General features: G+C 41.2%; 4 non-coding genes across 4 annotated transcripts; 1 reads left to right on the forward strand and 3 right to left on the reverse strand.

Annotated features, from left to right (window-relative positions):
• The first annotated feature begins 28,324 nt into the window (after positions 1-28,324).
• On the forward strand, positions 28,325-28,407 carry trnal-cag (transfer RNA leucine (anticodon CAG)). Its single transcript has one exon. It is a non-coding gene; the product is annotated as a tRNA-Leu (tRNA).
• Positions 28,408-32,328: 3,921 nt separating this feature from the next.
• trnar-acg (transfer RNA arginine (anticodon ACG)) lies at positions 32,329-32,401 on the reverse strand. Its single transcript has one exon. It is a non-coding gene; the product is annotated as a tRNA-Arg (tRNA).
• A 12,403-nt stretch (positions 32,402-44,804) lies between these two features.
• Positions 44,805-44,968, reverse strand: LOC147271060 (U1 spliceosomal RNA). The gene has a single exon (XR_015116459.1). It is a non-coding gene; the product is annotated as a U1 spliceosomal RNA (small nuclear RNA).
• A 542-nt stretch (positions 44,969-45,510) lies between these two features.
• LOC147271061 (U2 spliceosomal RNA) lies at positions 45,511-45,701 on the reverse strand. The gene has a single exon (XR_015117200.1). It is a non-coding gene; the product is annotated as a U2 spliceosomal RNA (small nuclear RNA).
• Between the last annotated feature and the right edge of the window lie 26,388 nt (positions 45,702-72,089).

Here is a 72,089-nt window from a genome sequence, read left to right on the forward strand (position 1 = left end):
CCTTAAAATAATGCAACAATAATGTAGTAAGAGTTGCTACGAACCTCAAAATATTGCGACAGTGATGTCGGAAGAATTGCTAATGATGTCAAAATGATGCGACAGTGATGTAGTAAAAGTTGCTACGAACCTCAAAATATTGCGACAGTGATGTCGGAAGAATTGCTAATGAACTCAAGATGATGCTAACAGTAATGTAGTGATAGTTGCTAAGAAACTCAGTGATGCTTACAGTAATGTAGGAAGAGTTTCGAACAACCTCAAAGTGATGCTGACAGTCATTTAGTAAGAGTTGCTAATGAACTCAATTCAGTGCAACAGTGATGTCGTGAGAATTGCTCAACAACTCAAAATGATGCTAACAGTAATGTAGTGATAGTTGCTAATAAACTCAAAGTGATGCTGACAGTAATGGAGTAAGAGTTGCTACGAACCTTAAAACAATGCAACAATAATGTAGTAAGAGTTGCTACGAACCTCAAAATATTGCGACAGTGATGTCGGAAGAATTGCTAATGATCTCAAAATGATGCGACAGTGATGTAGTAAGAATTGCTAATGAACTCAAAATGATGCTAACAGTAATGGAGTGAAACTTTCGAATAACCTCAAAGTGATGCTGACAGTCATGTAGTAAGAGTTGCTACGAACCTCAAAATAATGTGACAGTAATGGAGTAAAAGTTGCTACGAACCTCAAAATAATGCGACAGTAATGTAGTAAAAGTTGCTACGAACCTCAAAATATTGCGACAGTGATGTCGGAAGAAATGCTAATGAACTCAAAATGATGCTAACAGTAATGTAGTGATAGTTGCTAATCAACTCAGTGATGCTTACAGCAATGTAGTAAGTGTTTCGAATAACCTTAAAGTGATGCTTACAGTCATGTAGTAAGTGTTGCTACGAACCTCAAAATATTGCGACAGTGATGTCAGAAGAATTGCTAATGAACTCAAGATGATGCTAACAGTAATGTAGTGATAGTTGCTAAGAAACTCAGTGATGCTTACAGTAATGTAGTAAGAATTTCGAACAACCTCAAAGTGATGCTGACAGTCATTTAGTAAGAGTTGCTAATGAACTCAGTTCAGTGCTACAGTGATTTTGTGAGAATTGCTCAACAACTCAAAATGATGCTAACAGTAATGTAGTGATAGTTGCTAATAAACTCAAAGTGATGCTGACAGTAATGTAGTAAGAGTTGCTAGGAACCTTAAAATAATGCAACAATAATGTAGTAAGAGTTGCTACGAACCTCAAAATAATGTGAGTGTGATGTCGGAAGAATTGCTAATGATCTCAAATAGATGCGACAGTGATGTAGTAAGAATTGCTAATGAACTCAAAATGATGCTAACAGTAATGGAGTGAAACTTTCGAATAACCTCAAAGTGATGCTAACAGTCATGTAGTAAGTGTTGCTACGAACCTCAAAATATTGCGACAGTGATGTCAGAAGAATTGCTAATGATGTCAAAATGATGCGACAGTGATTTAGTAAGAATTGCTAATGAACTCAAAATGATGCTAACTGTAATGGAGTGAAACTTTCCAATAACCTCAAAGTGATGCTGACAGTCATTTAGTCAGAGTTGCTAATGAACTCAATTTAATGCTACAGTGATGTCGTGAGAATTGCTCAACAACTCAAAATGATGCTAACAGTAATGGAGTGAAACTTTCGAATAACCTCAAAGTGATGCTGACAGTCATGTAGTAAGAGTTGCTACGAACCTCAAAATAATGTGACAGTAATGTAGTAAAAGTTGCTACGGACCTCAATATAATGCGACAGTAATGTAGTAAAAGTCGCTACGAACCTCAAAATATTGCGACAGTGATGTCGGAAGAATTGCTAATGAACTAAAAATGATGCAAACAGTAATGTAGTGATAGTTGCAAATCAACTCAGTGATGCTTACAGTAATGTAGTCAGTGTTTCAAACAAACTCAAAGTGATGCTGACAGTCATGTACTAAGAGTTGCTACGAACCTCAAAATAATGCGACAGTAATGTAGTAAAAGTTGCTACAAACCTCAAAATATTGCGACAGTGATGTCGGAAGAATTGCTAATGAACTTAAAATGATGCTAACAGTAATGTAGTGGTAGTTGCTAATCAAGTCAGTGATGCTTACAGTAATGTCGTAAGTGTTTCGAACAACCTAAAGTGATGCTGACAGTCATGTAGTAAGAGTTGCTACGAACCTCAAAATAATGCGACAGTGATGTCGGAAGAATTGGTAATGAACTCAAAATGATACTAACAGTAATGGAGTGAATGTTTCGAATAACCTCAAAGTGATGCTGACAGTCATGTAGCAAGAGTTGCTATGAACCTCAAAATAATGCGACAGTGATGTCAGAAGAATTGCCAATGATCTCAAAATGATGCGACAGTGATGTAGTTAGAATCGCTAATGAACTCAAAATGATGCTAACAGTAATGGAGTGAAACTTTCGAATAACCTCAAAGTGATGCTGAAAGTCATGTCGTAAGTGTTGCTACAAACCTCAAAATAATGCGACAGTCATGTATTTAAGTTGCTACGAACCTCAAAATATTGCGACAGTGATGTCGGAAGAATTGCTAATGAACTCAAGATGATGCTAACAGTAATGTAGCGATAGTTGCTAAGAAACTCAGTGATGCTTCAAGTAATGTAGTAAGAGTTTCGAACAACCTCAAAGTGATGCTGACAGTCATTTAGTAAGAGTTGCTAATGAACTCAATTCAATGCTACAGTGATGTCGTGAGAATTGCTCATTAACTCAAAATGATGCTCACAGTAATGTAGTGATAGTTGCCAATAAACTCAAAGTGATGCTGACAGTCATGTAGTAACAGTTGCTACGAACTTCAAAATAATGCGACAGTGATGTCGGAAGAATTGCTAATGAACTCAAAATGATGCTAACAGTAATGGAGTGAATGTTTCGAATAACCTCAAAGTGATGCTGACAGTCATGTACTAAGAGTTGCTACGAACCTCAAAATATTGCGACAGTGATGTCGGAAGAATTGCAAATGAACTCAAGATGATGCTAACAGTAATGGAGTGAAACTTTCGAATAACCTCAAAGTGATGCTGACAGTCATGTAGTAAGTGTTGCTACAAACCTCAAAATAATGCGACAGTGATGTCGGAAGAATTGCTAATGATCTATAAATGATGCAACAGTGATGTAGTAAGAATTGCTAATGAACTCAAAATGATGCTAACAGTAATGGAGTGAACGTTTCGAATAACCTCAAAGTGATGCTGACAGTCATGTACTAAGAGTTGCTACGAACCTCAATATAATGCGACAGTAATGTAGTAAAAGTTGCTACGAACCTCAAAATATTGCGACAGTGATGTCGGAAGAATTGCTCATGAACTCAAAATGATGCTAAAAGTAATGTAGTGATAGTTGCTAATCAACTCAGTGATGCTTACAGTAATGTAGTTAGAGTTTCGAACAACCTCAAAGTGATGGTGACAGTCATGTAGTAACAGTTGCTACATACCTCAAAATAATGCGACAGTGATGTCAGAAGAATTGCTAATGATCTCAAAATGATGCGACAGTTATGTAGTAAGAATTGCTAATGAACTCAAAATGATGCTAACAGTAATGGAGTGAAATTTTCGAAAAACCTCAAAGTGATGCTGACAGTCATGTAGTAAGTGTTGCTACAAACCTCAAAATAATGCGAAAGTAATGTAGTAAAAGTTGCTACGAACCTCAAAATATTGCGACAGTGATGTCGGAAGAATCGCTAATGAACTCAAGATGATGCTAACAGTAATGTTGTGAAAGTTGCGAAGAAACTCAGTGATGCTTACAGTAATGTAGTAAGTGTTTCGAACAACCTCAAAGTGACGCCGACAGTCATGTAGTAAGAGTTGCTTCTAACCTCAACATGATGCTAAAAGTAATGTAGTGATAGTTGCTAATGAACTCAAAGTGATGCTGACAGTAATGTAGTAAGAGTTGCTATGAACCTTAAAATAATGTGACGGTGATGTCAGAAGAATTGCTAATGATCTCAAAATGATGCGACAGTGATTTAGTAAGAATTGCTAATGAAATCAAAATGATGCTAAAAGTAATGGAGTGAACGTTTCGAATAACCTCAAAGTGATGCTGACAGTCATGTACTAAGAGTTGCTACGAACCTCAAAATAATGCGACAGTAATGTAGTAAAAGTTGCTACGAACCTCAAAATATTGCGACAGTGATGTCTATGAATTGCTAATAAACTCAAAATGACGCTAACAGTAATGTAGTGATAGTTGCTAATGAACTCAAAATGATGCTAAAAGTAATGTAGTGATAGTTGCTAAACAACTCAGTGATGCTTACAGTAATGTAGTAAGTGTTTCGAACAACCTCAAAGTGACGCTGACAGTCATGTAGTAAGAGTTGCTTCTAACCTCAAAATGATGCTAAAAGTAATGTAGTGATAGTTACGAATGAACTCAAAGTGATGCTAGCAGTAATGTAGTAAGAGTTGCTTCGAACCTCAAAGTAATGCGACAGTGATGTCAAAAATATTGTTAATGATCTCAAACTGATGCGACAGTGATGTAGTAAGAATTGCTAATGAACTCAAAATGATGCTAACAGTAATGGAGTGAAAGTTTCGAATAACCTCAAAGTGATGCTGACAGTCATGTAGTAAGAGTTGCTACGAACCTCAAAATAATGCGACAGTAATGTAGTAAAAGTTGTTACGAACCTCAAAATATTGCGACAGTGATGTCTGAAGAAATGCTAATGAACTCAAAATGATGCTAACAGTAATGTAGTGATAGTTGCTAATAAACTCAAAGTGATGCTATGTAGTAAGAGTTGCTACGAACCTCAAAATAATGTGACAGTGATGTCAGAAGAATTGCAAATGATCTCAAAATGATGCGACAGTGATGTAGTAAGAATTGCTAATGAACTCAAAATGATGCTGACAGTAATGGAGTGAAAGCATCAAATAACCTCAAAGTGATGCTGACAGTCATGTAGTAAGAGTTGCTACGAACCTCAAAATAATGCGACAGTAATGTAGTAAAAGTTGCTACGAACCTCAAAATATTACGACAGTGATGTCGGAAGAATTGCTAATGAACTCAAAATGATGCTAAAAGTAATGTAGTGATAGTTGCTAATCAACTCAGTGATGCTTACACTAATGTAGTGAGTGTTTCGAATAACCTCAAAATAATGCAACAATAATGTAGTAAGAGTTGCTACGAAACCCAAAATATTGCGACAGTGATGTCGGAAGAACTGCTAATGATCTCAAAATGATGTGAAAGTGATGTAGTAAGAATTGCTAATGAACTCAAAATGATGCTAACAGTAATGGAGTGAAAGTTTCGAATAACCTCAAAGTGATGCTGACAGTCATGTAGTAAGTGTTGCTACGAACCTCAATATAATGCGACAGTAATGTAGTAAAAGTTGCTACGAACCTCAAAATATTGCGACAGTGATGTCGGAAGAATTGCTCATGAACTCAAAATGATGCTAAAAGTAATGTAGTGATAGTTGCTAATCAACTCAGTGATGCTTACAGTAATGTAGTTAGAGTTTCGAACAACCTCAAAGTGATGGTGACAGTCATGTAGTAACAGTTGCTACATACCTCAAAATAATGCGACAGTAATGTAGTAAAAGTTGCTACGAACCTCAAAATATTGCGACAGTGATGTCAGAAGAGTTGCTAATGAACTCAAAATGATGCTAAAAGTAATGTAGTGATAGTTGCTAATCAACTCAGTGATGCTTCCAGTAATGTAGTTAGAGTTTCGAACAACCTCAAAGTGATGGTGACAGTCATGTAGTAACAGTTGCTACGAACCTCAAACTAATGCGACAGTGATGTCGAAAGAATTGCTAATGATCTCAAAATGATGCGACAGTGATTTAGAAAGAATTGCTCATGAACTCAAAATGATGCTAACAGTAATGGAGTGAACGTTTCGAATAACCTCAAAGTGATGCTGATAGTCTTGTACAAAGAGTTGCTACGAACCTCAAAATAATGCGACAGTGATGTCGGAAGAATTGCTAATGATCTCAAAATGATGAGACAGTGATGTAGTAAGAATTGCTAATGAACTCAAAATGATGCTAACAGTAATGGAGTGAAAGTTTCGAATAACCTCAGAGTGATGCTGACAGTCATGTACTAAGAGTTGCTACGAACCTCAAAATAATGCGCCAGTTATTTCGTAAGAATTGCTAATAAACTCTAAATGATGCTAACAGTAATGTAGTCAGTGTTTTGAACAACCTCAAAGTGATGCTGACAGTCATGTGGTCAGAGTTGCGAGTAACCTAAAATTGATGCTGACAGTAATGTAGTAAGAGTTGCTACGAACCTCAAAATAATGCTACAGTGATGTCGTAAGAATTGCTAATCATCTAAAAATGATGCGACAGTGATGTCGTAAGTGTTTCGAACAACCTCAAAGTGATGCTGACAGTAATGTAGTAAGAGTTGCTACGAACCTTAAAATAATGCAACAGTAATGTAGTAAGAGTTGCTACGAACCTCAAAATAATGCAACAGTGATTTTTGGAAGAATTGCTAATGATCTCAAAATTATGCGACAGTGATGTAGTAAGAATTGCTAATGAACTCAAAATGATGCGAACAGTATGGAAGTGAAAGTTTCGAATAACCTCAAAGTGATGCTGACAGTAATGTAGTAGGAGTTGCTATGAACCTAAAAATAATGCAACAGTAATGTGGTAAGAGTTTCTATGAACCTCAAAATAGTGCGAGAGTGATGTCAGAAGACTCGGTAATGATGTCAACATGATGCGACAGTGATGTCGTAAGAATTGCTAATGAACTCAAAATGATGCGACAGTGACGTAGTAAGAATTGTAATGAACTCAAAATGATGCTGACAGTAATGTAGTGAAAGTTTCGAATAACCTCAAAGTGATGGTGACAGTCATGTAGTCAGAGTTGCTACGAGCCTCAAAATGATGCGACAGTGATTGAGTAAGAATTGCTAATGAACTCAAAATGATGCTAACAGTAATGAAGTGAAAGTTTCGAACAACCTCAAAGTGATGCTGACAGTCATGTTGTAAGAGTTGCAACGAACCCCAAAATGATGCGACAGTGATGGAGTAAGAATTGCTAATGAACTCAAAATAATGCTAACAGTAATGTAGTGAAAGTTGCCAATAAACTCAAAATGTACTGACAGTCATGTAGGAAGAGTTGCTACAAACCTTAAAATAATGCAACAGTAATGTAGTAAGAGTTACTACGAACTTCAAAATGATGTGACAGTGATGTAGTAAGAATTGCTTATGATCTGAAATGATGGCACAGTGATGTCGGAAGAATTGCAAATAAACTCAAAATGATGTGAACAGTAATGTAGTGAAAGTTTTGAATAACCTCAAAGTGATGCTGACAGTCATGTGGTTTGAGTTGCGAGTAACCTAAAAATGATGCTGACAGTGATGTCGGAAGAATTGCTAATGAACTCAAAATGATGCTAACAGTAATGGAGTGATTGTTGCTAATCAACTCAGTGATGCTAACAGTAATGGAGTGAACGTTTCGAATAACCTCAAAGTGATGCTGAGAGTCATGTAGTAAGAGTTGCTACGAACCTCAAACTAATGCAACAGTAATGTAGTAAGAGTTGCTACGAACCTTAAAAAATGCAACAATAATGTAGTAAGAGTTGCTACGAACCTCCAAATAATGCGACAGTGATGTCGGAAGAATTGCTAATGATCTCAAAATGATGCGACAGTGATGTTGTAATAATTGCTAATGAACTCAAAATGATGCTAACAGTAATGGAGTGAAAGTTTTGAATAACCTCAAAGTGATGCTGACGGTCATGTAGTAAGAGTTGCTAATAACCTCAAAATAATGCTACAGTGATTTAGGAAGAATTGCTAATGAACTCAAAATGATGCTCACAGTAATGTAGTGATAGTTGCTAATCAACTCAGTGATGCTTACAGTAATGTAGTAAGTGTTGAAACGAGAACAACAAACTGTCCTTTGATGGTTGGACAGGTTGGTTTGGTCCGTCCCCTCACTCATCATTAAAAGCCCTTATTACTCATCATTCATCCAATCTGACACTCACGTCTGCAGTGGGGAATCCCCAGCAACCCGCGGCCCACATGGAGCAGTCTCGGCCAATCACGTGGGGCCTGCAGCGGCACCGACCACCAAATGGCTCGCAGGTGTCACTCTCAGCTCCAACCTCATGGCAGGCACAAGGCAGGGCGCTGTTGGTGAAGAGAGCCCAAGAGACACAGCTGAGCTGAGACAGAATGGAGACGAAGGACAGGAGGGACGACAGAGAAAAAGGAAACGTTAGCGAGACATTTTAGGAAAATTAGTTTAGTGGGGAAAAGGTTCTTAGCCAAACTTGCTAAATGGAAGGACAACAAAAAAACAAAGATCTTCAAAAGAAAATTAGCACAAAATGAAACCCTGCAAGAGAAAGTAAATCAAGAACTAAATATTCTTGAGGCTCAGGTCTTTAGTTCCAATGCTTGTAAATGACATTTGAATGCATTCACAACCCAAATCTGAGCAGACAGAAGCGTCCCAGTCAGGCCCAGTTTAGTTCCTCTAGAACATTCAGGGATAAAGAACAGGGACCAACTCAGGCTGAGAGACACCGACTTGACATGAAAGCTGTTGAGGCCACAGTTGCTGATGAAGTGGTCAGATTTCTCCAGTGGTTCTTGGTTCAGGGAGCTGGAGCTGGAGCTGCTCTCAGGCACCACCAGGACGTGATCCTGGAGAGACAGAAGGAAGAAGTCCAGGCCTGACAGAGGAGAAGGAGGCACAGAGTAGAAACAGCAGATACGTGTCGGGAAAGGGAGAGGGTATCAGTCCAGCAGAGGAGCAGGAAACCTACCACCACAGGGCTCTGCCTGCAGGAACCTGCAGGTGAGGAGGACCTGGTGGTCCGGCACATCCAGAATGATCTGGTTTTCAGACACCGGCACGTTTCGGCAGCCGTAAGCGTGGGGACAGAAGGAGGCGTTGGCGTGGCCTGAAAGACACAAACAACCATCTCCATTTGAATGTTTCTCAAACAGCCGGAGCAGGAAAGCTAAGATGAATCAAAGATCCTCCACCCTGCCAGATCCGACCCTGGTAATGTAGACCTGCACAGGGTGGGTGGGGTGGAGCGGCTGGTGGTGGTGGAGGATGAAGACGTATCTGCCCAAAGCCTGGACACGGTGGAGTCCACCGCAGCGTTCTGAGTAGAAGGATGAGAGCGATGTTCAATGGTACATGTTTTCTTTCCTGAACCGCCGATGTTTCCAATCACGAATCTCAGTCATGAGATTTGAACATCATGGAGGAGTTCAAAAGTGTCAAACTGGGCCGGTCTCCATTTTATGAGTCCGGAGACCGAGGATAAAACTACAAGTCCCTGGTTCAGATTTGACTCTTCTGAATCCAAACACAGCAGCGTTCTTCCACCAGGCCAGATGAGTTGATCATGATAACAAGATATCTTCATGCTACTACAACACACAAACTCATCACAAGAAAAGACTTCATGGTGGAACAACAAATCTCCTCCCAATGGGAAAAACATTGAGTTGAACAATCAACTTTTCCATGATGACATGGAGAGCTTGGCAGCAGCAGCAGGCTTCCATTGGGGGCTGATATGCCAGCTCCACTTAGCCTTCTTTGGAATGGTTTCACCTGGAGTGATGCTGTTATTGAGACCTTTTATCTGGAACAACACCACCTGCATGGAGACTGAGGACTTCAACAGATGCAGATGTATGATGCGGACTTTGTGCTAAAAACAGCAGAAAAAAAAGACAAAAAGGGGAGAATTTTAACAAAAGTATGCAAATGAGCTGAAGATCAAAATACAAAAAGTAAATCAAGGTTTTTTTCAAATGATTGCCAGCTATTTAGCTAAGAGAAGGACAAATGTCAATCAAGATGTCAGAATGGAACGATCCCACTGGCTTCTGGTCAAGGGAACCATGGAGATGCTAACTTCCTGTTGGACAATCAGGGTGTCTCATCCCTGACATGCTAACTTCCTGTTGGACGATAAGCGTGTCTCATCCCTGACATGCTAACTTCCTGTTGGACGATAAGCGTGTCTCATCCCCGACATGCTAACTTCCTGTTGGACGATAAGCGTGTCTCATCCCCGACATGCTAACTTCCTGTTGGACGATAAGCGTGTCTCATCCCTGACATGCTAACTTCCTGTTGGACGATAAGCGTGTCTCATCCCTGACATGCTAACTTCCTGTTGGACGATAAGCGTGTCTCATCCCTGACATGCTAACTTCCTGTTGGATGATAAGCGTGTCTCATCCCTGACATGCTAACTTCCTGTTGGACGATAAGCGTGTCTCATCCCTCACATGCTAACTTCCTGTTGGACGATAAGCGTGTCTCATCCCTCACATGCTAACTTCCTGTTGGACGATAAGCGTGTCTCATCCCTCACATGCTAACTTCCTGTTGGACGATAAGCGTGTCTCATCCCTGACATGCTAACTTCCTGTTGGACAATAAGTGTGTCTCATCCCTGACATGCTAACTTCCTGTTGGACTATGAGGGTGTCTCATCCCTGACATGCTAACTTCCTTTTGGACTATGAGGGTGTCTCATCCCTGACATGCTAACTTCCTGTTGGACTATAAAGCCTGATTTAAGCCTGATTTATGCTTCTGTGTCGAGTAGTATTCGTACCTACGCCGTCGTCGCAGACCGTACGCCGTAGCCTGAAACGCCTCTCCAAAAAATCCTACTTACGCATCGCGTCGACGCGTGGTGACGTCAACGTCGAGGACTGTGATTGGTCCGCTCAGAACGTTATTTCCGGTTCAGTCGCAGCACAGCAACACCGCCATTTTCAAAGTTTCTGTGGTGAAAGCTCCAAGAAAAAATGGACCAAGCTGAAGAAAGGATTATCGAGGAGGTGCTCAAGTACGACCACCTCTACAACGCCTCTTCGCGGCACTACAAAGACTGACAAATGGCCAACAATTGTTGTCTGTGACCGGAAGAAAACCAAGGAATCCGACAAGAGCCCCGTAAACAATACAAAGACAAAGCCACACCCCCTAGCGGCTTGGATGTGAATTGCAGAGCAACGACGCAGAATAAACCAGGCTTTCCAGTCGCACCTGTTTTACGCCCCCGTGCCAGATAAGGACCCCCATCGGGCTGTGCCACTCTGGAGGGAGCGCGTCTCACAGTCAGTCAGCGGAACCATGCGGATCCGGGCCGGAGCTGTGGGAAGGAGCGCCAATTGTATCGGGTTGTTGTTTTCTGGACTGCAGCAGAACAGGAGCAGCCGGGACTGGAATGTAGAAGGAGGTTATCTTGAAGTTGACTCAGTTATGGTGAACGATATTGTGGTTCAACACTTTAATGAGCTTTAAGGCAAACACATTTCATGAGGAAACAACGCCGGAATTGGACGGATTTCAGCGGCACACAACAACGTATCCGATACACCTCATTGGAAACCTGGTGGTCTAAGACTAAGAAACACCAGTCACCATGAAGAAAGGAACTTTTAGCTGACTACTCATGTTCTTTTCTGCAGGTTGAATGTGGCATTTGTTGGACAGAAGCGTCTCATCTCAACAAAAGCACCTCTTCAGTGCTGAGGCATGATGGGGCCAGGCATGAGAATGAAGTCCCAGATCCACCAGGATGAACTCAGGTATACAGCCACTCTCCAACTGACTCACAGTTGCTTCATTGATCATTAATTCCTCTTCATTTCTTCTCTCCTTCATCTTTAACCATCCAGCTTCCAGGAAGCAGATGCTGGATGAGGCTCTGCTGAATTTCATCCTGAAGGACTGCCAGCCCCTCAGCACTGTTGAGAGGGAAGGGTTCAGGGAACTGGTTCAGGTCCTTGAGCCTCATATGTTTGCCAACCAGAAAGGTTTGTGTGGAAATGATCTAAAGCAGTCGTTGATATCTCCAGTTTATTTCATCTCTAATTTTAATGTATTGATTTACTCTGGGTGTCATTTTCAGACCATCAAACAAACGGTGGCCAAAAAGTACCAGGAGGAACGGGAAGGAGTGAAAAAGGAAGTCCAGCTGCCATGTGGACATCTGTGGACATGGAGGCTCCCTTGGCTCTGACCTGTCACTGCATTCCTGAGAATGAATGTGTTGGGAGTGCAAGACTTTCCACAAAGTCACCCTGCTGACAGTTTGGCCCCAGTCCAAAGAGGCCTGATGGAGGACTGGGCCATCACCAACAAAGTCAAGTGTCTTGTGAGCGACGCAGCACCAAACATGACAGCATCCACTAGACAGCTCCAAATTCACCACTCAGTCTGCACTGCACATCGTCTGAATCTAGGAGTCAGAAAATCCTGTGATCAGATCCCCACTTCCATCATCAGACACAAAGCCAGGAACACTGTCACATCCTTCAGATCAGCACTACAGCCAAGGAGAAGCTGGCTCAGGTGCAGCAACAGATGGGAGGGCCAACCCTGAAACTCATCAGTGAGGTGCCAACACGCTGGAACAGCACACACAGCTGTCAGGGCTGCATGATGAGAGGGAACCAGTGTGGGAACCTCTGGCCTCTCTAAGACAGATTTGACTCCACTGACAGCTGAGGAGTTCACCACCATAGGAGAAGCACTTCTAGCAAACAGAGGTCATTCTAGTAGCCTGGTCCCTCTGTGGTTGAGCTATAATTTTAGGAAATATGGTCATTATTCAATGGTGACATCTCTCTGCTGAATAATGTAGAACTGAACGGATCCACTGGACCTTCTTTTTACAAACAGCAGCATGCAGCAGCTTTCCTGAGTGGAAAACTGCACATTTCTGTTGGTGAGAGTTAATCAAGTGATGGACTTTGTCTCTCAACAAAAGCTGTGTGGAAAAACCCTGCAGCTACGAGCGCTTCAGATTCTGAGAGTGATTCTTACGCCATTGGCTGGTTTAACCTGGCGTCTGACCGTGGAGGTGGCCGAGAGGAGCGTGACATGGCTGCACAGGTAAATCAACTAAAGCAGTGTTAGTCTTTGGCAGCAGGCCAGGCCGACAAATGCTAATGTCTCTGACTGACTGACTGATGAAGTTGGACCATTGTTCAGCCACAATGATGCATGACCACAAATAGTGGCCTGGGTCTTTATGAAGCTCACAAGACTGTTAGCATCATTTTGAGGTTGTTCGAAACTCTTACTACATTACTGTAAGCATCACTGAGTTTATTAGCAACTATCACTACATTACTGTTAGCATCATTTTGAGTTCATTAGGAATTCTTCCGACATCACTGTCACAATATTTTGAGGTTCGTAGCAACTTTTACTACATTACTGTCGCATTATTTTGAGGTTCGTAGCAACTCTTAGTACATGACTGTCAGCATCACTTTGAAGTTATTCAAAGTTTCACTCCATTACTGTTAGCATCATTTTGAGTTCATTAGCAATTCTTACTAAATCACTGTCGCGTCAGTTTGAGATCATTTGCAATTCTTCCGACATCACTGTTGCAATATTTTAAGGTTCGTAGCAACTCTTACTACATTGCTGTCAGCATCACTTTGAGTTTATTAGCAACTCTCACTACATTACTGTTAGCATCATTTTGCATTGTTGAGCAATTCTCACGACATCACTGTAGCATTAAATTGAGTTCATTAGCAACTCTTACTAAATGACTGTCAGCATCAATTTGAGGTTGTTCGAAACTCTGACTACATTACTGTAAGCATCACTGAGTTTCTTTGCAACTATCACTGCATTACTGTTAGCATCATTTTAAGTTCATTAGCAATTCTTCTGACATCACTGTCGCAATATTTTGAGGTTCGTAGCAACTCTTACTAAATGACTGTCAGCATCACTTTGAGGTTGTTTGAAACTCTGACTACATTACTGTAAGCATCACTGAGTTTCTTAGAAACTATCACTACATTATTGTTAGCATCATCTTGAGTTCATTAGCAATTCTTCCGACATCACTGTTGAAATATTTTGAGGTTCGTAGCAAATTTTACTACATTACTGTCGCATTATTTTGAGGTTCGTAGCAACTCTTAGTATATGACTGTCAGCATCACTTTGAGGTTATTCGAAACGTTCACTCCATTACTGTTAGCATCATTTTGAGATCATTACCAATTCTTCTGACATCACTGTCGCATCATTTTGACATCTTTAGCAATTCTTCTGACATCACTGTCGCATTATTTTGAGGTTCGTAGCAACTCTTACGACATGACTGTCAGCATCACTTTGAGGTTATTTTGAAAGTTTCACTCCATTACTCCTAGCATCATTTTGAGTTCATTAGCAATTCTTACTACATCACTGTCGCATCATTTTGAGATCATTAGCAATTCTTCTGACATCACTGTCACATCATTTTGAGGTTCGTAGCAACTCTTACTACATTATTGTTGCATTATTTTAAAGTTCCTAGCAACTCTTACTACATTACTGTCATCATCACTTTGAGTTTATTAGCAACTATCGCTACATTACTGTTAGCATCATCTTGAGTTCAGTAGCAATTCTTCCGACATCACTGTTGCAATATTTTGAGGTTCGAAGCAACTTTTACTATATTACTGTCGCATTATATTGAGGTTCGTAGCAACTCTTACCACATGACTGTGAGCATCACTTTGAGGTTCTTCGGAACACTTACTACATTACTGTAAGCATCACTGACTTGATTAGAAACTATCACTACATAACTGTTAGCATCATTTTGAGTTCATTAGCAATTCTTCTGACATCACTGTCGCAATATTTTGAGGTTCGTAGCAACTTTTACTACATTACTGTCGCATTATTTTGAGGTTCGTAGCAACTCTTAATACATGACTGTCAGCATCACTTTGAGTTTATTAGCAACTATCACTACATTACTGTTAGCATCATTTTGAGTTCATTCACAATTCCTCCGACATCACTGTCGCATTATTTTAAGGTTCGTAGCAACTCTTACTACATTACTGTCAGCATCACTTTGACTTTATTAGCAACTATCACTACATTACTGTTAGCATCATTTTGAGTTAATGAGCAATTCTCACGACATCACTGTAGCATTAAATTGAGTTCATTAGCAACTCTTACTAAATGACTGTCAGCATCACTTTGAGGTTGTTCGAAACTCTTATTACATTACTGTTAGCATCACTGAGTTTCTTAGCAACTATCACTCAATTAATGGTAGCATCATCTTGAGTTCATTAGCAATTCTTCCGACATCACTGTCGCAATATTTTGAGGTTCGTAGCATCTTTTACTCCATTACTGTCGCATTATTTTGAGGTTTGTAGCAACTCTTAGTACATGACTGTCAGCATCACTTTGAGGTTATTCGAAACGTTCACTCCATTACTGTTAGCATCATTTTGAGTTCATTAGCAATTCTTACTAAATCACTTTCGAATCATTTTGAGATCATTAGCAATTCTTCTGACATCACTGTCACATTATTTTGAGGTTCGTAGCAACTCTTACTACATTATTGTTGCATTATTTTAAGGTTCGTAGCAACTCTTACTACATTACTGTCAGCATCACTTTGAGTTTATTGGCAACTATCACTACATTACTGTTAGCATCATTTTGAGATTATTAGCAATTCTTACGACATCACTTTCCCATCAGTTTGAGATCATTACCAATTCTTCTGACATCACTGTCGCATTATTTTGAGGTTCGTAGCAACTCTTACTAAATGACTGTCAGCATCACTTTGAGGTTGTTCGAAACTCTTACTACATTACTGTAAGCATCACTGAATAATTAGCAACTATCACTACATTACTGTTCGCATCATTTTGAGTTCATTCGCAATTCTTCCGACATCACTGTCGCAATATTTTGAGGTTCGTAGCAACTTTTACTACATTACTGTCGCATTATTTTGAGGTTCGTAGCAACTCTTAGTACATGACTGTCAGCATCACTTTAAGGTTGTTCGAAACACTTACTCCATTACTGTTAGCATCATGTTGAGTTCATTAGCAATTCTTACGACATCACTGTCCCATAAGTTTGAGATCATTACCAGTTCTTCTGACATCACTGTCGAATTATTTTGAGGTTCAAAGCAACTCTTACTACATTACTGTAAGCATCACTGAGTTTATTAGCATCTATCACTACGTTACTGTTAGCATCATTTTGAGATCATTACCAATTCTTCTGACATCAGTGTCGCATCATTTTGAGATCTTTAGCAATTCTTCTGACATCACTGTCGCATTGTTTTGAGGTTCGTAGCAACTCTTACTACATTACTGTAAGCATCACTGAGTTTTTTGCATCTATCACTCCGTTAGTGTTAGCATCATTTTGAAATCATTACCAATTCTTCTGACATCACTGTCGCATCATTTTGAGATCTTTAGCAATTCTTCTGACATCACTGTCGCATTATTTTGACGTTCGTAGCAACTCTTACTACATGAGTGTCAGCATCACTTTGAGGTTTTTCGAAACACTTACTACATTACTGTAAGCATCACTGAGTTGATTAGCAACTATCACTACATTACTGTTAGCATCATTTTAAGTTCATTTGCAATTCTTCCGACATCACTGTCGCAATATTTTAAGGTTTGTAGCAACTTGTACTTTATTATTGTCGCATTATATCGAGTTTCGTGGCAACTCTTACTACATTATTGCTGCATTATTTTAAGGTTCGTCGCAACTCGTACTACATTACTGTCAGCATCACTGAGTTTCTTCGTAACTATCACTACATTACTGTTAGCATCATCTTGAGTTCATTCGCAATTCTTCCGACATCACTGTCGCATTATTTTGAGGTTTGTAGCAACTCTTAGTACATGACTGTCAGCATCACTTTGAGGTTATTCGAAACTTTCACTCCATTACTGTTAGCATCATTTTGAGTTCATTAGCAATTCTTACTACATCACTGTCGCATCATTTTCAGATCATTAGCAATTCTTCTGACATCACTGTCACATTATTTTGAGGTTCGTAGCAACTCTTACTACATTATTGTTGCATTATTTTAAGGTTCATAGCAACTCTTACTACATGACTGTCAGCATCACTTTGAGTTTATGAGCAACTATCACTACATTACTGTTAGCATCATTTTGAGTTGTTGAGCAATTCTCACGACATCACTGTAGCATTAAATTGAGTTCATTCGCAACTCTTACTAAATGACTGTCAGCATCACTTTGAGGTTGTTCGAACCTCTTACTACATTACTGTTAGCATCACTGACTTGATTAGCAACTATCACTACATTACTGTTAGCATCATCTTGAGTTCATTAGCAATTCTTCCGACATCACTGTCGCAATATTTTGAGGTTCGTAGCAACTTTTACTACATTAGTGTCGCATTATTTTGAGGTTCGTAGCAACACTTACTACATGACTGTCAGCATCACTTTGAGGTTATTAGAAAGTTTCACTCCATTACTGTGAGCATCATTTTGAGTTCATTAGCAATTCTTACGACATCACTGTCGCATCATTTTGAGATCATTAGCAATTCTTCCGACATGACTGTCGCATTAATTTGAGGTTTGTAGCAACTCTTAGTACATGACTGTCAGCATCACTTTGAGGTTATTCGAAACGTTCACTGGATTACTGTTAGCATCATTTTGAGTTCATTAGCAATTCTTACTAAATCACTGTTGCATCATTTTGAGATCTTTCGCAATTCTTCTGACATCACTGTCGCATTATTTTGAAGTTCGTAGCAACTCTTACTGTATGACAGTCAGCATCACTTTGAGGTTGTTCGAAACACTTACTACATTACTGTAAGCATCACTGAGTTGATTAGCAATTATCACTACATTACTGTTAGCATCATTTTGAGTTCATTAGCAATTCTTACTACATCACTGTCGCATCATTTTAAGTTCATTAGCAATTCTTCCGACATCACTGTCGCCTTATATTGAGTTTCGTGGCAACTCTTACTACATTATTGTTGCATTATTTTAAGGTTCGTAGCAACTCTTCCTACATTCCTGTCAGCATCACTGAGTTTCTTCGCAACTATCACTACATTACTGTTAGCATCATCTTGAGTTCATTCGCAATTCTTACTACATCACTGTCGCAACATTTTGAGGTCCGTAGCAACTTTTATTACATTACTGTCACATTATTTCTAGGTTCGTAGCAACTCTTAGTACATGACTGTCAGCATCACTTTGAGGTTATTCGAAACTTTCTCTCCATTACTGTTAGCATAATTTTGAGTTCATTAGCAATTCAATAGCAATTCTTACTACATCACTGTCACATCATTTTGTCGCATCAATTCTTCTGACATCACTGTCACATTATTTTGAGGTTCGTAGTAACTCTTACTACATTATTGTTGCATTATTTTAAGGTTCGTAGCAACTCTTACTACATGACTGTCAGCATCACTTTGAGGTTGTTCGAAACACTTACTACATTACTGTAAGCATCACTGAGTTAATTAGCAACTATCACTACATTACTGTTAGCATCATTTTGAGTTCATTAGCAATTCTTCCGACATCACTGTAGCAATATTTTGAGGTTCGTAGCAACTTTTACTACATCACTGTCGCACTATTTTGAGGTTCGTAGCAACTCTTACTACATTACTGTTGCATTATTTAAAGGTTCGTAGCAACTCTTACTACATTACTGTAAGCATCACTGAGTTTATTAGCAACTATCACTACGTTACTGTTCGCATCGTTTTGAGTTCAATAGCAATTCTTACGACATTACTGTCAGCATCATTTTTAATTTACTCGCAACTCAAACCACATGACTGTCAGCATCACTTTGAGGTCATTCGAAACTTTCACTCCATTACTTTTAGCATCATTTTGAGATCTTTAGCAATTCTTCTGACATCACTGTCGCACTATTTTGAGGTTCGTAGCAACTCTTACTACATTACTGTTGCATTATTTAAAGGTTCGTAGCAACTCTTACTACATTACTGTCAGCATCACTTTGAGTTTATTAGCAACTATTACTACATTACTGTTAGCATCATTTTGAGTTCATTAGCAATTCTTACTACATCACTGTCGCATCATTTTCAGATCATTCGCAATTCTTCTGACATCACTGTCGCATTATTTTGAGTTTCGTAGCAACTATTACTACATTACTGTTGCATTATTTTGAGGTTCGTAGCAACTCTTACTACATTACTGTCAGCATCACTTTGAGTTTATTAGCAACTATCACTACATTACTGTTAGCATCATTTTGAGTTTATTACCAATTCTCACGACATCACTGTAGCATTAAATTGAGGTTAGAAGCAACTCTTCCTACATGACTGTCAGGATCACTTTGAAGTTGTTCGAAAAACTGACTACATTACAGTCAGCATCACTTTGAGTTCATTAGAAACTATCACCACATTACTGTTAGCATCATTATGAGGTTAGTAGCAACTCTCACCACTTGACTGTCAGCATCACTTTGAGGTTGTTCCAAACACTTACTACATTACCGTAAGCATCACTGAGTTAATTAGCAACTATCACTCCATGACTGTAGCATCATTTTGAGTTCATTAGCAATTCTTCCGACATCACTGTCGCATTATTTTTAGGTTCGTAGCAACTCTTACTACATGATTGTCAGCATCACTTTGAGGTTATTCGAAACGTTCACTCCATTACTGTTAGCATCATTTTGAGTTCATTAGCAATTCTTACTAAATCACTGTCGCATCATTTTGAGATCTTTAGAAATTCTTCTGACATCACTGTCGCATTATTTGAGGTTCGTAGCAACTCTTACTACATGACTGTCAGTATCACTTTGAGGTTGTTTGAAACACGTACTGCATTACTGTAAGCATCACTGAGTTGATTAGCAACTTCAAGTACATCACTGTTAGCGTCATTTTGACTTCATTCGCAATTCTTACTACAGCACTGTCGCATCATTTTGAGATCATTAGCAATTCTTCCAACATCACTGTCGCAATATTTTGAGGTTCGTAGCAACTTTTACTACATTACTGTTGCAATATTTAGAGGTTCGTAGCAACACTTACTACATGACTTTCAGCATCACTTTGAAGTTGTTCGAAACACTTACTACATTACTGTAAGCATCACTGAGTTAATTAGCAACTATCACTACATTACTGTTAGCATCATTTTGAGTTCATTAGCAATTCTTCCGACATCACTGTAGCAATATTTTGAGGTTCGTAGCAACTTTTACTACATCACTGTCGCATTATTTTGAGGTTCGTAGCAACACTTACTACATGACTGTCAGCATCACTTTGAGTTCATGAGCAACTATCACTACATTACTGTTAGCATCATTATGAGGTTAGTCGCAACTCTTACCACATGACTGTCAGCATCACTTTGAGGTTGTTCGAAACTCTTACTACATTACTGTAAGCATCACTAAGTTTATTAGCAACTATCACTACATTGCTGTTAGCATCATTTTCAGTTCATTAGCAATTCTTCCAACATCACTGTCGCAATATTTTGAGGTTCGTAGCAACTTTTACTACATTACTGTTGCATTATTTAGAGGTTCGTAGCAACACTTACTACATGACTTTCAGCATCACTTTGAGGTGATTCGAAACTTTCACTCCATTACTGTTTGCATCATTTTTGGTTCATTAGCAATTCTTACTACATCACTGTTGCATCATTTTTATATCAGTAGCAATTCTTCTGACATCACTGTCGCATTATTTTGATGTTCGTAGCAACTCTTATTACATTACAGTTGCATTATTTAAAGGTTCGTAGCAACTCTTACTACATGACTGTCAGGATCACTTTGAAGTTGTTCAAAACACTTACTACATTACTGTCAGCATCACTTTGAGTTCATTAGCAATTATCGCTACATTACTGTTAGCATCATTATGAGGTTAGTAGCAACTCTTACCACATGACTGTCAGCATCACTTTGAGGTTGTTCGAAACTCTTACTACATTACTGTAAGCATCACTGAGTTTATTAGCAACTATCACTACATTACTGTTAGCATCATTTTGCGTTCATTAGCAATTCTTCCGACATTACTGTCGCATCATTTTGAGATCATTCGCAATTCTTCTGACATGACTGTCGCATTAATTTGACGTTCGGAGCAACTCTTACTACATGATTGTCAGCATCACTTTGAGGTTTTTCGAAAACTTCACTCCATTACGGTTAGCATCATTTTGAGTTCATTAGCAGTTCTTAGTAAATCACTTACGCATCATTTTGAGATCTTTAGAAATTCTTCTGACATCACTGTCGCATTATTTGAGGTTCGTAGCAACTCTTACTACATGACTGTCAGCATCACTTTGAGGTTGTTCGAAACTCTTACTACATTACTGTAAGCATCACTAAGTTTATTAGCAACTATCACTACATTGCTGTTAGCATCATTTTCAGTTCATTAGCAATTCTTCCGACATCACTGTCGCAATATTTTGAGGTTCGTAGCAACTCTTACTACATGACTGTCAGCATCACTTTGAGGTTGTTCGAAACTCTTACTACATTACTGTAAGCATCACTGAGTTTATTAGCAACTATCACTACATTGCTGTTAGCATCATTTTCAGTTCATTAGCAATTCTTCCGACATCACTGTCGCAATATTTTGAGGTTCGTAGCAACTCTTACTACATTACTGTTGCATTATTTAAATGTTTGTAGCAACTCTTACTACATTACTGTAAGCATCACTGAGTTTATTAGCCACTATCACTACATTACTGTTAGCATCATTATGAGGTTAGTAGCAACTCTTACCACATGACTGTCAGCATCACTTTGAGGTTGTTCCAAACACTTACTACATTACCGTCAGCATCACTGAGTTAATTAGCAACTATGACTACATTACTGTTAGCATCATTTTGAGTTCATGAGCAATTCTTCCGACATCACTGTCGCAATATTTTGAGGTTCGTAGCAACACTTACTACATGATTGTCAGCATCACTTTGAGGTTGTTCGAAACACGTACTGCATTACTTTAAGCATCACTGAGTTGATTAGCAACTTTAAGTACATCACAGTTTGCGTCATTTTGACTTCATTAGCAATTCTTACTACATCACTGTCGCATCATTTTGAGATCATTAGCAATTGTTCCGACATCACTGTCGCATTATTTTGAGGTTCGTAGAAACTCTTACGACATTACTGTTGCATTTTTTTAAGGTTCGTTGCAACTCTTACTACATTACTGTTACCATCACTTTGAGTTCATTCTCAACTATCACTACATTACTGTTAGCATCATTTTGAGTTTATTCGTAATTCTTACATCACTGTAGCATTAAATTGAGGTTCGTAGCAACTCTTACTTCATGACTGTCAGCATCACTTTGAGGTTGTTCGAAACTCTTACTACATTACTGTAAGCATCACTGAGTTTATTAGCAACTATCACTACATTACTGTTAGCATCAATTTGAGTTCATTGGCAATTCTTCGGACATCACTGTCGCAATATTTTGAGGTTCGTAGCAACTTTGACTACATTACTGTTGCATTATTTTGAGGTTCGTAGCAACACTTACTACATGACTGTCAGCATCACTTTGAGGTTATTCGAAACTATCACTCCATTACTGTTAGCACCCTTTTGAGTTCATTAGCAATTCTTACTACATCACTGTCGCATCATTTTGAGATCATTAGCAATTCTTCCGACATCACTGTCGCATTATTTTGAGGTTCGTAGCAACTCTTACTACATGATTGTCAGCATCACTTTGAGGTTATTCGAAACGTTCACTCCATTACAGTTAGCATCATTTTGAGTTCATTAGCAATTCTTACTACATCACTGTCGCATCATTTTGAGATCTTTAGAAATTCTTCTGACATCACTGTCGCATTATTTGAGGTTCGTAGCAACTCTTACTACATGACTGTCAGCATCACTTTGAGGTTGTTCGAAACACGTACTGCATTACTGTAGGCATCACTGAGTTGATTAGCAACTTTAAGTACATCACTGTTAGCGTCATTTTGACTCCATTAGCAATTCTAACTACATCACTGTCGCATCATTTTGAGATCATTAGCAATTCTTCCGACATCACTGTCGCATTATTTTGAGGTTCGTAGCAACTCTTACTACATTACTGTAAGCATCACTGAGTTTATTAGCAACTATCACTACATTGCTGTAAGCATCATTTTCAGTTCATTAGCAATTCTTCCGACATCACTGTCGCATCATTTTGAGTTTATTAGCAACTATCACTACATTACTGTTAGCATCATTTTCAGTTCATTAGCAATTCTTCCGACATCACTGTCGCATCATTTTGAGATCATTAGCAATTCTTCTGACATCACTGTCGCATTATTTTGACGTTCGGAGCAACTCTTACTACATTACTGTTGCATTATTTAAATGTTTGTAGCAACTCTTACTACATGACTGTCAGCATCACTTTGAGTTTATTAGCAACTATCACTTCATTACTGCTAGCATCATTTTGAGTTTATTCGCAATTTTTACGACATCACTGTAGCATTAAATTGAGGTTCGTAGCAACTCTTGCTACATGACTGTCAGCATCACTTTGAGGTTGTTCGAAACTCTGACTACATTACTGTAAGCATCACTGAGTTTATTAGCAACTATCACTACATTACTGTTAGCATTATTTTGAGTTCATTAGCAATTCTTACTCCATCACTGTCGCATCAGTTTGAGATTATTAGCAATTCTTCTGAAATCACTGTTGCATTATTTTGAGGTTCGTAGCAACTCTTACTACATGACTGTCAGCATCACTTTGAGGTCATTCGAAACTTTCACTACATTACTGTTAGCATCATTTTGAGTTCATTTGCAATTCTTCCGACATCACTGTAGTATTGTTTTGTGGTAAGTAGCAACTCTTACTACACGACTGTTAGCATCACTTTGAGGTTGTTCGAAACACTTAATACATTACTGTCAGCATCACTTTGAGATCATTAGCAACTATCACTACATTACTGTTAGTATCATTTTGAGTTCATTAGCAATTTTTACAACATCACTCTCGCATCATTTTGAGATCTTTAGCAATTCTTCCGACATCACTGTAGCATTATTTTGAGGGTAGTAGCAACTCTTACTACATGACTTTCAGCATCATTTGAAATTGTTCGAAACACTTACTACATTACTGTAAGCCTCACTGAGTTTATTAGCAACTATCACTACATTACTTTTAGCATTATTTTGTGTTCATTAGTAATTCTTCCGACATTACTTTCGCATTATTTGTAGTTCATTAGCAATTCCTACGACATCACTGTAGCATTATTTTGAGGGTAGTAGCAACTCTTACTACATGACTTTCAGCATCATTTGAAATTGTTCGAAACACTTACTACATTACTGTAAGCATCACTGAGTTTATTAGCAACTATCACTACATCACTGTCACATCATTTTGAGATCATTAGCAATTCTTCCGACATCACTGTCGCATTATTTGGAGGTTCGTAGCAACTCTTAGTACATGACTGTCAGCATGACTTTGAGGTTGTTCTAAACTTTCACTTCATTACTGAAAGCATCACTGAGTTTATAGCAACTATCACTACATTACTGTCACATCATTTTGAGATCATTAGCAATTCTTCCGACATCACTGTCGCATTATTTGGAGGTTCGTAGCAACTCTTAGTACATGACTGTCAGCATGACTTTGAGGTTGTTCTAAACTTTCACTTCATTACTGAAAGCATCACTGAGTTTATAGCAACTATCACTCCATCACTGTCGCATCATTTTGAGATCATTGGCAATGTTTCCAACATCACTGTCGCATTATTTTGAGGTTCGAAGCAACTCTTACTACATCACTTTCAGCATTACTTTGAGGTTATTCGAAACTTTCACTCCATTACTGTTAGCATCATTTTGAGTTCATTAGCAATTCTTCCGACATCACTGTAGCATTATTTTGTGGTTTGTAGCAACTCTTACTACATTACTGTTAGCATCACTGAGTTTATTAGCAACTATCACTACATTACTGTTAGCATAATTTTGAGTTCATTAGCAATTCTTATGACATCACTTTCGCATCATTTTGAGATCATTAGGAATTCTTCCGACATCACTGTAGCATTATTTTGAGGTTCGTAGCAACTCTTAGTACAAGACTGTCAGCATCACTTTGATGTTATTCGAAACTTTCACTACATTTCTGTTCGCATCATTTTGAGTTCATTAGCAATTCTTACGACATCACTGTCGCATCATTTTGAGATCATTAGTAATTTTTACAACATCATTGTAGCATTATTTTGAGGTTATTAGCAACTCTTCCTCCATTACTGTTAGCATCATTTTGAGTTCATTAGCAATTCTTCCGACATCACTGTAGCATTATTTTGAGGTTTTGAGGTACCTTTGTTTGTAACCGATCTGCTGACCAGCGAGACGCCACCACGCACGGCTGTCGGCTCCGTAAAGGAGGGAGAGAAAGTGGAAAGGACGGAGAAGGGTCGGACCAGGTCTATTTCTAGGTGACCACTCACTATCGTCTTCCACACTGCCCCTCATGGTGGGGAGTGTAGCGCCATCCTGCCACAGTACATTTGTTTCATTCTTTTGCTCTTGCACTTTCATTAAAATGGACTTGACTTGAGAACGTTTATTTTCAAAATATAGAAGAATTCCCAGATTTATAGGTAGCATGAGTATGAAGTTGCACTTGCACCCAGTGGGAAAATGTCCTCTGCATTTGACTCTAACTATGGAGGAGCAGTGGTAGCAGTGTCAGCCTGGGGGCTTGGTCAAGATCAATGACGGGAGTAGCAGACAGGTAATATCCATAGCATGCATGTTGTTTTAGAGGAGTAAGGGTACACTGTTGGTCTCTCACCTGATGCGCTGTCATCAGCACAAATGATCTGTTCCTAAACATCAAAATCTACCATCCCCCTGATTGTTTTTTACAACTGGAGTACTGGTTAACACTTTAGAAAGCCTTCATTCAGAGCTGTGAAGAACCTTGAACCTGATATCCCAGACATCAAAGTGGGCCACTAACTGGCCAGATGAAGCTATGCTAGGCTGCTGTATTCTGAAGAGCTAAAGTAGCAGCTTCTGAGAGGGATGCTAACCTGGATGTGTTAATCTCCTACTTTCATATCAGCCCCCAACTTGGAGCTCTGACAGCCTCCAGCTTGTTGTTCCTGTTTCTGCTTCAGTCAACAGGGAACTCCAACCTGCAGTAGAATCTTCAACAATGGAATAGAAAAGAGAGGAAGAAAAACTAGAATAAACTTACAAAGCTGAGAAATGTTCATGAAGAAGAAAGGCACACGTTATGATTGAGGCCAGAAACTAAAACTCCACACCAAATGTACTTTGACTTGTAGGATAATGAACTTGAATGTGTTGAAACAGCAGATCAATGAATCCACTACCACACAACAAGATGATGACACCCTACCACAAGATGGCGTCACAGATCCTGACGCTCTGAGCAGGAAACACCGAGCAAAACATTACAACAAAGCTCCTGTTGTTCCCTCCAGGAAAAACTGTGGCTCTGATGAGAAGAAGGATCCCAGCCTCTTCTGAGGATCCATGGCCACACCATTGGGTAGAAGGACGAGGGGGTCGGCACCAGGAGGAACCCTGGTGTCTCCGATGTAGGGAAGATGGAGCAGTGAAGAGGCCACATTGTGGCGTCCTAAAGAGGACATTTGGTGGAGCCTGAGACAGCAAACATCACGCCCCCTTCATCAGAAGAACCACAGCACCAGAAGAAAGAATCCTGGCAGTGACGACAGGGAGGATCAGGGTGACCTCCTCACCTCCACCTTTGAACCTTCAAATGAACTTTAAAAAGCTTTAGAGTGGAGAAGGATTTTAAAACATTTTATTGTTTTTTCCTTTCATTCTCATTTGTGCGATTGTCTGATTTATTAGAAATAAACACTGTCTGCTGGGTTTCCATTGACTGTGATTCTCTTTTTGCATGCAAGTTGAAAGTTCTGCCAATAAAAACCACGAGTATTTGAAGACCAAAGGAAGAACCCCCAAAGTCAGGACCCTGAGATCAAAGTGAGCGCTCTGATCTCAGAGGTCTGGGATATTTCCCATCCCATGGCCCTTCAAATAAGAGCCCTGTGTCACTGTCTCAAAGTTTTCAACCGTATTTGTTTGTTAAATTAAAACCAGACGACCACTGTGGTCCTTTTTTACACGGTAAGTAAAGCATAGATGCCCTGGTGGACCTGTTGGCACCCTGGACTTTGAATCCAGTGACCTGAGTCCAAGTCTCAGTTCCAGCAGGTTTCCTGCAGCCTTCAGCAGAGCTGCCATGTTTCTCTGTAGAGAACTAAGTGATGCTCTCAGCAGGTTGAGGGCACCACCAACAAGTGAGGGATGAACCTCTGACTTCCTTCTTGTCAAACAGGAAACTCCTAATACGTCATTTGAGTAAAGTACCTCATATTCCTGACATCCAAGTAGTAGTGAAGTGGAGGAAGAAGGGAGGAGATCTCCAACAGGATCCTTCTTTCCTCTGTCTTCCTTGATCTCATGGATCACCACAGTCAAGGGGAGACCCAAGCTCCCGGATGGATCTGGCACTCAGGAACTGCTGAGTTTTCCAGTGGACTTTGTTCCATCCATGGTTCAGGAACAGGACTCCTCCTGGTTAACCTGGTATCTTTCCACCCAACTGTGGGTTCTTGGAGAATTTTTCATGTCATGTCAAGAAATCAGGCTGGTGGGTTTTTCAATGAGAGAAATTCTGGTAACTTAATTAAGTGGCATGTTTGTTGAAGCAGTAATTAACTGATAAATTAAGGAAGGCCTGGCCAGTCTTTGCTCCCAGGTCATACGATGGAGTTAGAAAGTCCTGAATAAATCTGGAGTTCCATGATTTCCTTGTGGTTCATGATCCTTTTGCCAATGTAGTCTGGAACAAGAGCAAGATGAACCTCCAAATATCAACAGGTTGATTGCAGGTGATGTCAAGTGGTATTTAGAGGAACGTCCTCCTTGTGTTTGGTTCCATGGTGGAATGGTGAGCCCTCTGGACTCTGGGTCCAGTGATCCCAGTTCAAGTCTCAGAAGGACCTTCCTGTCTGGAATGTGTCCCATGTAACAAACTGATCAAGAGATGTTACGTGGTACAAATGTTCTGGTTCATTTCTTACTGCCATGAACTCAGACTGTGTGTTTAATGTTAACAATAAATGTAACAACTAAGGAGCCAGTAGCTCCTGTGGAAAAAATTCTACTTTGTCAGTGAATGAATTCATTTGATATTGAAGTCTGCAACTGTCAGTGTCTGTCAGGATGGCCGAGCGGTCTAAGGCGCTGCGTTCAGATCGCAGTCTCTCCTGGAGGCGTGGGTTCGAATCCCACTTCTGACAAAGGACATTTTCTCCACATTCCTATGCATCCACAGTGGTACATTCCAAACCCAGTTGAAGCTGCTCTCCACTGATGGGAGTGAGTGGTTGAACTGGCAGCAGAGGAGGCAAAGGAGCTTCCCTGTGATGGTCCAACATCGCCTGGTTTCCTCCAACATGGAGCAGCCACCAAACTCTAACTTCAATGTTGGATCAAAGTCTACTGAAGGAATGTGTTTTCTTTCAATTCACATTTTGTCCATTAACTTCATAATCAGAGTCTCCATCTCATCACATGACTAAAGTCTGGGTTCTGTAGTGGTGGTAAAATATCCTTCCATGCCCCTCACTAGTTTGCACACAGAAAAGCATATTTTACTGGTTTCAGATCTCTTAGCTTGTTCTCTCTCTTAAAGCAGCTGAGGCAGCTTTCATTGTGTGATTCATTTTAAAATATAAATATGGAACAGAACCATTGGAATCAGATGTCAGGACATTTGAAGGAATGTCAATCTCCTGTTGAAATGTTGCAGTGTGCAGCTGAGGCTCTCTGGCAGTGGCACCAGGAGCCACAATGGCAGAACCTGGACCCTCCTGGAGGAGAACCACAGGTGAGGGCCTTCTTGGCTCCAGATTGATGGAAATCAAGTGTCTGAGGCTGTTAGCAGCCATGAAGTTGATCTGGTTGGCACTGGTATTTGTTCTTGCTGCAGCTCAGGAGTGATTCAGGAGAAGAGTTTCAGAACAGCCAAAGTTGGGGACTGGAATTCTAAAATGTCCCCTGGAACCAAACAAACTTGGAGGGTAAAACCTCCAATCCTAGCCACTCAGATGCAGCAGCAGAAGAAGCTGTCATCTACCCTGACAGTCAGAGCATCAAGTCAAGAAAACATCACCATCTTGTAGTTCCAAACCTCCACCTGTCAGATTCAGCTACTTCTGATTGTGGGACTTTAAACTTGAACACAATGGAATTTGGACAAGGAGTTTTCCTTCCAGTCCAAACATCATCGTCCAGCCTCCAACCAGAGGTCCCTCAGTTATCATGGAGCCACAGGTGGAGTCTGGATTCTTTTCTGGAATGAGACGGCAATGAGAGTCCTGCCAAGTGACATCACTGACATGAATGGATGACTTCAGTCACGTGACTGGATGACTTCAGTCATGTGACTGGATGACTTCAGTCACATGACTGGATGACTTCAGTCACGTGACTGGATGACTTCAGTCACATGACTGGATGACAGTGTAGATGCCAATGTAGAGGTTGGGGAAATAGTCTCTGAGAATCCAGCTTGAAGCCACAGCCTCCTTGTTTTCCAAAAACCCAAACAGCGACCATCAGTCTCCCTCCAATCCTGTACTTGGGTAAACAACAAAAACAGAGTAAAAGTCTCTGGCAACATATTTGTTTCCTGTAGGGTTTCTTCATGTATGTGTGGTGTACCTGCTTTCCCAGAGGACTGCCATCTTTGTTCTGTGGGCTGACATGTTTTAGTGTCAGCACAGGTCATAGCGCTGAGACTGAACTCTCATTCTCCTCCAAGTATTATTTCCACCTCACACTCCTGCAGATATTCAAGTGAACAGGGAACACAAATTTATGCTCAACTTCTCCTGTGTATTCATCCACAGTCACTAAACAACAACCAAACCAAACAAAAGAGGTTTGCTAGCATGGCGATCAGCTGTAGTTCACCATCTTATCCAGGTCACATGACTCAGGAGTAGCGTGGCCATCTGGCAACCAAAGGGTGGCTGGTTTGATCCTCACTTTCTCCAGTGACCATGTCAACGTGTCCTTGAGTAAGAGACTGAACCCCTAAATACTTCTGATGAGTAGGTTGGCTCCTTGCATGGCAGCCTTCAGCATCAGTGTGTGAGTGTGTGTGAATGAGAGGACATTGTTCAGCTCCTTGAGTGCTGCTGAGGTAGAAAGGCTCTGTACAAACTGAGTCCTTTTACCATTTCTTTCCTGCTTCTAGCAGCGCTGTTGTCACTTCCTTTGACCGTGGAGGAAAGGGGTCCCCCTTCAGAATCAGTTTTATATCATGATGTTACTTGCTCTTCAACATGCCTTTAGCAGAACAACTCAGAGAGCAGCACAGTGAGGTAGTGTGGCTGAGCGGTCTAAGGCGCTGGATTAAGGCTCCAGTCTCTGAGGAGGCGTGGGTTCAAATCCCACCACTGCCATCATGTCCCAGGTCACTGGAGAGGTGTGGCAGGTCTCCAACTGCCTCTCCTCTGTCTTCCACTGATATCTTCAAACCTGTGACCAGAAGAAGAACCCTCTTCTGAGTCCACAGGCCTGAGCATCGCGTCTCTGACTGACAGGTTACCGCCTGGTTATCAGGGTGAAGTCATGGTGAGGTAGTCAGTTGTTCCTGTGTTTTATGACAGAGGCTTCATTGTGAATTCAATAATTTTAATTCTTTACTTGTAGTTTCATGCTGTTTCGATTGAAAAAGGCCAGTTCCTGGAGAAGATCTTCTAGGGGTCCAGGTTAAAGCGGTGCCCCAGCTGGCACCAGGTGCTGACCCAGGTCCTGCATGGGAGATACTGTCAGTTCTGTTCTGCCCTGCTCACAACCACAGGCTGGTGTTGAGGCCTGCAGCAACCAGGGCCCCAGTCACCAAGAGTATAAAGGCTGGTCATTGTGGCAGTGGGAGGAGTCAAAATGAAGACAGACCAATGTGAGCAGGACGTTCCTGGAGAAGTCAGAAGAACTTGACCATGTTTCCTACAGTACGCAGGAGGCCTGGTAGTTGTTGAAGGAAGCTCCAAAAGCAAAGAGCAGACAGCAGGACATCAAAAGAAAAGATCCAGACACTAAAACTACAAGTAGAAACAAGAAGAAATACTAAAAGCTTTGGAAAGATACTACAAGGTTGGATATACATTATTATATACACTACTATTCTCACTGACTCCTAAAGAGGGACAGGAAGCATTAGAATGTGGATCAGATCAGCTGATTTCAGTGTTGAGTCCATCCCTCCATCCACTTTCTGTTCTTGTCCTTTAAGGGTCACGGGGGGGGGGGGGGGGGGCGATCCCAGGTGACATTGTTCAAGAGGCAGGGTTCACCCTGGACAGGTCAGAATTCCTGATGATGTCATCAGGGCTTTGACAGTAGCTAGAATTCTGTCTTTGATCTCAGGAGGACATGAAAGAAACCCAACTGAGGAAAGTAGAGGAGAACATTCACCTTCATTAGAAACACTTGAACTGTTGAACAGTAGAATTTGTTAGATACAGTTTACAACACTGAGTGACAGGATTGAAGAGGGAAGAGTTTTCTACTTTAAAATTAATTTGTAACTTTAAACTGTGGATGAACATTTTTAGTAGTTCATATTCTAACATACAGAGGAAGTCATGTCATTCCCTTTTTAAAAAAAGAAAAAACATGTGAAGCTCCTCCCCCCAGCTCCAGATGGACAGACAGACATGAGAGAGGCCAGGAAGCAAAGAAGTGTTGTGCTCCTCTCCAGTGCTCTGGTGTTGTTGTGTTCTTCTCAGCTCCATCATGAAGACCTGCTGGCACTGGGCGCTGGTGGAAGTTTGCAGCTCTCACTGGAAAGTCCTGAGGCTCCTCCCACTCTGAAGCAGGCAGTTGGTCCCAGCCAGCCCACACTTTCACTCTCTGGTGTAGGAGTGAAGAACAAAATCAGAATCAAGGACCATCTCTCTTTCATTGGGGCTCCTTTCTCCTTGTTCTGATCCAGAAATTCAACAGCTTCTATCATTGATTGACAGGAAATGTTGATGACACACTGGGATTTTTGTTCTCCTGCTGTCACTGTCAAGTGCAGCTTAACATGAGAGGTAGCAGGATCATTCATGTGTTCATGTTTCCAGCAGACAAGGAGGAAACCTGGGAGGACTTCAGTGACTTTGATCAGTGGTTCTCACTTCATCTTCTCAGTATAAAGTTCAAAGCGAGCTGGCCAGGAGTTGAACCTAGAATCTTCTGATCCGTAGTCAGACGCGTTATCCATTGCACCACCAGCCCTGTGAAGAAGCTGCTATGTTCATGTGTGCTTGGTTTTACAGAAAATCCCAACAACATGGTGTCATTTTCAGGGGACACAATGGTGCAGTGGTCAGCACTGTGGCCTCCCAGCAAGAAGGTTCAGCTCTCCTCCTATTTGGTTGCTAGGAACCTGAATCAGTCCTCAGTGGAGCGGTGCTGCTGAGGCTGAGTGAGGCTGAGTGAGGGACTGAGCAGGAGCCAGCAGGTCCAAGCAGGTTCAGGCAAACTCCCCTCAGTCCACCAACATCAAAGCAGAGGAACAGAGTTCATCTAACAAAATGATTCATATCATCTCCTCTTGGAATGTTCTGGAACTACAAGTACACTTAAAATGGCCGACTTATGACAACAGAAGGAACTTTGAAGTAGATTTGATTTATTTAAGTCAGTGACAGTCATTTTTTCAAGAATTCAGTTCAGGTAACTTGATTGTTTTACCAAGATGAGCTTTAATGTTAAAACATTGAAACAAGACCTTCATGTATTTATGATGACATCACCAATAGGAGCCTTCAGTCTGTCAGGGGGTAGAGTTCAGTCACCACCAATGACATCAGAGTCAGAGTTAGAGATCAAAGACAGACATTAAAGTCTCACATTAAAGTCTCTCTTATTAAAAAAATTAAAGTGTTATATCTTTGAAAATATACTGCAATACATGAAATATTATATTTACATGAATGGTAACCTCGTTCTTATATTCTTTAATATACTGCAATAGTAATGGACCCTCTATGACACTGTAGTGATGAATCTATCAAGGAGTACAAATGATTATAATCAGAGAATTTTGAAGTAAATTTTGAGATCAGTTTGATCCTCTCTCTCCCTCCCCCCTCTCTCTCCCTGTCTCCCCCCTCTCTCCCTCTCTCTCTCTCTGTCTCCCCCCTCTCTCCCCCTCTCTCTGTCTACCCCCCCTCTCCCTCTCTCTCTCTGTCTCCCCCCTCCCTCTATCTCTCTCTCCCCCCTCTCTCTGTCTCTCTGTCTCTCTCTCTCTCTCTCTCTCTCTCTCAGGAGCTTTTAAATGAAAATTTTAATAAAACAGAACAGGAGACTGAAGAGTGATCACTCAAACCCACAGGCTGAATGGGACATCTCTTAAAAATATTGAACCACTGAGTAAAACCATAGAAGCGCTCCTGTCTAGTCGGTGCTAACAAGTTAGCTGTTGAGTGAGTCCAGCTGTGCTGTCTAGGAATCCTGGTCAAAAGCCTCCACACATCAAACAGCTGGTGTGTTGGTGGATCTGTGGATCCTGCTGGAAGAAGCAGGGTGGAGCTCTGAATGGTTCCTGTCTCAAAGAGCTTCTCTGTGCAGCTCCCATCAGCTCCTAAAAACAGGAAACCAGCAGATTCAGTGTTGAACGGTGGCATTAAAATGTTTCAAAAGCTGTCCTGTCCACCATTTGTTGGTGCAAAGACATTTAAAAACACCAGTTGAACATTTTCCAAAGTTGCTCTCACCTTCTTTCAAACACCTGGAATGATTTCCTCCAAACCAAAAGAAACTGGTAAAAAAAACAACAAAAACTCCTGGAGAATCAAACTCCACCCTCTGCTCCAACTGGACTTGGGACTTCAAATGACCCCCATTAAAAGCCTGCCTGCATCCCCATTCACTGACTGTTGTGCTGTGGGTCTCCTGGACAAACATGGCAGGATCCTCTTGATCTCCAGGAGTTTCAGAGGAGCAGCTCTTTTAAAATGGGTTCTGGCTCCATTCAGGTTTAGAGAGCTGAGACTAAAATCACACATGAATGAAAGAGGGAACCCTAGAAAACAAGTCAGCGTGAAAGAGGAGCAGATTTTAAAACTCCTCATCATTTCCACCTCCAGGAGTGAAGCCTCCCGGGACCCAAGAGGCTCCAGCTGGCAGAGCTCTCACTGGTTTCTCCACCACCTCGCTAACCTGAGCTGGAGCATCTCAGAACCAAACAGTGACCCCCTTCATTCCAGAGCCGACTCCACAAACTCTGAGCCCCCACTTTACCCACAGCCAGCAGGCCTCCTCAACACTGCATGACACACGACGACTAAATTTAACACTTCTCATCAAGAGATCTGTCACAGGTGTCTACTGTGGAGGGTCAGTCTGTCCATCCACATTCAGATCATTAACACAGCGACTCCTAAGCACCAGTAGAGCCTGTTCATCGTCCCTGGGTGGGCTCGAACCACAAGCCTCTCGGTTAAAAGCCGAGCGCACTGACCGATTGCGCCACAGAGACTCTGAGGTACCTGCTTTCCTGAAGAGTTTTCAGGCTAAATTCAGTGTGTGAGGTCCACACTGCACATTTGAGGGACCATGAAGGACAGAGGAGAGTCTGACTGTCATGGTGAAAGCCTTCAGCACTAGAACTGAAACAGCCCCACCATCTGAACCCCCCCAGACCAAACAGGCTTCATCAGAAACAGACACACCTCCTAGAACATCCAGAGATCATCAGTCTGATTAATAGAACATGGCAAACAATCAAGAACATGTTATTGTTTGATCAGAAGCTGAAACAATGTTTCTATGTTTGTCTGTTCTGGTCTGAATGAAAGAGGAGGTTTTCTTGGTCATGTGACGTGGATGAGAGTTCAACTAGAACTTCCTGATTCAACAGGATTTTAGTTTGTTGGGATTTTGTCAAAGCCACCAACCAAACCTCTGAGTGGTGCAGATGTCTGCTGCCTCCTCAGAGCAGACTGGAGCTCAGCCTCACTCACCTGTGGGAGCCCCAGCAGAGCCACGGTGTGATGGAGTTTCAGTTTAGGATCCAAGATGCTGGGTTTCATTGGTGTTTTGTGTTTTTAGGCCTCCTGGCACCATCAGTGGTAGAGCAGAGTGGAGCAGAGGAAGCGTGCTGGGCCCAGACCCCAGAGGTCGATGGATCGAAACCATCCTCTGCTAAAAGAAGAAAAATAAAATGAACCAGTGTCTTTAGAAATGTGTGTCTGTTAAAAAGAGGTTCATAAGGATTTTGTCTTCCTCCACAATCACCAACCATTGTGAGAGTAAACAACAGTCCACTTTCTGACTGAAGCAAAAGTAGACTTCAAAAGGTTTTTCTGATTCAACATAGCAGCTAAATTTCCATTTCCATTTCCTGAACAGGACAGGTTAAAAAAAAGGGAATGTCATGACTTCCTCTGTATGTTAGAATATGAATGACTAAAAATGTTCATGCCCAGTTTTAAGTTAGAATTAAACTGAAAATACAAAACTCTCCCCTCTTCAATCCTGTCACTCAGTGTTGTAAACTGTTTCAAACAAATTCTACTGTTCAACAGTTCAAGTGTTTCCAATGAAGCTGAATGTTCTCCTCTACTTTCCTCAATTGGGTTTCTTTCATGTCCTCCTGAGATCAAAGACAGAATTCTAGGTACAAATAAAGACACTATCAAAGCCCTGATGACATCATCATCAATTCTGTCTTTGATCTGTGTCTGTCCAGCCTGTCCTGAGTGGATCCAACAGTTTCCCATGGGTGACTCTGTCGTGGTCTCTCTCTCCTGCTGTCTCCAACTCTCAGAGTGCTTCTACTGGTTTCTCCCCATCGTCCCTGTTGCTAGGCAGAGCACTGGTGAGGACTGAGGCCAGTGATGTCATCACCTCCAGCTGAGACCTGCCAGGTGGTCCTGCTTCATTCAACTCTGCTGCCTCTGCCACTGTCCTGACTGGTGAGGCTGACAGCAGGTTCTCTCTCATCTAAACTCTCTGTTTACAATGGAGGCTGAAATCCTTGTGATTGGTGGTTCAATCATCAGGTCTGTTGAACTCCCAGGTGCCATCACCTGCTGTCTTCCTGGTGCCAAAGTTGTGGACATTATTGAACGTCTCCAGGACTCATCGACCTCCACCCCTCCTGCAGGTTCTCCCTGTTCCTGTGTGGGTTCTCTCTGGTACTCCAGCTTCCTCCCAAAGTCCAAAGACATCAAGAGGGTAGTGGTTACCTGGACACTCTAAATGACTGTGAGTGTGAATGGTTGTCTGTCTGTGTGTGTTGGTCCTGGGATGGACTGGTGACCCATCAAGGGTGAACCCAGGGCTGGACTGGCCATCTGGCCGATGCACATCTTTGGGCCGGCCCATAACTGTCATAATTTTTTTTTCAAAAGTGTATAGTTTTTAATCGACCGTAACGGTATCGGAGACGCGAAACGCGGCCCATTGGTTGATTTTCTTGAAGGACATTGGGCTCGTCCAATGAAATCTCTCAGCTCTCTCTCTTCCTCTTAGTCAAGCCATGCTGTTGCAATGGAAGTGGAGGAGTCAGATCAGACAGTTGGAGACTATTTTAGTCGCCCTTCTTCCACACAGAGGACTGATTTTTTAAAGTTTCATCCTCAACAAGATTCCATAAACCCTGTCGTCCAGAGGCTCTTCGTTAGAACGGACGGCACGACGTGGAAATGGCTGACTTATTGTGGTCAACGTCATGCTTTGTTTTGTTTTGTTTGCCCTGCTTTTAGCAAGCCCAGTGATCCAAGTGTCTTCATTAGAGGCCTGACAGACTGGAGGCATGTGCACCAAAGAGTAGAGGAGCATGAGAGAGGCATGGCACAGAGGCAGTGTGCTGAGGCCTATTTTTGAAACTGCTCCAGAGCAAGACTGGCCACCTCCTTGAGGGAAGACAGCTGACAGGACACCGTGAGCAGGTTAAGAAGCAGGGCTGGACTGGGACCAAAAAATGGCCCTGGCATTTTTCATCCCTGGCAGCCCTCCATGGTTATTTACACGATATGTGTAAGCACACGCCATACCAGAGGATGTATGCGCACATTTTGAAGTTTCAAAAATAAAAATAAAGTGCAGTATTCTACATGGAAGACAGTAACCATGTTAAAAGAGTGATACTCTTTCACTACTCAGAGACCTTCTTCTTCCACTACACGTTCCAACACCTGACGTCTCTTCTTCCCAGTCCAGCCCTGGAAAGAACGCGTCGAGTTTTGGAAATTCGGCTGCTTTTCTTCTCGGGAGTGTCTCTTTTTCGGCTCCTCCTTTCTCCTTCCTCTTACTGGGCAACATTCTTCATGGCTTCTGACTGCAAGGCGGCCGCTGAGTGGTGGCACTACAACTGGATGGGTCTGTTTCTCATTTTAACACAAAAACAAACTAACCGCTGTTTCTGCGTTTTTACCAGAAATATATATTTTGAAATGCCTGCTCACACCGGCCCATCCGGCTACATCCACCAAACTTTACACACATAATATAATATAATAATATAATATAATAACCCTGAACACAAGCCCCAAAGCAGTAGTTGTTTTGTTTTTCTTCATAAAGGAGGTGCACTGTCATGACTACGATATCTCTGGCAACAAACATGGAAGGGGCTTTGGGGTCTTGTGTTTCAGCTCTGTAACTTCTGATGGCTGAAAATGTCAGAATCCGTCCTCTCACTGACATCCACCATTGGTGTGACTTTTGGTGGCTTCAGCTCAAATGAAACCAGGGAAGAGGGGCCAGACTTTGAGCAGCCCCTTAGGGTTAGTGGATGCCCCGGGACCGTGCTTGGGCCCCTTAGCACCTAGATGGCTGAAATTCCCAGCACATGCTACTCTGGGGCATCACACTATGTGTGTAAAGTTTGGTGGATGTAGCCCAAGTAGAAGCACCAGAACCCAGATTTGATCCTCAATTCTGCTCCATAAGGCTCTCGGAGTGCAGAAGTCCCAGACCCTGATTTTGCCCAGTTTCACAAAGGTATAGTTTTTTCTCTTTGAACCTAGGAAGTTGAAATTTGAGTGTGTTGTTCTGTCCTCCATAAGGATCACATCTGTGCTGGTTTGACCCCCCTAAGTCCTTTCTGCTGTCCGTAAAGGGCGTGGCAAAGTCCAGTAAAGTCTTTAAATGAAGCATCATAACTGGTCAAAGTTGCTCCAAATGAGATGAGCTTTCTGGGAGGAGTTCACACCTCTGCCAGAAACCAATATTTAAAACTTTGAAGCCCCACCTCCTTCCTGAAGCCACTTCCTGTTTGGGAGGGGGTTCTAGAATTATTCCACCAGATTAGGATTTCATAAAGTTTCAGGTCTGTATCCACTGTAGAGGCCAATGAGAGCAAAAGAGCAACAGGGTCAAAGGTCAACAGGCCTCGTGTCTCAGCCAGGCCTCAAAGGGTTAAGTGAGCCTTTTGGAGCTCCTTTGAAAAAAGGCCTGACACCAATCTTGTTCAGGACCAACATGAAGAAGGATCTTTGGAACATTTTCACATCTTTAAGACCGCCTTGACTCCTTTTTATAGCAGGAGTCACTGAACAGCACAAAGCTGCTATTGCAGCCATCAGGCCTCATTTCTGATCAGTTATTATTGTTGAAACAAAGCTGAATATCAATTATTGATTTTTATTGTCATCATTTTGAACACCTGATGAGAGAAACACAATAAAAACATTTGAAAAGGAAGGATCAGAGTGTTGTTGTACTGCAATACTACAGTACAGCATCAGAGACACTCAGTTATTGATTGCCTGAATGATTGATTTACCCAGAAGAGGAACAGCTTTGTTGGAGCAGTAAAAATACACACATCAGAACGACAAAGTTACATTGGAAAAGAAACTACATGACATTACCAGCACAACATCTGAAGAACAGTTAGGATCAATTTAACTGGCCAGATAGTTAGGATTTCTTTAATGATATCCTTGATGAACCCAGACATCAGAGTGGTTTGTTCCCCTCAATCATAAATCTGTAAATACAGCGTGAAGTGATGGAACTAAAAGGCCACCTCTGAGTGCAGGAGTGAGCCTCTGTGACGGATGTGACGTCAGCAGACCGCCATTCGTTTGAGTCATTGTTTATATTCTTAATGCTGATTGGTCGATCTATAATGGTGACAAATGGACTTCGTAGGTAGAATAAACATCCAGAAATTAAATGAATTTGTAGATTGTCTTATTAATCAAAAGATGAAGTATTAAAAATATTTGTTTTTTTTCCTCGGAGTGAGCGACAACTACCGGATTTTCTCACAGAAGAACGGGGGGCGACTTCCACGGAAGCAGATGTTTGTAATTCCTGGGGCACTAAAATCCATTTCATATTATTCTTTATTGAACAGCGAACATTATGGAAATAAAATTTATATTTCTCGCCAGAAATGTCCTTAAAATGCTTTTTAAAAATCAAACCTATCTTGAAATGACACTCGTCCGTAATGGCGTCCTTAGCAACCACCATAGCAACAGTAGAAATGTGACACTGTAACGACTCTCTTCCGAGAGGTGAAAGATTCATCGTAATAACGAACAAACCAAAGATTAAACACAAGAACTGAGCAAAGATTATGAAAACAAAATGCATATTTCTCTCTAGAAATGTCATCAGAATGCTTTATTAAATCAAAACTATCTTGGAAGAAGGCACTTTCCTCCGAAAATGACAGGAGCGGCGGCCATGTTTTTGTTTTGAGAGGCCCGCATGAAAGAGTCACATGAGGGAAGGGGGTATGGGGTCATGGGGGGGGGGGGGGGGGGGCGATCCCAGGTGACATTGTTCAAGAGGCAGGGTTCACCCTGGACAGGTCACCAGTCCATCAGGAGAAATGAGGTGGATGGTATCATGCAACCTAAACTAAAACATTAGTCAGGTCAAATTCAGATTAAAGCAAGAGTCTCCAGATCAAAGTCAGAATTCCTGATGATGTCATCAGGGCTTTGACAATAGCTAGAATTCTGTCTTTGATCTCAGGAGGACATGAAAGAAACACAATTGAGGAAAGTAGAAGAGAGCTTGGCAGCATGATGGTGCAGTGGTGAGCACTGTGGCCTCACAGCAAGAAGGTTCTGGGTTTGAGTCCAGGCTCGGGTGGGGAATCTTTCTGTGTAGAGCCTGCATGTTCTCCCCATGAATGCGTGGGTTCTCTCTGGTACTCCGGCTCCTTCCCACCGTCCAAAGACATGTAATTGGGGACGAGGCTGATTGGACACTCTAAATTGACCGTAGGTATGAATGTGAGTGTGAATGGTTGTTCGTCTCTGTATGCTGACCCTGTGATGGACTGGTGACCTGTCCAGGGTGAACCCCGCCTCTGGCCTGTAGATGCTGGGATAGGCTCCACCCCCCCTCCACCATCAATGTAGGTCTTTTGTTAATTGCATGCCACATGAAATTATTATTGGTCAGTTTTCTAGCGACTGTCTCACAGTGGCGAGACAAGAACACTTCTACTTTTAATGTTGACAGTTTGTTCAACACTAAACTTCATCCAGTACCATGTTGTCAAACACTGGAACCTCCACAGCACCTGAACAGGGACTTGAACCCTGGACCCTCACATTAAAAGTCTGATGCTCTACCGTCTGAGCTCCTCAGGCTCTTTCTACAGCATTGAGACAGGAACAGAAACACCTGTGAAGGTCAAACTGATGCTTTCTTGACTTGTTCAGTCCTCCATGTTGAAGTCCACCAGGCTTTTGATTGACTCTGATTCTCTGTGGCAAAATCCAACAAGAGGCTCCAAAAATGTCCTGAATGTCACAAGAATGCACAGGACAAGATGTTAGTTTCCTTCATGTCTGCAGTTCCTCCACTGGAAAGTAAAGTCAATGCTGCTCCTCTGCTGAAACCTGGGATCGGACCAGGGACCTTTAGATCTTCAGTCTAAGGCTCTCCCAACTGAGCTGGTTCAGTTCTGAGGGAGGGCCCTGCTTCTCTCATTTATAATCTCTTCCACTCTCACTGGACCTTAGAGAGGATTGGAGCTTCTGAAGTCCTGACACATTGAACAGTTCTCCAGGACCATTTTTGATGAAGGTCTGGATCACACCAGCCTTTTTTGTTTGTCTTCTTGCACCACCGTGCCGCCCCTACTAGTCGTCTACATATCAGTGTTCTCAGTATTGCAGGAACATTCACATCAGTATTGTGCTAATATTTTATTTCCTGGCTCTTCAATCCTCCTATTATGAAGTTGATTGCTTCAGCGACCAGGAGATGTTATCATTGGCAGCTAGTTTACTATTATTGCTGCTGCTGTTGTTGGTTGTGTGTCTGTCTTTCATCCCCCTGTCCCTCTGTCTTTCTCTCTGCTTGTCTTTCACCCTCATCTTGTTCCCATCTTTTTGTCATTCTCTCCCTCCTTTCTCTCTGTCTTTTGTCTTTCCTTCTCTATATTTGTCTTCTGCTGTCTGTCCTGTCCTGCTCTCTTTCAACAACCAACCAGTCAAAGCAGACGTCCGGTTAAAAAAATATGATAAAAGAACTCTTGGTTTGATTTGGCTTGAGACATGAAGAAGATAGGATTGTTTTCCTTTCATTTTAGAAGCTTTTCCAGATTCATGAAAAGATCATCAATCAGTGCAGTATTTCAGACAGACTTCTGGTCCGTGAGGACGAGGAATCCAGCACAGATCCACAGAACTCCAACTGCCATCTTTGATGGTTCCTTTACAGTCAGTAGGGTGGAGAGATCCTCCTGAGTCTGGCTTGGAATGTTTGTCTGTGGATGTGTTGGCCCTGTGATGGACTGGTGACCTGTCCAGGGTGAACACGGCCTGTCGCCCAAAAGCTGCTGGGATAGGCTCCACCCCCTCCATGACCCTGAACAGGATAAGCAGAAGACAATGGACAGAAGTCCTGACACATTGAACAGTTCTCCAGGACCATTTTTGATGAAGGTCTGGATCACACCAGCCTTTTTTGTTTGTCTTCTTCCAGTGTCCTCAACATTGTGTGAGCCAATAATTCCACATCTGTACCAGACACACCTCTGGTTGGTGGGTTGATGGATCTTTCTGTTCTAACAGTGTCTTTTATCTTGCTTTTATCTTTTCTATCTTTTCTTTGTATCTGCATTCTGTGGTGCACGGTGGCTCTGGAAGAGCGCTCTAACTATTGTCACTGTACCCCCCCCCCCCCTACAACGAAAATAAAAGATTCTGATTCCGATTCTGACACACACACACACACACACACACACACACACGTGTATCAACATGATGTTCCGAATGTTTCACTGTCTGTGGTTGTCCAGCTCTCCTTGCCTCTTCACTGTCATTGTCAGAACTCGGAGCAGTCTTCCTCTCCAGGTGATGTCTCTGAGTGATGATGATTGCTGTCTGTTCAACCAGCTTCATTTGTTGATATCTGAGAAGGACTGAAGACAGCAAAGTGTGCTGATTGGCCAACAACCCCTCACAGGTCAAAGGTCACTGCTCTGAGGCGGACCAGTTTACTGTAACAGTGGTGGCACCATCCACTGCTGGCGCTCTCTTCAGTGCTTCTTGTTTCTGCCCTTTGTGTGTGAGCTCCTAGAGCAGCTGGTCCGCCCCCCCCCCTTTTCTTTTCTATTCCACAAATTTATTTTTTGATTTTCTATTTTTGTAATTCATCATCGATCTCGGCTACACACGTCGCTACACTCTTGACCTCCTGTGAGCCTTGAAGAGAGAGAAGCCACCTTTGTGTTGGAGAAGAGCAGCTTAGTCCAGGCAGCCAGCAGCCTGAGACCAGAGGGTAGCCAATCAACGCGCTTCCCTTCTTCATCGAGCGAATCTCAGCGGGAGCCACGGTCGACGAGGTGGAGGCTTTGGAGGCCGTCCTCCCACCAGTTCGTTGGAGAGGCATCGTACATCGATGGGAGAATCCAGCTGAGAACGTAAGCCGGTTACATTGGTTTTCACCGATTCAGGCCTGGACTCCTGTCTCGCTGCCAAACTCCGCCTGACTCCGTAGAGCTGGTCAGCCTCCACTCAGTCCTCTTCATTTGGTTGGAGGTCACCATCGTTCATCCTACACACCTTTCCACCTGCCTCTTAGCCGTCTACTTGAAGCTCAGATAAATCCAGGCTAATTCATACCTGCTACTCAATATGGGCCTTAATTACTCTGCTGGAATTATCACTCTGTCTTAAGGGTTTTCTTAATTGTATTAAATCCTCTTTAATTTCCAAGAAGTCTTCCAACTCATTCATTCATGCAAGCCACTGATCCACAAGACCTCATTGATGAGCTTCAACCTGAGACTGATTGTTTCTCATTGGACGAGACACCCATTCAATGAGACTCATTGTCAGTCCATTGAAATCTACTGGTGTTCCTGGTGAGTTGATTTAACAACATGAGCTGACAGAATCTACGTTCAGGTAGGAACCACCACATCCAGGGGTCTGGACCTTTGAGCAGGCAGAGCCATCAAAGTAGCAGACTAAGCTAGCAGACATTAGCATTGAGAAGAAACTGATACCTGAGCCTACTTTTGGGTCTGGTCAAGTGATGACACAATAATATGACATCATTGTCAGACTGACGCCTGCTCAACACTGACCAAACGCCGCCCTATTGCATTGTGGGAAATTTCTGCTTGGCTCGCGTCCATCAAAACACACAAAGAAATTTCTCCAGAATCAGGATTGACAGTGGATACAATTGATTCCACACTGGTTTCGGGTGCAGGTGTGGAATTTCAGACACAGTCTGTGTTTGTGTTGTTCATTCAGTGATTTTTCTTACAGTTCCCAATCAAAGCCCCACATTGCTAATGAACTCAAAATGATGCTAACAGTAATGTAGTGATAGTTGCTAATAAAGTAAGTGATGCTGACAGTCATGTGGTTAGAGTTGCTAAAAACCACAAAATAATGCGACTGTGATGTCGGAAGAATTGCTCATGATCTCAAAATGATGCGACGGTAATCTAGTAAGAGCTGCTAATAAATTCAAAATGATGCTAACAGTAATGTAGTGAAAGTTTCGAATAACCTCAAAGTGATGCTGACAGTCATGTGGTTAGAGTTTCGAGTAACCTAAAAATGATGCGGACAGTAATGTATTAAGAGTTGCAAATAACCTCAAAATAATGCGACAGTGATTTCAGAAGAATTGCTAATGAACTCAAAATGATGCTAACAGTAACGTAGTGATAGTTGCTAATAAACTCAGTGATACTTACAATAATGTAGTAAGAGTTTCAAACTCCCTCAAAATGATGCTGACAGTCATGTAGTAAGAGTTGCTACTAAACTCAAAATAATGCGACAGTGATGTCGGAAGAGTTGCTAATGATCTCAAAATGATGCGACAGTGATGTCGTCAGAATTGAGAGTCAGGGTTTTCCAAGTTGATCTCCTCCCACGCATGAATTCTCTCTGGTATCCTTCCACTTACTGCGAAGACGAGCCGTGGATGTATTGTCCTGAGCCCAGGGCTTGTCAGATACCATGACCCTCAACTAAATGTGGCAGAAACCCTGCCCTCTTCATTTAGGGCTGGAAGGTGTGAGAGACACTGGGAGCTCATCGAGGCTACGTCCTCCACGGTCTCCTCAGGCATGCCAGCACAAGAGGAGACCGCCAACTGGCCGGGACAGGCGGTCACCGTTGTTGTTGCCGCCGCCGTGGTCGGCCTTTCTTTCTTTGTTTCTTTCGTTTTTTTCACACGATCACAGGGGAGAGCGCGGACGCAGTCCCCCACTGTCAGAAATTATGCAGTTGAGATTCCCACATTTGGGGAATTCACCAGGGTCAGCACAGCCCCAGTGCAATGGCTGAGCCTCACCCGGGGAGAACCACCTTGCTGATCATGGTATCTCCCCTGCCAGGTAAGTATGACTCGCTGAGCTTAGGAACAGACATGAGCTCCAGGGACACAGCCTTCTGACTGACAGGCAGGGAGGCCGACACAGCGCCTGATCTTTCCTACCTTGTGCCAATCTGCCGCGTGCGCAGCCCCCTTTGTTTCTCACAACGATGCCGGATGTCGGATATCCCAAGCCCGAGAAGCTCAGGCACATTGAAGGTTCAGGTCTTTCAGAGTGCATTCAAAAGCCTTTTGGGAAAGGCTCCGAGAGCAGTGCCGTCAGCGGACCTCCATCCTTATCTGGAGTGCAAACGGAGCCACAACTTGACGCCCAGCGGCAGCGCGGGCGGAAATCCAGCCCCGGCCTCATGTGCAGCACTCGAGAGTTAGCCTGAAGAGCACGGGATTTGCTCCTGACAAAAGGGGAGGGGCCCGCACTGTTCCTGGAAGGCCATTGCGGCCGCAGGCTGAGGAAAAGCTGCAGTGCAGGAGGAGAACCCTGGTCTGGCTTTGGGTGGAGCAGGTGAGCGAGTGCCTGGCGGAGGCTTGTTTTATTTCCGACGAGAAATGCGGGGCATTGCACCACTCCTGGAAACACTGCAATACCAGGTTGATGCGTGGAAAGGACGGAGCAAGCTCCCGTCCCATCTCCCTGTTCCAAAAAGCAATTTAATATATGGTTCCCGGATAGGGAACGTACCAGATATTAAACTGATAAGAACAGATACTACACTTGATCTTAGCCAAAAGGCCGAGAAGCGATGCCTGTCAGCCACCCGACGTGAGAGCCAGCACCCCCGGTACAGCCAATCCCGGCCGCGGCTGTGGGCAGGAACTGCAACATTTTGGGTGGCGACACAAAATGCAGTGCCATAAACACTACATCTGGCACACTGGTTGTCCCCACTGCTATCCAAAGCAAAGGCAATCGGTGCCTTCACCCTGCTATGCTAGTGGGGCGACTCAAAGTAAAACAAAGCGGTGTTCAAAGCCACAAGCCAGCGACTCATCCTGGAGTCTGGGTTTTCCAAGTTGATCTCCTCCCACGCATGAATTCTCTGGTATCATTCCACTTACTGCGAAGACGAGCCGTGGATGTATTGTCCTGAGCCCAGGGCTTGTCAGATACCATGACCCTCAACTAAATGTGGCAGAAACCCTGCCCTCTTCATTTAGGGCTGGAAGGTGTGAGAGATACTGGGAGCTCATCGAGGCTACGTCCTCCGCGGTCTCCTCAGGCTGGCCAGCACAAGAGGAGACCGCCAACTGGCCGGGACAGGCGGTCACCGTTGTTGCCGCCGTCGTCGGCCTTTCTTTCTTTCTTACCTTTTTTCACACGATCACAGGGGAGAGCGCGGACGCAGTCCCCCACTGTCAGAAATTATGCAGTTGAGACTCCCACATTTGGGGAATTCACCAGGGTATCCAAAGCCCGGGAAGCTCGGCCGATGCCGTTTTCAAGGCTCACCTTGTCGCTCGGTGAACCAGCGTGGCCTCGAGCCGCATTAGAATTGCTAATGAACTCAAAATGATGCTAAAAGTAATGTTGTGAAAGTTTCGAATAACCTCAAAGTAATGCTGACAGTCATGTAGTAAGAGTTTCTATGAACTTCAAAATAATGCGACAATGATGTCGGAAGAATTGCTAATAATCTCAAAATAATGCGACAGTGATGTCGGAAGAATTGCTAATGAACTCAAAATGATGCTGACGGTAATTTTGGAAAAGTTGAAACTAACCTCAAATTGATAATACAGTGATGCTAACAGTAATGTAGTGATAGTTGCTAATAAACACAGTGATGCTTACAGTAATGTAGTAAGTGTTTCGAACAACCTCAAAGTGTTGCTGACAGTCATGTAGTAAGAGTTGCTACTAACCTCAAAATAATGCAACAGTAATGTAGTAAGAATTGCTAATGAACTCAAAATGATTCTGACAGTAATGTAGTGAGAGCTGCTAATAACGTCAAAATAATGCAACAGTAAAGTAGAAAGAGTTGCTACGAACCTCAAAATAATGCGATAGTGATGTCGGAAGAATTGCTAATGATCTCAAAATGATGCGACAGTGATGTAGTAAGAATTGCCAATGAACTCAAAATGATGCTAACAGTAATGGAGTGAAAGTTTTGAATAACCTAAAAGTGATGCTGAAAGTAATGTAGTAAAAGTTGCTACGAACCTCAAAATATTGCAACAGTGATGTCAGAACAATTGCTAATGAACTCAAAATGATGCTAACAGTAATGTAGTGATAGTTGCTAATTAACTCAGTGATGCTTAAAGTAATGTAGTAAGTGTTTCGAACAACCTCAAAGTGATGCTGACAGTCAGTTAGAAAGAGTTGCTTAAAATAATGCAACAGTAATGTAGTAAGAGTTGCTAACAACCTCAAAATAATGCGACAGTGATGTCAGAAGAATTGGTAATGAACTTAAAATGATGCTAACTGTAATGTAGTGATAGTTGCTAATTAACTCAGTGATGCTTACAGCAATGTAGTAAGTGTTTCGAATAACCTCAAAGTGATGCTGACAGTCATGTAGTAAGAGTTGCTACGAAACTCAAAATAATGCTACTGTGATGTCGTAAGAATTGCTAATAAATTCAAAATGATACTAACAGTAATGTAGTGAAAGTTTCGAATAACCTCAAAGTGATGCTGACAGTCATGTGGTTAGAGCTGCGAGTAACCTAAAAATGATGATGACAGTGATGTCGTAAGAATTGCTATTGAACTCAAAACGATGCTAACAGTCACGTGGTGATAGATGCTAATAAACTCAGTGATGCTGACAGTAATGTAGTAATAGTTGCTAATAACCTCAAAATGATGCGACAGTGATGTCGTAAGAATTGCTAATGAACTCAAAATGATGCGACAGTGATGTTGTAAGAATTGCTAATGAACTCAAAATGATGCGACAGTGATGTCAGAAGAATTGCAAATGAACTCAAAATGATGCTGACGGTAAGCTAGTAAGAGTTGCTAAAAAACTCAAAATAATGCGAAAGTGATGTCGTAAGAATTGCTCATAAACTCAAAATAATACTGACATTATTGTAGTAATAGTTGCTACGAACCTCAAAATGATGCTACAGTGAGGTCATAAAGATTGCTAATAAACTCAAAATGATGCTACAGTGATGTAGGAAGAATTGTTAATGAATTAAAGAATGATGCTGATGGTAATGTTGTGAGAGTTGCGAAAAACCTCAATATGATGATTACAATAATGTCGTAAGAATTCCTAATGAACTCAAAATGATGCTACCGTGATGTTCTAAGGATTGCTAACAAACTCAAAGTGATGCTGACAGTAATGTAGTGAAAGTTTCGAATAACCTCAAAGTGATGCTGACAGTCTTGTAGTAATATTTGCTACGAACCTCAAAACGATGCTACAGTGATGTAATTAAAGTTACTAATGATCTCAAAATGATGCTGAGAGTGATGTTGTAAGATTTGCGAATAACCTCAAAAAATGCTACAGTGATGTAGGAAGAGTTGCTAACGACCTCAAAAACAATGCTACAGGGATGGAGGAAGAGTTGCTAATAACCTCAAAATAATGTGACAGAGATGTCGTAAGAATTGCAAATGAAATCAAAATAATGCTAACAGTAATGCAGTGAAAGATTCGAATAACCTCAATGATAATAATGAACTCAAAATGATGCTGACAGTGATGTAATGAGAGTATCTACTAATTTCAAAAAGATGCGAAAGTGATGTGGTGAGAGTTGCTTCTAACCTAATAAATGATGCGAAAGTGATGTGGTGAGAGTTGCTACTATCCTCAAAATGATGCTACAGTGATGTAGTGAGAGTTTCGATGAACCTCAAAATGATGCTCCAGTGATGTACTGAGAGTTGCTTAAAACCTTAAAATGATGCTGACAGTCATGTAGTGAGAGTTGCTACTATCCTCCAAATGATGCTACAGTGATGTAGTGAGAGTTTCGATGAACCTCAAAATGATGCTCCAGTGATGTACTGAGAGTTGCTTAAAACCTTAAAATAATGCGACAGTGATGTGGTGAGAGTTGCTTCTGTCACGACCCGGCTCAGAAATCGTGACATCGAAGGAGGGAGACGCAGACTAAACGTGACACACAACTAATAATTTATTATTAGTAACGCAAAATCAACACAAGGCAAACCATAACGTACAGTGGAGTGTGATTATCAGTAGTGTCAGTGGTGAGTGCGAGTGTGTGCATGAGTGTACAGGGGGTGTATGTGTGCGGTGTGATGGATGCAGAGAACTAAACAAGACATAACTCAAGAAACACAACCATCGCTCCGACGTGGGCCAGGAGGAGTGAGCGAGAGACAACCGGCCAGGTTGATCGCCTGCTTTATAGCTGGGAGACGCCGGGCCCAGGTGCTCCCAATTAGTCAGCAGCTCCGCCCCATGAAGCTCGAACCTGAGACGGGAAGGAAGTCAAAAATAATGCAACGCCCCCATGCCCGTGACCATGGGGACATGATACTACGAACCTCAATATGATGCTCCAGTAATGTAGTGAGAGTTGCTACTAATCTAAGAAATGATGCTCCAGTGATGTAAAAAGAATTGCTACAAACCTAAGAAATGATGCAACAGTGATTTAGTGAGAGTTGCTTAAAACCTCAAAATGATGCTACAGTGATGTAGTGAGAGTTGCTACGAAGCTCAAAATGATGCTACAGTGATGTCGTAAGAGTTGCTACGAACCTCAAAATGATGCTTCAGTGATGTTGTGAGAGTTGCTTCAAACCTTAAAATGATGCTGACAGTCATGAAGTGAGAGTTGCTACTTTCCTCAAAATGATGCTACAGTGATGTAGTAAGAGTTGCTAAAAATCTCAAAATGATGCTCCAGTGATGTAGTGAGAGTTGCTAAAAACCTCAAAATGATGCTACAGTAATGTAGTGAGAGTTGCTTAAAACCTCAAAATGATGCTGTCAGTAATGTAGTGAGAGTTGCTACGAACCTCAAAATGATGCTACAGTAATGTAGTGAGAATTGCTAAAAACCTCAAAATGATGCTGTCAGTAATGCAGTGAGAGTTCCTACGAACCTCAAAATGATGCTACAGTGATGTAGTGAGAGTTGCTACGAACCTCAAAATGATGCTACAGTGATGTAGTGAGAGTTGCTACGAACCTCAAAATGATGCTACAGTGATGTAGTGAGAGTTGCTACGAACCTCAAAATGATGCTACAGTGATGTAGTGAGAGTTGCTACGAACCTCAAAATGATGCTACAGTGATGTAGTGAGAGTTGCTACGAACCTCAAAATAATGCTAACAGTAATGTAGTGAGAGTTGCTACGAACCTCAAAATGATGCTAACAGTAATGTAGTGAGAGTTGCGAAAAACCTCAAAATGATGCTACAGTGATGTGGTGAGAGTTGCGAAAAACCTCAAAATGATGCTACAGTAATGTAGTGAGAGTTGCGAAAAACCTCAAAATGATGCTACAGTAATGTAGTGAGAGTTGCTACGAACCTCAAAATGATGCTACAGTGATGTGGTGAGAGTTGCGAAAAACCTCAAAATGATGCTACAGTAATGTAGTGAGAGTTGCTAAAAACCTCAAAATGATGCTACAGTGATGTAGTGAGAGTTGCTACGAACCTCAAAATCATGCTCCAGTGATGTAGTGAGAGTTGCTACTGTCCTCCAAATGATGCTACAGTGATGTAGTGAGAGTTGCTACTATCCTCAAAATGATGCTACAGATATGTAGTGAGAGTTGCTTAAAATCTATGAATGATGCTACAGTGATGTGGTGAGAGTTGCTAAAAATCTCAAAATGATGCTTCAGTGATGTAGTGAGAGTTGCTACTTATCTCAAAATAATGCTACAGTGATGTAGTGAGAGTTGCTAAAACCCTAAAAATGATACTGACAGTAGTGTAGTGACAGTTTCTGCTTAACTCAAAATAAAGCTACAGTAATGTAGTGAGAGTTGCTACAAACCTCAAAATGATGCCAAAGTGATGGAATGAGACTTGCTATTAACCTAAGAAATGATGCCACAGTGATGTGGTGAGAGTTGCAACTAATCTCAAAATGATGCCAAAGTGATGTCATGAGAGCTGCTACGAACCTCAAAATGATGCTAAAATCATTTAGTGAGAGTTGCTAAAAACCTAAAAATGATACTGACAGTAATGTAGTGTGAGTTTCTGTTAACTCAAAATAATGCCACAGTGATGTAGTGAGAGTTGCTACCAACCTCAAAATGATGCTGATAGTGATGTAGTGAGAGTTGCTAAAAATCTCAAAATGATGCTATCAGTAATGTTGTGACAGTTGCTAAAAACCTCAAACTGATGCTACAGTGATGTAGTGAGAGTTGCTACTAATCTCAAAATGATGCTGACAGTGATGTAATGAGAGTTGCTACTAACCTAAGAAATGATGCTCCAGTGATGTGGTGAGAGTTGCTAAAAACCTCAAAATGATGATTACAGTAATGTACTGAGAGTTGCTAAAAACCTCAAAATGATGATTACAGTAATGTACTGAGAGTTGCAACTCACCTAAAAATGATGCTACAGTGATGTAGTGAGAGTTGCTAAAAACCTAAGAAATGATGCTGCAGTGATGTGGTGAGAGTTGCTAAAAACCGCAAGATGATGCAACAGTAATGTCGTGAGAGTTGCTACGATGCTCAAATGATGCTACAGTGATGTAATAAGAATTGCCACTAACCAAACAAATGATGCTACAGTGATGTAGTGAGAGTTGCGAAAAACCTCAAAATGATGCCACAATAATGTAGTGAGAGTTGCGACTAACCTCAAAATGATGCTGATAGTGATGTCATGAGAGTTGCTACGAACCTCAAAATGATGCTGACAGTAATGTAGTGAGAATTGCTACGAACCTTTAAATGATTCGACAGTGGTGTAGTAAGAGTTACTACTATCCTCAAAATGATGCTTCAGTGATGTAGTAAGAGTTGCTACTACCCTAAGAAATGATGCTCCAGTGATGTGGTGAGAGTTGCTAAAAACCTCAAAATGATGCTGACAGTAATGTAGTGAGAGTTTCTGCTAAACTCAAAATAAGGCTACAGTGATGTAGTGAGAGTTTCAACTATTCTCAAAATGATTCTTCAGTGATGTAGTGAGAGTTGCTACTAACCTCAAAATGATGTTACACTGATGTGGTGAGAGTTCTACGAACCTCAAAATGATGCTCAAGTGATGTAATGACAGTTGCTACTAATTTAAAAATGATGCTAAAGTGATGTAATGAGAGTTGCTCCGAACCTAAGAAATGATGCGACAGTGATGTAGTGAGAGTTACTAGCATGCTCAAAATGATGCTGACAGTAATGTAGTGAGAGTTGCTTAAAACCTAAAAATTGATGCTAAAGTCATGGAGTGAGAGTTGCTACGAACCTCAAAATGATGCAGTGATGAAGTAAGAGTTGACACTATCCTCAAATTGATGCTTACAGTAATGTAGTGAGAGTTTCTTCTTAACTGAAAATAAAGCTACAGTAATGCAGTGAGAGTTTCTTCTTAACTGAAAATAAAGCTACAGTGATGTAGTGAGAGTTTCTTCTTAACTGAAAATAAAGCTACAGTGATGTAGTGAGAGTTTCTTCTCACATAAGAAATGATAATCAAGTGATGTAATGAGAGATGCTACGAACCTAAGAAATGATGCTACAGTGTTGTAGTGAGAGTTGCTACTAATGTCAAAATGATGCTAAAGTGATGTAATGAGAGTTGCTAATAACCTCAAAATGATGCTACAGTGATGTAGTAAGAGTTGCTCATGACATCAAAATGATGCTACAGTGATGTGGTGAGAGTTGATAGTAATTTCAAAATCATGCCAAAGTGATGTAATGAGAGTGGCTACTTACTTAAGAAATGATGCTACAGTGATGTGGTGAGAGTTGCTACGAACCTCAAAATGATGCTACAGGAATGTGGTGAGAGTTGCTACGAACCTCAAAATGATTCTACAGTGATGTAGTGAGAGTTGCTACGATCCTCAAAATGATGCTACAGTGATGTAGTGAGAGTTGCTACGATCCTCAAAATGATGCTACAGTAATGCAGTAAGAGTTGCTTAAAACCTTAAAATGATGCCACAGTGATGTAATGAGAGTTGCTATTAACCTAAAAAATGATGCTACAGTCATGTAGTGAGAGTTGCTAAAAACCTCAAAATGATGCTGACAGTGATGTAATGAGAGTTGCTACTAACCTAAGAAATGATGCCACAGTGATGGGGTGAGAGTTGCTACTAATCTCAAAATGATGCTAAAGTGATGCAGTAAGAGTTGCTTAAAACCTTAAAATGATGCTGACAGTCATGTAGTGAGAGTTGCTACTATCCTCCAAATGATGGTGACAGTGATGTAGTGAGACTTGCTGCTAACCTTAAAATGATGCTTACAGTCATGTAGTGAGAGTTTCTTCGAACCTCGAAATGATGCTACAGTGATGTAATGAGAGTTGCAACAAACCTAAGAAATGATGCCACTGTGATGTAGTGATAGTTGCTACTAATCTCAAAATGATGCTAAAGTGATGTTGTGAGAGTTGCTATGTACCAAAGAAATGATGCTACAGTGATGTGGTGAGAGTTGTTACCGACCTCAAAATGATGCTAGAGTGATGTGGTGAGAGTTGCTACTAATCTCAAAATGATGCTAAAGTGATGTTGTGAAAGTTGCTATGTACCTAAGAAATGATGCAACAGTGATGTGGTGAGAGTTGTTACCGACCTCAAAATGATGCTAGAGTGATGTCGTGAGAGTTGCTACTAACCTAAAAATGATGCTTACAGTGATGTCGTGAGAGTTGCTACTATCCTCAAAATGATGCTGAAAGTGATGAAGTGAGAGTTGCTAAAAACCTCAAAATGATGCTACAGTTATGTAGTGAGAGTTGCTACGAACCTCAAAATGATGCTACAGTAATGTGGTGAGAGTTGCTTAAAACCTCAAAATGATGCTACAGTGATGTAGTGAGAGTTGCTACGGACCTGAAAATGATGCTCCAGTGATGCAGTAAGAGTTGCTTAAAACCTCAAAATGATGCTACAGTGATGTGGTGAGAGTTTCTTAAAATCTCAAAATGATGCGACAGTGATGTGGTGACAGTTGCTAAAAATCTCAAAATGATGCTAAAGTGATATAGTGAGAGTTGCTACGAACCTCAAAATGATGCTCCAGTGATGTGGTGAGAGTTGCTACGGACCTGAAAATGATGCTCCAATGATGCAGTAAGAGTTGCTTAAAACCTCAAAATGATGCTACAGTGATGTAGTGAGAGTTTCTTAAAATCTCAAAATGATGCGACAGTGATGTGGTAAGAATTGCGAAAGACCTCAAAATGATGCTGACAGTAATGTGGTGAGAGTTGCTAAAAATCTCAAAATGATGCTAAAGTGATATAGTGAGAGTTGCTACTAACCTAAGAAATGATGCTACAGTGATGTGGTGAGAGTTGCTACGAACCTCAAAATGATGCTACAGTAATGTGGTGAGAGTTGCTACGAACCTCAAAATGATTCTACAGTGATGTAGTGAGAGTTGCTACGATCCTCAAAATGATGCTACAGTAATGTATTAGGTTGCTAAAAACCTCAAAATGATGTTACAGTGATGTAGTGAGAGTTGCTACGATCCTCAAAATGATGCTACAGTAATGCATTAGGTTGACAAAAAACCTCAAAATGATGCTCCAGTGATGCAGTAAGAGTTGCTTAAAACCTTTAAAAATGATGCTGACAGTGATGTCGTGAGAGTTTCTTCGAACCTCAAAATGATGCTACAGTGATGTGGTGAGAGTTGTTACCGACCTCAAAATGATGCTAGAGTGATGTGGTGAGAGTTGCTACGAATCTCAAAATTATGCTAAAGTGATGTTGTGAAAGTTGCTATGTACCTAAGAAATGATGCTGAAAGTGATGAAGTGAGAGTTGCTACAAACCTCAAAATGATGGTGACAGTCATGTAGTGAGAGTTGCTACGAACCTCAAAATGATGCTACAGTGATGTGGTGAGAGTTGCTACGGACCTTGAAATGATGCTCCAGTGATGTAGTGAGAGTTGCTACGGACCTGAAAATGATGCTCCAATGATGCAGTAAGAGTTGCTTGAAACCTCAAAATGATGCTACAGTGATGTGGTGAGAGTTTCTTAAAATCTCAAAATGATGCGACAGTGATGTGGTAAGAGTTGCGAAAGACCTCAAAATGATGCTGACAGTAATGTGGTGAGAGTTGCTAAAAATCTCAAAATGATGCTAAAGTGATATAGTGAGAGTTGCTACTAACCTAAGAAATGATGCTACAGTGATGTGGTGAGAGTTGCTACGAACCTCAAAATGATGCTACAGTAATGTGGTGAGAGTTGCTACGAACCTCAAAATGATTCTACAGTGATGTAGTGAGAGTTGCTACGATCCTCAAAATGATGCTACAGTAATGTATTAGGTTGCTAAAAACCTCAAAATGATGTTACAGTGATGTAGTGAGCGTTGCTATGATCCTCAAAATGATGCTACAGTAATGTATTAGGTTGACAAAAAACCTCAAAATGATGCTCCAGTGATGCAGTAAGAGTTGCTTAAAACCTTTAAAAATGATGCTGACAGTCATGTAGTGAGAGTTGCTACTATCCTCCAAATGATGCTACAGTGATGTCGTGACAGTTGCTAAAAATCTCAAAATGATGTGACAGTGATGTGGTAATAGTTTAAAAAAAACTCAAAATGATGCTCCAGTGATGTAGTAAGAGTTGCTACGAACCTCAAAATGATGCTGACAGTCATGAAGTGAGATTTGCTACTATCCTCAAAATGATGCTACAGTGATGTAGGAAGAGTTGCTAAAAACCTCAAAATGATGCTGCAGTGATGTAGTGAGAGTTGCTACTAATCTAAGAAATGATGCTAAAGTGATGTAGTGAGAGTTGCTTCAAATCTCAAAATGATGCTCCAGCGATGCAGTAAGAGTTGCTTAAAACCTTAAAATGATGCCACAGTGATGTGGTGAGAGTTGCTAAAAACCTCAAAATGATGCTGACAGTGATGTAATGAGAGTTGCTACTAACCTAAGAAATGATGCCACAGTGATGGGGTGAGAGTTGCTACTAATCTCAAAATGATGCTAAAGTGATGTAATGAGAGTTGCTACTAACCTAAGAATTGATGCCACAGTGATGTAGTGATAGTTGCTAAAAACCTAAAAATGAGGCTCCAGTAATGTCGTGAGAGTTGCTACTATCCTCAAAATGATGCTAAAGTAATATGGTGAGAGTTGCTACTAATCTCAAAATGATGCTGAATGTGATGTCGTGAGAGTTTCTACGAACCTCAAAATGATGCTACAGTGATGTAATGAGAGTTGCTACAAACCTAAGAAATGATGCCACTGTGATGTAGTGATAGTTGCTACTAATCTCAAAATGATGCTAAAGTGATGTTGTGAAAGTTGCTATGTACCTAAGAAATGATGCTACAGTGATGTGGTGAGAGTTGTTACCGACCTCAAAATGATGCTAGAGTGATGTGGGGAGAGTTGCTACTAATCTCAAAATGATGCTAAAGTGATGTTGTGAAAGTTGCTATGTATCTAAGAAATGATGCAACAATGATGTGGTGAGAGTTGTGACCGACCTCAAAATGATGCCAGAGTGATGTCGTGAGAGTTGCTACTAACCTAAAAATGGTGCTTACAGTGATGTCGTGAGAGTTGCTACTATCCTCAAAATGATGCTGAAAGTGATGAAGTGAGAGTTGCTAAAAACCTCAAAATGATGCTACAGTTATGTAGTGAGAGTTGCTACGAACCTCAAAATGATGCTACAGTAATGTGGTGAGAGTTGCTTAAAACCTCAAAATGATGCTACAGTGATGTAGTGAGAGTTGCTACGGACCTGAAAATGATGCTCCAGTGATGCAGTAAGAGTTGCTTAAAACCTCAAAATGATGCTACAGTGATGTGGTGAGAGTTTCTTAAAATCTCAAAATGATGCTAAAGTGATATAGTGAGAGTTGCTACGAACCTCAAAATGATGCTCCAGTGATGTGGTGAGAGTTGCTACTATCCTCCAAATGATGCGACAGTAATGTGGTAAGAGTTGCTAAAAAAATCAAAATGATGCTGTCAGTAATGTAGTGAGAGTTGCTACGACCCTCAAAATGATGCTACAGTGATGTAGTGAGAGTTGCTAAAAACCTCAAAATGATGCTACAGTGATACAATGAGAGTTGCTACTCATCTAAGAAATGATGCTAAAGTGATGTAGTGAGAGTTGCTTCAAATCTCAAAATGATGCTACAGTGATGTAGTGAGAGTTGCTTAAAATCTCAAATGATGCTACAGTGATGTAGTGAGAGTTGCTACGGACCTCAAAATGATGCTCCAGTGATGCAGTAAGAGTTGCTTAAAACCTCAAAATGATGCTGACAGTAATGTAGTGAGAGTTGTTAAGAACCTCATAATGATGCTACAGTGATGTGGTGAGAGTTGATAGTAATTTCAAAATCATGCCAAAGTGATGTAATGTGAGTTGCTACTTACTTAAGAAATGATGCTACAGTGATGTGGTGAGAGTTGCTACGAACCTCAAAATGATGCTCCAGTGATGCAGTAAGAGTTGCTTAAAACCTCAAAATGATGCAACAGTGATGTGGTGAGAGTTGCTACTATCCTTCAAATGATGCTACAATGATGTAGTGAGAGTTGCTTAAAATCTCAAAATGATGTGACAGTAATGTGGTGAGAGTTGCTAAAAACCTCAAAATGATGCTCCAGTGATGTAGTGAGAGTTGCTACTAATCTAAAAAATAATGCTAAAGTGATGTTGTGAGAGTTGCTACGGACCTGAAAATGATGCTCCAGTGATGCAGTAGGAGTTGCTTAAAACCTCAAAATGAGTCTGACAGTCATGTAGTGAGAGTTGCTAAGAACCTAAAAATGATGCTACAGTGATGTAGTGAGAGTTGCTAAGAACCTAAAAATGATGCTACAGTGATGTAGTGAGAGTTGCTAAAAACCTCAAAATGATGCTGACAGTAATGTAGTGAGAGTTGCTACGAATCTAAAAATGATGCTACAGTAATGTAGTAAGAGTTGCGAAAAATCTCAAAATGATGCTGAAGTGATGTGGTGAGAGTTGCTAAAATCCTAAAAATGATGCAACAGTAATGTAGTGAGAGTTGCTACGAACCTCAAAATGATGCTACAGTAATGTGGTGAGAGTTGCTTAAAACCTCAAAATGATGCTACAGTGATGTAGTGAGAGTTGCTACGGACCTGAAAATGATGCTCCAGTGATGCAGTAAGAGTTGCTTAAAACCTCAAAATGATGCTACAGTGATGTGGTGAGAGTTTCTTAAAATCTCAAAATGATGCGACAGTGATGTGGTAAGAGTTGCGAAAGACCTCAAAATGATGCTGACAGTAATGTGGTGAGAGTTGCTAAAAATCTCAAAATGATGCTAAAGTGATATAGTGAGAGTTGCTACTATCCTCCAAATGATGCGACAGTAATGTGGTAAGAGTTGCTAAAAATCTCAAAATGATGCTAAAGTGATGTGGTGAGAGTTGAAAAAAAAAATCAAAATGATGCTGTCAGTAATGTGGTGAGAGTTGCTACTCATCTAAGAAATGATGCTAAAGTGATGTAGTGAAAGTTGCTTCAAATCTCAAAATGATGCTACAGTGATGTAGTGAGAGTTGCTACGGACCTCAAAATGATGCTCCAATGATGCAGTCAGAGTTGCTTAAAACCTCAAAATGATGCTGACAGTAATGTAGTGAGAGTTGTTAAGAACCTCAAAATGATGCTACAGTGATGTGGTGAGAGTTTCTACGAACCTCAAAATGATGCTAAAGTAATATGGTGAGAGTTGCGACGAACCTCAAAATGATTCTACAGTGATGTTGTGAGAGTTGCTACGATCCTCAAAATGATGCTACAGTAATGTATTAGGTTGCTAAAAACCTCAAAATGATGCTCCAGTGATGCAGTAAGAGTTGCTTAAAACCTTTAAAAATTATGCTGACAGTCATGTCGTGAGAGTTGCTACTATCCTCCAAATGATGCTACAGTGATGTCGTGAGAGTTGCTAAAAATTTCAAAATGATGTGACAGTGATGTAGGAAGAGTTGCTAAAAACCTCAAAATGATGCTGCAGTGATGTAGGAAGAGTTGCTAAAAACCTCAAAATGATGCTGCAGTGATGTAGTGAGAGTTGCTACTAATCTAAGAAATGATGCTCAAGTGATGTGGTGAGAGTTGCTTCAAATCTCAAAATGATGCTGACAGTGATGTAGTGAGAGTTGCTACTAATCTCAAAATGATGCTAAAGTGATGTTGTGAAAGTTGCTATGTACCTAAGAAATGATGCTCCAGTGATGTGGTGAGAGTTGCTACTAACCTTAAAATGATGCTGACAGTGATGTCGTGAGAGTTTCTACAAACCTCAAAATGATGCTACAGTGATGTAATGAGAGTTGCTACAAACCTAAGAAATGATGCTACAGTGATGTGGTGAGAGTTGCTACTAATCTCAAAATGATGCGAAAGTGATGTTGTGAAAGTTGCTATGTACCTAAGAAATGATGCTCCAGTAATGTAGTGAGAGTTGTTACCGACCTCAAAATGATGCTAGAGTGATGTCGTGAGAGTTGCTACTCACCTAAAAATGATGCTTACAGTGATGTCGTTAGAGTTGCTACTATCCTCAAAATGATGCTGAAAGTGATGAAGTGAGAGTTGCTACAAACCTCAAAATGATGCTGACAGTAATGTAGTGAGAGTTGCTACTATCCTCAAAATGATGCTAAAGTAATATAGTGAGAGTTGCTACTAATCTCAAAATGATTGTACAGTCATGTAATGAGAGTTGCTACGAACCTAAAAATGATGCTACAGTGATGTAATGAGAGTTGCTACTAGCCTAAGAAATGATGCTACAGTGATGTCGTGAGAGTTGCTACGAACCTGAAAATGATGCGACAGTGATGTAATGAGAGTTGCTCCAAACCTAAAAAATGATGGTGACCGTCATGTAGTGAGAGTTGCTAAAAACCTCAAAAGGATACTGACAGTAATGTAGTATCCTTGCTAAAAACCTGAAAATGATGCTGACAGTGATGTAATGAGAGTTGCTATGAACCTAAGAAATGATGCTACAGTGATGTGAGCTTCATAAAGACCCAGGCCACTATTTGTGGTCATGCATCATTGTGGCTGACCAATGGTCCAACTTCATCAGTCAGTCAGTCAGAGACATTAGCATTTGTCGGCCTGGCCTGCTGCCAAAGACTAACTCTGCTTTAGTTGATTTACCTGTGCAGCCATGTCAAGCTCCTCTCGGCCACCTCCACGGTCAGACGCCAGGTTAAACCAGCCAATGGCGTAAGAATCACTCTCGGAATCTGAAGCGCTCGTAGCTGCAGGGTTTTTCCACACAGCTTCTGTTGAGAGACAAAGTCCATCACTTGACTAACTCTCACCAACAGAAATGTGCAGTTTTCCACTCAGGACAGCTGCTGCATGCTGCTGTTTGTAAAAAGAAGGTCCAGTGGATCCGTTCAGTTCTACATTATTCAGCAGAGAGATGTCACCATTGAATAATGACAATATTTCCTAAAATTATAGCTCAACCACAGAGGGACCAGGCTACTAGAATGACCTCTGTTTACTAGAAGTGCTTCTCCTATGGTGGTGAACTCCTCAGCTGTCAGTGGAGTCAAATCTGTCTTAGAGAGGCCAGAGGTTCCCACACTGGTTCCCTCTCATCATGCAGCCCTGACAGCTGTGTGTGCTGTTCCAGCGTGTTGGCACCTCACTGATGAGTTTCAGGGTTGGCCCTCCCATCTGTTGCTGCACCTGAGCCAGCTTCTCCTTGGCTGTAGTGCTGATCTGAAGGATGTGACAGTGTTCCTGGCTTTGTGTCTGATGATGGAAGTGGGGGATCTGATCACAGGATTTTCTGACTCCTAGATTCAGACGATGTGCAGTGCAGACTGAGTGGTGAATTTGGAGCTGTCTAGTGGATGCTGTCATGTTTGGTGCTGCGTCGCTCACAAGACACTTGACTTTGTTGGTGATGGCCCAGTCCTCCATCAGGCCTCTTTGGACTGGGGCCAAACTGTCAGCAGGGTGACTTTGTGGAAAGTCTTGCACTCCCAACACATTCATTCTCATGAATGCAGTGACAGGTCAGAGCCAAGGGAGCCTCCATGTCCACAGATGTCCACATGGCAGCTGGACTTCCTTTTTCACTCCTTCCCGTTCCTCCTGGTACTTTTTGGCCACCGTTTGTTTGATGGTCTGAAAATGACACCCAGAGTAAATCAATACATTGAAATTAGAGATGAAATAAACTGGAGATATCAACGACTGCTTTAGACCATTTCCACACAAACCTTTCTGGTTGGCAAACATATGAGGCTCAAGGACCTGAACCAGTTCCCTGAACCCTTCCCTCTCAACAGTGCTGAGGGGCTGGCAGTCCTTCAGGATCAAATTCAGCAGAGCCTCATCCAGCATCTGCTTCCTGGAAGCTGGATGGTTAAAGATGAAGGAGAGAAGAAATGAATAGGAATTAATGATCAATGAAGCAACTGTGAGTCAGTTGGAGGGTGGCTGTATACCTGAGTTCATCCTGGTGGATCTGGGACTTCATTCTCATGCCTGGCCCCATCATGCCTCAGCACTGAAGAGGTGCTTTTGTTGAGATGAGACGCTTCTGTCCAACAAATGCCACATTCAACCTGCTGAAAAGAACATGAGTGCTCAGCTAAAAGTTCCTTTCTTCATGGTGACTGGTGTTTCTTAGTCTTAGACCACCAGGTTTCCAATGAGGTGTATCGGATACGTTGTTGTGTGCCGCTGAAATCCGTCCAATTCCGGCGTTGTTTCCTCATGAAATATGTTTGCCTTAAAGCTCATTAAAGTGTTGAACCACAATATCGTTCACCATAACTGAGTCAACTTCAAGATAACCTACTTCTACATTCCAGTCCCGGCTGCTCCTGTTCTGCTGCAGTCCAGAAAACAACAACCCGATACAATTGGCGCTCCTTCCCACAGCTCCGGCCCGGATCCGCATGGTTCCGCTGACTGACTGTGAGACGCGCTCCCTCCAGAGTGGCACAGCCCGATGGGGGTCCTTATCTGGCACGGGGGCGTAAAACAGGTGCGACTGGAAAGCCTGGTTTATTCTGCGTCGAGGGAACGCGTTGCTCTGCAATACACCGCCAAGCCGCTAGGGGGTGTGGCTTTGTCTTTGTATTGTTTACGGGGCTCTTGTCGGATTCCTTGGTTTTCTTCCGGTCACAGACAACAATTGTTGGCCATTTGTCAGTCTTTGTAGTGCCGCGAAGAGGAGTTGTAGAGGTGGTCGTACTTGAGCACCTCCTCGATAATCCTCTCTTCGGCTTGGTCTTTTTTTTCTTGGAGCTTTTACCACAGAAACTTTGAAAATGGCGGTGTTGTGCTGCGACTGAACCGGAAAAAACGTTCTGAGCGGACCAATCACAGTCCTCGACGGTGACGTCACCACGCGTCGACGCGATGCGTAAGCAGGATTTTTTTGAGGCGCGTTTCAGGCTACGGCGTCTTTCGGGGTCTGCGTCGACGGTGGAGGTACGAATACTACTCGACACAGAAGCATAAATCAGGCTTAAATCAGGCTTTATAGTCCAACAGGAAGTTAGCATTTCAGGGATGAGACACCCTGATAGTCCAAAAGGAAGTTAGCATGTCAGGGATGAGACACCCTCATAGTCCAACAGGAAGTTAGCATGTCAGGGATGAGACACCCTCATATTCCAAAAGGAAGTTAGCATGTCAGGGATGAGACACCCTCATAGTCCAACAGGAAGTTAGCATGTCAGGGATGAGACACGCTTATCGTCCAACAGGAAGTTAGCATGTCAGGGATGAGACACGCTTATCGTCCAACAGGAAGTTAGCATGTCAGGGATGAGACACGCTTATCGTCCAACAGGAAGTTAGCATGTCAGGGATGAGACACGCTTATCGTCCAACAGGAAGTTAGCATGTCAGGGATGAGACACCCTGATAGTCCAACAGGAAGTTAGCATCTCCCCCTTGACCAGAAGCCGGTGGGATCGTTCCATTCTGACATCTTGATTGACATTTGTCCTTCTCTTAGCTAAATAGCTGGCAATCCTTTGAAAAAAACCTTGATTTACTTTTTGTATTTTGATCTTCAGCTCATTTGCATACTTTTGTTAAAATTCTCCCCTTTTTGTCTTTTTTTTCTGCTGTTTTTAGCACAAAGTCCACCTGGTGCCTAAAGACCAGTTCAGCATGGACTACGTTGAACCTTCAGTCCGCTGCATCAGCACCCATGGACGGTTCCCCCCTGACAGGAGGATTCTGGTGAGGAACATTAGTGGGCAGCGCTCTTGTTAGAACGGTTCTGATCCACCTTCCCTCCCCTTGTAGCTCCTCCTGTGTCCCCTCAGCGCTCTTGTTAGAACGGTTCTGATCCACCTTCCCTCCCCCTGTAGCTCCTCCTGTGTCCCCTCAGCGCTCTTGTTAGAACGGTTCTGATCCACCTTCCCTCCCCCTGTAGCTCCTCCTGTGTCCTCTCACCGCTCTTGTTAGAACGGTTCTGATCCACCTCCCCTCCCCCTGTAGCTCCTCCTGTGTCCCCTCAGCGTTCTTGTCAGAACGGTTCTGATCCACCTTCCCTCCCCCTGTAGCTCCTCCTGTGTCCCCTCAGCGCTCTTGTTAGAACGGTTCTGATCCACCTTCCCTCCCCCTGTAGCTCCTCCTGTGTCCCCTCAGCGCTCTTGTTAGAAGGGTTCTGATCCACCTTCCCTCCCCCTGTAGCTCCTCCTGTGTCCCCTCAGCGCTCTTGTTAGAACGGTTCTGATCCACCTTCCCTCCCCCTGTAGCTCCTCCTGTGTCCCCTCACGTTTCCAAACTCCCTCCCACTGGCTGGTGCTGAAGGAGGGCCAGAGCTCCTCCTACAGGAGCCCATCCTGGCCTCCCCCGCTGCAGCTCCTCCACTGCCCTCCCACCAGAGAGATGAGCCCCCTGGTTCAGAGGTGACAGACCACCTCTGGGAGCAGACAACAGAGACCACATCAGGCTGGACTCCGTGCAGGTACGGAGGCTGACGGCTGCTGAGTGAGTGAGTTTACGACGCTCCCACCACTGCTGCTGGATTGATTTAACACATCTGGAATATTTAGATTCATTCTGGGTCAACATCTGCATCTGTTGAAGTCCTCAGTCTCCATGCAGGTGGTGTTGTTCCAGATAAAAGGTCTCAATAACAGCATCACTCCAGGTGAAACCATTCCAAAGAAGGCTAAGTGGAGCTGGCATATCAGCCCCCAATGGAAGCCTGCTGCTGCTGCCAAGCTCTCCATGTCATCATGGAAAAGTTGATTGTTCAACTCAATGTTTTTCCCATTGGGAGGAGATTTGTTGTTCCACCATGAAGTCTTTTCTGGTGATGAGTTTGTGTGTTGTAGTAGCATGAAGATATCTTGTTATCATGATCAACTCATCTGGCCTGGTGGAAGAACGCTGCTGTGTTTGGATTCAGACGAGTCAAATCTGAACCAGGGACTTGTAGTTTTATCCTCGGTCTCTGGACTCATAAAATGGAGACCGGCCCAGTTTGACACTTTTGAACTCCTTCATGATGTTCAAATCTCATGACTGAGATTCGTGATTGGAAACATCGACGGTTCAGGAAAGAAAACATGTACCATTGAACATCGCTCTCATCCTTCATTCATTTTTGACTTCATTATTGATATAATGTTATTATTATTTATGAATTCATTGAATTCATTCTTTCACTATTATCACTGTAGCATCATTTTGAGATCATAAGCAATTCTTCTGACATCACTGTTGCATTTTTTTGAGGTTCGTAGCAACTCTTACGACATTACTGTCAGCATCACTTTGAGGTTCTTCGAAACGTTCGCTCCATTACTGTTAGCATCATTTTGAGTTTATTAGCAATTCTTACTAAATCACTGTCGCATCATTTTGAGATCTTTAGCAATTCATCTGACATCACTGTCGCAATATTTTGAGGTTCGTAGCAACTCTTACGACATTACTGTCAGCATCACTTGAGGTTCTTCGAAACGTTCGCTCCATTACTGTTAGCATCATTTTGAGTTTATTAGCAATTCTTACTAAATCACTGTCGCATCATTTTGAGTTCATTAGCAATTCTTCCGACATCACTGTCGCATTATTTTGAGGTTCGTAGCATCTTTTACTACATTACTGTCGCATTATTTTGAGGTTCGTTGCAACACTTACTACATGACTGTCAGCATCACTTTGAGGTTATTCGAAACTTTAACTCCATTACTGTTAGCAGCATTTTGAGTTCATTCGCAATTCTTACGACATCACAGTAGCATTGAATTGAGTTCATTAACAACTCTTACTACATGACTGTCAGCGTCACTTTGAGGTTGTTCGAAACTCTTACTACATTGCTGTAAGCATCACTGAATTGATTAGCAACTACCACTACATTACTGTAAGCATTACTGAGTTTATTAGCAACTATCACTACATTACTGTTCGCATCATCTTGAGTTCATTAGCAATTCTTCTGACATCACTGTCGCATTTTTTTGAGGTTCATAGTAACTCTTACTACATGACCGTCAGCATCACTTTGAGGTTATTCGAAACTTTCACTCCATTAGTGTTAGCATCATTTTGAGTTCATTAGCAATTCTTACTAAATCACTGTCGCATCATTTTGAGATCTTTAGCAATTCTTCTGACATCACTGTCGCATTATTTTGAAGTTCGTAGCAACTCTTACTACATTACTGTTGCATTATTTAAAGGTTCGTAGCAACTCTTACTACATTACTGTCAGCATCACTTTGAGTTTATTAGCAACTTTGACTCCATTAATGTTAGCATCATTTTGATTTCATTAGCAATTCTTACTAAATCACTGTAGCATCATTTTGAGATCATTAGCAATTCTTCTGACATCACTGTCGCATTATTTTTTAGGTTCGTAGCAACTCTTAGTACATGACTGTCAGCATCACTGTGAGGTTGTTTGAAATGTTCACTTCATTACTGTGAGCATCATTTTGAGTTCATTAGCAATTCTTACTAAATCACTGTCGCATCATTTTGAGATCTTTAGCAATTCTTCTGACATCACTGTCGCATTATTTTGAGGTTTGTCGCAACTCTTACTACATGACTGTCAGCATCACTTTGAGGTTGTTCGAAACTCTTACTACATTACTGTAAGCATCACTGAGTTGATTAGCAGCTATCACTACATTAGTGTTAGCATCGTTTTGAGTTCATTAACAATTCTTACGACGTCACTGTCGCATCATTTTTAGATGATTAGCAATTCTTACGACATCACTGTAGCATTATTTTGAGGTTCGTAGAAACTCTTACTACATTACTGTCAGCATCATTTTTTAGGTTACTCGAAACTCTGACCACATGATTGTCAGCATCACTTTGACGTTGTTCAAAACTTTCACTCCATTACTGTAAGCATCACTGAGTTTATTAGCAACTATCACTACATTACTGTAAGCATCATTTTGAGTTTCATACCAATTCTTACGACATCACTGTAGCAGCATTTTTGGGTTATTTTCAACTCTTCCTCCATTACGTCAGCATCATTTTGAGTTCATTAGCAATTCTTCCAACATCACTGTTGCATTATTTGGAGGTTCGTAGCAACTGTTACTACATGACTGTCAGCATCACTTTGAGGTTGTTCGAAACACTTACTACATTACTGTAAGCATCACTGAGTTTATTAGCAACTATCTCTACATTACCGTCAGCATCATTTAGAGTTTATTAGCAATTCTTCCGAAATAACTGTCGCATTATTTTGAGGTTCGTAGCAACTCTTAGTACATGACTGTCAGCATCACTTTGAGGTTGTTCGAAACACTTAGTACATTACTGTAAGCATCACTGACTTGATTAGCAACTATCACTACATTACTGTTAGCATCATTTTGAGTTCATTAGCAATTCTTACTACATCACTGTCGCATCATTTTGAGATCATTAGCAATTCTTCCGACATCACTGTCGCATTATTCGGAGGTTCGGAGCAACTCTTACTACATTACTGTTGCATTATTTTGAGGTTAGTAGCAACTCTTACTACATGACTGTCAGCATCACTTTGAAGTTGTTCGAAACACTTACTACATTACTGTAAGCATCACTGAGTTTATTCGCAACTTTTACTACATGACTGTCAGCATCACTTTGAGGTTGTTCGAAACTCTTACTACATTAATGTAAGCATCACTGAGTTTATTAGCAACTATTACTACATTACTGTTAGCATCATCCTGAGTTCATTAGCAATTCTTACGACATCACTGTCGCATCATTTTGAGATCATTAGCAATTCTTCCGACATCACTGTCGCAATATTTTGAGGTTCGTATTAACTCTTACTACATGATTGTCAGCATCACTTTGAGGTTATTCGAAACTTTCACTCCATTAATGTTTAGCATCATTTTGAGTTCATTAGCAATTCTTACTAAATCACTGTAGCATCATTTTGAGATCATTAGCAATTCTTCTGACATCACTGTCGCATTTTTTTTAGGTTCGTAGCAACTCTTACTACATTACTGTTGCATTATTTAAAGTTTCGTAGCAACTCTTACTACATTAATGTCAGCACCACTTTGAGTTTATTAGCAACTTTCACTCCATTACTGTTAGCATCATTTTGAGATCATTAGCAATTCTTACTAAATCACTGTCGCATCATTTTGAGATCTTTAGCAATTCTTCTGACATAACTGTCGCATTATTTTGAGGTTCGTAGCAATTCTTACTACATGACTGTCAGCATCACTTTGAGGTTATTCAAAACTTTCACTCCATTACTGTTAGCATCATTTTGAGTTCATTAGCAATTCTTACGACATCACAGTAGCATTAAATTGAGTTCATTAGCAACTCTTACTACATGACTGTCAGTATCACTTTGAAGTTGTTCGAAACACTTACTACATGACTGTCAGCATCACTTTGAGGTTGTTCGAAACTCTTACTACATTACTGTAAGCATCACTGAGTTTATTAGCAACTATCACTACATTACTGTTAGCATCATCTTGAGTTCATTAGCAATTCTTACGACATCACTGTCGCATCATTTTTAGATCATTAGCAATTCTTTCGACATCACCGTCGCAATATTTTGAGGTTCGTATTAACTCTTACTACATTACTGTCAGCATCACTTTGAGGTTGTTCGAAACGTTCACTCCATTACTGTTAGCATCATTTTGAGTTTATTAGCAATTCTTACTAAATCACTGTCGCATCATTTTGAGATCATTAGCAATTCTTCTGACATCACTGTCGCATTATTTTTTAGGTTCGTAGCAACTCTTACTACATGACTGTCAGCATCGCTTTGAGGTTATTCGAAACTTTCACTCCATTAATGTTAGCATCATTTTGAGTTCATTAGCAATTCTTACTTAATCAATGTAGCATCATTTTGAGATCATTAGCAATTCTTCTGACATCACTGTCGCATTTTTTTGAGGTTCGTAGCAACTCTTACTACATTACTGTCAGCATCACTTTGAGGTTGTTCGAAACTCTTGCTACATTACTGTAAGCATCACTGAGTTTATTAGCAACTATCACTACATTACTGTTAGCAGCATTTTTAGTTCATTAGCAATTCTTACGACATCACAGTAGCATTGAATTGAGTTCATTAACAACTCTTACTACATGACTGTCAGCATCACTTTGAAGTTGTTCGAAACACTTACTAAATGACTGTCAGCGTCACTTTGAGGTTGTTCGAATCTCTTACAACATTACTGTAAGCATTACTGAGTTTATTAGCAAGTTTCACTCCATTACTGTTACCATCATTTTGAGTTCATTAACAATTCTTACGACATCACTGTCGCATCATTTTTAGATGATTAGCAATTCTTACGACATCACTGTAGCATTATTTTGAGGTTCGTAGAAACTCTTACTACATTACTGTCAGCATCATTTTTTAAGGTTACTCGAAACTCTGACCACATGATTGTCAGCATCACTTTGAGGTTGTTCAAAACTTTCACTCCATTACTGTTAGCATCACTGAGTTTATTAGCAACTATCACTACATTACTGTTAGCATCATTTTGAGTTTCATACCAATTCTTACGACATCACTGTAGCAGCATTTTTGGGTTATTTTCAACTCTTCCTCCATTATTTCAGCATCATTTTGAGTTCATTAGCAATTCTTCCAACATCACTTTTGCATTATTTGGAGGTTCGTAGCAACTGTTACTACATGACTGTCAGCATCACTTTGAGGTTGTTCGAAACACTTACTACATTACTGTAAACATCACTGAGTTTATTAGCAACTATCTCTACATTACCGTCAGCATCATTTAGAGTTCATTAGCAATTCTTCCGAAATAACTGTCGCATTATTTTGAGGTTCGTAACAACTCTTAGTACATGACTGTCAGCATCACTTTGAGGTTATTCGAAACTTTCACTCCATTACTGTTAGCATCATTTTGAGTTCATTAGCAATTCTTACTACATCACTGTCGCATCATTTTGAGATCATTAGCAATTTTTCCGACATCACTGTCGCATTATTCGGAGGTTCGTAGCAACTCTTACTACATTACTGTTGCATTATTTTGAGGTTAGTAGCAACTCTTACTACATTATTGTCAGCATCACTTTGAGTTTATTCGCAACATTCACTCCATTACTGTTAGCATCATTTTGAGTTCATTAGCAATTCTTACTAAATCACTGTCGCATCATTTTGAGATCTTTAGCAATTCTTCTGACATCACTGTCGCATTATATTGAGGTTCGTAGCAACTCTTACTGCATGACTTTCAGCATCACTTTGAAGTTGTTCGAAACACTTACTACATGACTGTCAGCATCACTTTGAGGTTGTTCGAAACTCTTACTACATTACTGTAAGCATCACTGAGTTTATTAGCAACTTTCTCTACATTACTGTTAGCATCATATTGAGTTCATTTGCAATTCTTACGACATCACTGTAGCATCATTTTGAGATCTATAGCAATTCATCTGACATCACTGTCGCAATATTTTGAGGTTCGTAGCAACTTTTTCTACATTACTTTCGCATTATTTTGAGGTTCGTAGCAACTCTTAGTACATGACCGTCAGCATCACTTTGAGGTTATTCGAAACTTTCACTCCATTACTGTAAGCATCATTTTGAGTTCATAAGCAATTCTTACTACATCACTGTTGCATCATTTTGAGGTCATTAGCAATTCTTCTGGCATCACTGTCGCATTATTTTGATGTTCGTAGCAACTCTTACTACATTACTGTTGCATTATTTTGAGGTTCGTCGCAACTCTTACTACATGACTGTCAGCATCACTTTGAGGTTATTCAAAACTTTCACTCCATTACTGTTAGCATCATTTTGAGTTCATTAGCAATTCTTACGACATCACAGTAGCATTAAATTGAGTTCATTAGCAACTCTTACTACATGACTGTCAGCATCACTTTGAAGTTGTTCGAAACACTTACTACATGACTGTAAGCATCACTTTGAGGTTGTTCGAAACACTTACTACATTACTGTAAGCATCACTGAGTTTATTCGCAACTTTTACTACATGACTGTCAGCATCACTTTGAGGTTGTTCGAAACTCTTACTACATTAATGTAAGCATCACTGAGTTTATTAGCAACTATTACTACATTACTGTTAGCATCATCTTGAGTTCATTAGCAATTCTTCTGACATAACTGTCGCATTATTTTGAGGTTCGTAGCAACTCTTACTACATGACTGTCAGCATCACTTTGAGGTTATTCAAAACTTTCACTCCATTACTGTTAGCATCATTTTGAGTTCATTAGCAATTCTTACGACATCACAGTAGCATTAAATTGAGTTCATTAGCAACTCTTACTACATGACTGTCAGTATCACTTTGAAGTTGTTCGAAACACTTACTACATGACTGTCAGCATCACTTTGAGGTTGTTCGAAACTCTTACTACATTACTGTAAGCATCACTGAGTTTATTAGCAACTATCACTACATTACTGTTATCATCATCTTGAGTTCATTAGCAATTCTTACGACATCACTGTCGCAATATTTTGAGGTTCGTATTAACTCTTACTACATGACTGTCAGCATCAATTTGAGGTTATTCGAAACTTTCACTCCATTAATGTTAGCATCATTTTGAGTTCATTAGCAATTCTTACTTAATCACTGTAGCATCATTTTGCGATCATTAGCAATTCTTCTGACATCACTGTCGCATTATTTTGAGGTTCGTAGCAACTCTTACTACATGACTGTCAGCATCACTTTGAGGTTGTTCGAAACTCTTGCTACATTACTGTAAGGATCACTGAGTTTATTAGCAACTATCACTACATTACTGTTAGCGTCATCTTGAGTTCATTAGCAATTCTTACGACATCACTGTCGCATCATTTTGAGATCATTAGCAATTCTTCCGACATCACTTTCGCAATATTTTGAGGTTCGTATTAACTCTTACTACATGACTGTCAGCATCACTTTGAGGTTATTCGAAACGTTCACTCCATTACTGTTAGCATCATTTTGAATTCATTAGCAATTCTTACTTAATCACTGTCGCATCATTTTGAGATCTTTAGCAATTCTTCTGACATCACTGTCGCATCATTTTGAGATCATTCGCAATTCTTCCGACATCACTGTCGCATTATTTTGAGGTTTGTAGAAACTCTTACTACATGACTGTCAGCATCACTTTGAGTTCATTCGAAACGTTCACTCCATTACTGTTAGCATCATTTTGAATTCATTAGCAATTCTTACTAAATCACTGTCGCATCATTTTGAGATCTTTAGCAATTCTTCTGACATCACAGTAGCATTAAATTGAGTTCATTAGCAACTCTTACTACATGACTGTCAGCATCACTTTGAGGTTGTTCGAAACTCTTACTACATTACTGTAAGCATCACTGAGTTTATTTGCAACTATCACTACATTACTGTTAGCGTCATTTTGAGTTCTTTAGCAATTCTTTCGACATCACTGTCGCAATATT

The sequence above is a fragment of the Aulostomus chinensis genome, chromosome 1 (genome assembly GCF_037954235.1).
Source record: "Aulostomus chinensis isolate RoL2024-O1b breed Wild chromosome 1, RoL_Achi_v1.0, whole genome shotgun sequence".
Classification (NCBI taxonomy): domain Eukaryota; kingdom Metazoa; phylum Chordata; class Actinopteri; order Syngnathiformes; family Aulostomidae; genus Aulostomus; species Aulostomus chinensis.